This window comes from Lutjanus erythropterus, chromosome 3, assembly GCF_056507025.1.
Source record: "Lutjanus erythropterus isolate fLutEry1 chromosome 3, fLutEry1.hap2, whole genome shotgun sequence".
NCBI lineage: Eukaryota > Metazoa > Chordata > Actinopteri > Lutjaniformes > Lutjanidae > Lutjanus > Lutjanus erythropterus.
Window position 1 is genome coordinate 31,150,525 of NC_139319.1, and position 72,089 is coordinate 31,222,613.

Consider the following 72,089-nt stretch of genomic DNA (forward strand, 5'->3'; position numbering starts at 1 on the left):
ACAACAATGTCTGTGGATCTTGAGTATCTTGAGTAACACGATCATGACTTGTGGAGAGACTCAGTGGAATTCAAACTTTCAAATGTTTTTTTTGATTTTTTGATCAGCACAAGCTGAGTGCCATTTGGTCCCATTACATTTGAGAGAAGGCAGACATCTCTATGGTCCATATCTCTATAAAACTTGGCAACTCACAGAAAAACTATTGAGATGGATAAATAGCACTACAGGCAAGTGGAAAAATATGTGGTTTTGATTTGGGGGTGAACTGTTCCTTTAAGGCACTACAACAGTGTGTATGAGACTGACTTACAAAGGCTGTGTGAATGTTAGCCAGTGCAACAGTGTGGGTCATTTATATTTTTAACAGTTTTTGGACAAAAATGGAGCTCTGTGGCACAGAGGGGAACTGTATATCAGGTTTTTGTTACATGGACAATATTTGTTTGCTGAATCAATTATTGTTAGTTTGTTTTTTTCACAGGATTTTTTGACAATAAGAAAAAAGATGGTCTATTATTCCAGGCTTTCAGCAGTAACCCTTTCTCTGAAACATCATGAAAATGAGAAACTGCTTTCCTCTAACAGGTTAATGGTTTCAAATGCTCCAGCACATCCAGTATCACTCCACAATGAAAGATTCCTGTCATGATACTAATTGCACCTGACATTGTTGCACTGCCAGGGCCTTTTGCAACTCTCTGTTACACATAAGAGACAGCCTGGAGTGTCTGAAAACCAACATCCTTCCAGTGCCCCTGTCCATCACCTTGGCAGAAACACATCACATCTCAATCTCTCTCCACTGCTGTAGTCCGCTCGCCATCGCTTCACCTCCACCCCGGCCTGGCTGCTTATACTGAAGGCAGGAGGAAAACATGAAAGAGACAATCAAACATGAGGCATCAGAGCTGTCACTGGCGCCTGCAGAATGCAAAGTGTTATCAGAAATACAGCTGAACCTGATCCTCTGGTGCTCTGTCCTTCCCACAGGCAAAGTTATCCTTTCAACTCACTGTGGCTTTCAGTAACACACAAACAAAAAATAACGCCTGCGTCGTCAACTTCAGAGATGGCTGAGTGTTTGAATATTCAGACAACATCCGAATACTGCTAATGGTGTGATATCCAATATCTGTTCTGGGGAAATGAAAGACAGAGCCACAAGCTGATAAAATAATGTATACGATTGTATTTTTATTTTTATCCTCACATGCCGGTATCTGGTAACACTTTATGGAAACCATCATTAATAAATGGTAAAATGATAGTTAATTTAAACTTTAGTTAATAGTTATCTAACTGTTAACAAACATTCTAATAATGTTTATATGTGCTTTATAAAGAATTAGTTTAGAATAAAGAAGAGTTTTATAAAAAGCAGTTGCAACTTGTAATGGACATCTAAATAATGTTTGTAGATGCACTTCATGGTATTTATTAACCATTTATAAAGTATTCTAAACATTAGTTGCAACTTTAAAACCAGCCAGATAATGTTTATAGACAACAGATTCTTACTCCCAACTAATCCAATTAGGCGGCTTCATCAGTTGCCTACACTTCAAACTGATGCTGTTAAAATCAGCTTTGGATGTGCAGGGACAGTTCACCCCCAAATCAAAAATATGTGCTTTTCTTCTTAACACTAGCACTGTTTATCCATTTAGATCATTTTGTGTGAGTTGCTAAGTTTTGGAAATATCAGCTGTGGAGATGTCATGTATAATGGGACTAAATGGCACACAGCTTGTGGTCCTCAAAGTGCCAAAAAGAAAGAAAGAAAGAAAGTAGAAAGAAAGTAGTTCCCGTAGATTCAACTGCAGAAAGAAAGATTTTCCTCCATGAAACTGCTCACAGTTCAGTTTGAGCACCACAAGCCAAATGCCATAGAGTCCCATTATACTGGAGAGAAAGCAGACATCTCTAAAACCATGAAACTCGGACCAAAAGAATCTAGATGGATGAATTGCACAACAGGTAATTGGAAAAATATGGATTTTAAATTTTGGGATGTCCAGGTAAAAATTACTAGAGTAGGTTTAGGCGACACAAAATACTTAGGTAGGTTTTGGTAAAGGTGATGCCTAACCTAATGTAACATAACCTAATGTAGCACAATGTTTTGTAGTTTAATGAAATGCAGCGTAATGTTGTAAGGTATTAGCATCATCATCATCATCATCATTAACAAAGTGTTAATGGTAATTATTTCATATTACACAAACTTATGATAAAATACTATAAAATATAGCATTACTCATAATCAATAAATATAATTAATTACAATTTCAGTGAGAGTAAAGTAACTGTTAACTTGTGTATTATAAAGTTTTACCGTATATCCTCGCAAATTTCTCCAAGTCATGGTAACGCTTCTATATGACAATGGACTGAGCTGAAGTTGTTCACAGTGCAGTCGGCCTATAGCCTCTTTGAAACGCTGAACGCAGTGGCACTATTGTCACAATGCGGGGAGGTGTGAGGATGTGCAGAGAGAATACCCAGAAGCCTCAAATACCCCACTGTCGGTGCAGATGAAAGGACCCCACCAAGCCAAATCACTTTATCAGCCCAAACAGCCTCTCTTATTGTGGGATGCCTCTCAGACGTTGGGTGTTGAGATGTCACACCACTAATTGAGAGTCACAACAAGGACCCTTGTTTGGCCTGCTTCACCGGTTGTGTACAGCTACTGTAATCACCACAATAATTTGGCTCCACGAAACATCAAATGGTGGCGTGGAAGCTGCAGGAATTTGCATTGCACCCTTTGATCTGGGAGATTTAAACAAAGCGAGCTCTCAGTCTGCAAACAGTGTGAAGGTTACAATGTCCTGCCCGGCCTTGTCTGCCAGTCACTCCTGCTCCTATCTAAGCGCCCCTATTTTTGTTATTATTTTGGCTACAAGACAAACAGAGCGATAAAAATCACACATTAAAGACAAATATAACCCAGGGTTAACCAAGGGCCTTGTTTATATATTACACACAAACGGAGACAGACATTATTTACTAGCAACAGTCTAAAGTGTGGTTTACATCTCACACAACTGGGAGCTTATGTTAGAAAATCAGTATGTATTTATGCACCATCAGTTAAGATTCAGTTATTCAGTAGAAAACTCTGTAAGTGATCACAGTTACAGTGATCAACCATGTATGGATCAAAAACCTTGGCACATGATCTTTCCTACACAAGTACTGTTTAAACCGACAGTGATCAGCTTGCAGTGTTCATTTTGGGTCTTTTCATACATGACAGTGTATGGTGGGGGGGAAACATTTTTGTAATATGAATCCACATTCACATTTTATGCAATTATTCTTATCAGATACCAGAGGCGTGCAGTATAGCCATAGTTTTTAACATTATGGCGACATCTTGGCACGCTGAACTCCATAAGCCCAACTATTCAGCAACAGACCTATTCTTTACTACACACACAGACAGAACGTCATGAAAATACTTTGAATGTGTATGTATTAACTACCTAAACTAAAATATACCACACAATTAATAATTAATTAATAATTGGACTACATGTTGTTAACTACACCCCAACACTGCTCATTAGCATTCATCCTCTGGGCACCATGGAGATCTAATCAACATTTCGTGATAATCCGTTTAATATTTCTGCGATATTTCAGTACGGACCCAAGGTGGACCGACCAAGAGAGCAGCAGACCAATGTAAACTGAAACAGCGATTGATATGTAAATAAATGATTAACTGAGACACATCATACAAAGTAATCCAGTATGTTTGAGTATTATTTTATCAACATGGTTACCTTCTTTTCTCTATGGTATGATAGGTTTTCCGCCTCAATTTTGAATACAATTCCTCATTTAAGCAGATAAAACACATCTACATGTTGCCCCATCTTCGTTTCTTATCTGCCTACCAACCAGCTAAACCCACCGAGGAGGAGCACTTGACACTGATTTCACATCATTGTCTGTGAGCGACCTCATCCTTTCCTCTTCTCCCTCTGTGGCCCCCTCAGTGAGATCTGTAGGCTCACTCAGCCATGCGTACTGACGTCTAATCAACAGCAATTAACCCTGGCCTCGTTCACGGGCCGCGGAGCTAGGAGATAATGAAGACACCACAGTGTTTTTTTTAGTTTTTTTCACACTCTGCTTTTGTCACCCAGACGCCTCCCTCATGGCTGACTGACAATGGAATGTGATCAGCAGACTCGGGGAAAGTGGACCCTCGATATTGCTGCGGCTGCTGGGTCAGCGCAGGCAGAGCTGTGATGTAGGAAATAAGATACTGTACAAAGTGGGAGGCTGTTTTGATTTCCGGAGTGGATTTGCCGTAGTGTAAGTTGCTATATACATAGGAGGAGAGCTGCTGATGTGTGACAGACCTTGTTTGGGGTGTTTTAATCCATTTCTCCTCCCTTGTTCCAGAGATAATGGAGTTCCTGGCCAATCCTTCCTCTGCATCTTTGGTCTCCCTCCAATCTCGCTGCAGGCCGACCTAGACAACAAATAGGCACAGGACACATCCACAGCAGTGTTATGGTCTTTTGTTTGAGACAAAGGTATTTTGCATAACAGAGCTAGCGAGGAGATCTCAGATGGAGTTTTGGAAAGCACCTTGTAATCTTCAGCAGAAGGACGATTCAAGTGTCAGTCAATCTCCCCTGTGAAAAGCAGGCAGGCTGGTTGGAGCCTTGGATGCAAAAATAGCAAGGGAGATAGAGGACACCCCTGCTCTACCCCCACAACTGACCTTTGAAGAAAAATGTCTACATCAAATACTCTGAATTATCTATTCAAATGCCTGGAAACAATCTTTAGACAATGACACATCAATCAAATGCTCCCTGAACCGGGGCTGGTTGTTTATATAAATGCTGTCCATCTGGGGGAGAGATCTCGGCAGCGTTACATCTCTTTTTCTGTGGGGAGATGGCAGAAAAAAGAAAGAAGGAAGTTCATAGAAAAACTTAAAAATTCTGCTTTTTTTCACTCCTCTCCTTTTTTTTTTCTCAAATCCCAGCGTGAATGTGTCGGCGAGCTCGTGGTATGCACCAAGATGAAAAGTAGAGGCCATCCCTTTGAAATCCTCCTCAAGTCAAAATTACCATTTCATTTCAACTCCAGCCAGGAAACGGAGAGCGGGGCCACTGCTAACTGCTTTGGGCATATCGTTATTTATTGTGTGTAAACTTTGGAGGAACATTGTTGCCTGGGAAAATGTGTTGTGTGGGTGGTGGAAGTGAGCAGTTGGAGCAACCACAAAGGGAGAGATCAGGCCTATTTTCTCTGTAGGAGGAACACATAAAAGTGAAAATAATGCCCATTATTACAGAAAAACAACATCAGACTTCTTTGCTCATAATTTTCTAACAGCCAAGAAGTTACCACTGAAACTAAACAGCCAACCAGTTGACCCTATTTAGGTAACTGCATTATCATTTTTTCCTGCTCTTTTAATTAGTAAGCTTTCTGTGTTAAGTGGGCCATTATCTGAGCTGGAAGTAACTGCTTTTTCCATAGTGGTCATATTAAGTCTGTCATGTCGTTTTATTTAGTTGGCTTTATTTACCTCTTCACGGCAGGGGGTTAGCATTACCTGAGCTGTATATACAGTACAGTGGATCTACTCACAGAGACCTATGTTTTTAACATAGTGATACTTTGATCAAGTCTTTTGAAAGCAACTGGAAATCAAATAATTTTCAAATGCATGTCCTTAATTTGAGCCAGAAAAAGGATCAGGAAAATGACATCTCTCCAGATCTCTGTCTCTCGGTAGTGTAATTACTGGTAGCATTTCGTTTCTTGGTTCACATTCATTGCATGACATTAGGCATATTTGTTGCAGTTATGTAGCCTGGCAATGATCAGATTATGTCAAAAGTGGTTATAGTTCTATCTTATTTTTTGGCTGTATCCATACATCAAGAGGCAGTTACAGTAATACTCCATCCAATACCACTCACCCCTTGTCAGCTTGAAAAGTAGCAGTAATAGGTTTGGAGGTTGCTGCTTTATAGTCCGCAGAGACTGTAGTTAGCTTTGATTCATGTTTGTTTAAATTGATTCTAATAATGACAAGTTTAAACAATGGAATATTAAAAAAGCTACGAAAAACTCCTAGCTACAGTTCTGCAACACAGAGATCTCAAATACTGTTTTGTATATCTTAGGGAACTGCTCTTTTTAGATCACTCACTGACTTAAAGGACCAGTGTGTAAGATTTATTGGCATCTAGTATGAACTTGAGTACCTCTCTAACTTATAGAGGTGGAAAGGCTATATTCTTAATAGAGGTGTCAGTGCACTTCAACTCAAATCTGAAATTTGCACGTACTTGGACAAGCTAGATTTGATGCTTCACAAATACAAAAGCTTATTGCTGTCTAATATGCAAATGCAACCGACAAAGACACCTGAAACCTTCAGTGCAGAGTGATCAGTACAGAGAGACAGAGAGTTAGCATTAGCTGATTCAGACATTACTAGTTACATGCAAACAAGCCAACCAACAACATAAACATGTTGACATGTCAGCTAGTCATCGATTTTGGTGCACAACAGACTCCTCATCCGAGGCTCAAATACGTATGGCTAAATCTCTTTGATGTTTTCTTCTAAAGCTAACGCTTGCCATCTCAATGTACACTGCTATTTCACTGGTCACCAGCCCACCCTTTTTTATATTTTATGGGGGAAACAATACTGAACAAAATATCAATCATACTTTAAAACATGCCTGGGAACTTTAACACAAGTATAGGTAAGGCTGATGGAAATGTCACAAACCAAAATTGCCATCCCTACAACACTACCAATATGGCTAAAAGATTAGAATTCCAAAAAAGTTTAGAGTTACACATTTACTGAAGATTAAAAGAAGTGAAAAAAACCTAACTGTCTTGTTTGTAGAGGAAGCAACAGTTTGAGTGAACTACCTGGGAGGAATTCATTAAAATACAACAGGACTCCAGGAAAGCAAACAGGTCAGAAACAAGCTGCAATAGGGTGGTCAATGAGGGAGCTAATACAGAAAGGTTCAGACTAATGGAAGAGCAGGGGTCGATGTTTCTAGTCTGCTAACCAGTGCCTGTTCACAAGTTCAACAGGGTCTTGTGGATTGAGGCTGTAGCACTGCTTGTAACCATATTTTTTGAAAAATGCTGAATATAAAAAAAGTAATGATAATAGCAGAAAAGTGGATTGTGCTGCTGGAAAGATATCTTGGACATTTTTGTTACTTTTTCTACTCTGAAAACCTGTCACTATTGGAATCCACTGTATGTAAAATAAATCTTTGCTGACCACTGACCTCTACACTCAATAATGGAGGAAACTACAAACATTCTATACCTACATGTCAAGTCTATTGGGCACATGTCTTTAATAACTGATTGGGAAAGTATCGTTTTAAAGCTTCGCCAATCAAAATTATTATAAAAACAATCAAATGACTAAATGTAATGTGAAAGGAGTCACTAGTAATAACCATTGGGTCATAAATCCCTTCCCCTACATGTTTGGTCATGGGCTGAAAACATCCATGTATACATTGAATACATTTTTCTCTAACATGATTTCTGTCATTTTAAGTTGTCCTTGTCACGCTGATGTTTGCTCAAGTGCTTATTTTTCTGATGAGTTTATTTTAACTAATTTTTAATTTTTTAAAAAGATTACCAAGTGAGGCAGCTGGATTCGCAAGATCACCTGATTTTCTTGATGGAAAAGTTTTTTTTTTTGCTTTTCTTTTTACCAGCTTTGGCAAGAATTTGATCGGATACAGACAGTCCATCCAATCGCCGCCAACCACCAGTATCTTTAGAAAGTGCCAACCCTTTTACAAGCAGTTTCTAAGGATGATTTCCCAGATGGTTCTGTGTAACAAACCCTCTGGCTTGTCACATTGATTAAAAGGGGGTTTCACGTCATGATTGACAGCTAAGCCCTGCTCAATACTGTGGCTCCAACCTCGATCACTACTGCACAGACTCTGGCTACAAGTTACATCATCAGTGCAATATGACGGTGCCTGTATCCAGGACATTTGGGTTTCACTTTTGAACACTGGGAGGAAGTGGAGACGTGGCATCTATCTTTATAAAATCAACTTTAAAAACCAACAGATAATTACCACATTATTTGTCATCCTGTTGAAGTCCTCAGACTGCTGTAGCACCTTTCAGTTGGTCATTGTTGTGGTTTTTCGACCTGCACTCAGCAGCAGCAGGCAGATAGTTTCAGCGTAAAAGGTTCTAATAAACTGACCGATTACAACCTCCAAAGAACCAAACAGAGAACAGATGCTAGCTAGTGAACTCAGTGACCCATTTAGCATTCAGCCATACTGTGTTGCTGAAAACAATAGTGAATATTCGACTTGTCATGTGAATAGAGACATGGCTTCAAATTAAATCTAATGTTGCTCTGTGGTTGTTTGCTAACTGCTTATTTGCTGACATGTTAACCAACAACTTTATGAAGTGGTGACAATATGTGTTTCCAGCTTGATCTGCTGCCCCCTAGTGGACAATAATTTAATGAATGCAACTTTAAAGTTTGGATGAGAATCATTTTAATAATTTGCAATTTCCATTCATAGAGGCTTCATACAAAATGAAAACCTCACTGCAGTTTGGCAGCACAACTGAGCTGCTTTAGTAGAGCAAGAGGTTAAAGTAAAAACAGAAAGAGATAGAGAGAGAGGAAGAAATTGCCATATATTATCACTAAAGTCATGTCATCCTGTTCTTCTCAGGTTATCCACATACTGTGTGTCAGTTAACATTCAGAAGAATATAATTCACACCACCATTTATACTAAAAACGCTGTGTTATTCTTCACACATATGATTACTGTTATCATAGTATTTAATAGAATTAAGACCACAAAGAGAGGGTGTGGACAGAGCCCAGTTGATTCATGACCAGCGGGGAACCAGTAGAACTTTGTTGACTGTGTTCTCGTCTAACAAAAAAGTACATCTAATCTTAAACATATGGCCGAAGCCGGGGATTCATGCATGACAGCATGCAGAGTGTGGAAAAATACTGCTGTTGTCTTTTTTTCTCTCTCAAAAATTTATGTCTGCTCCTTTACGTCCTGGATGTTTTTGCTGTTTTTTAGACATTTCAGCAGTATGACACATAAACTGTGCATTTTATTTAACAAATGAATGAACAATCTGATCAAGAACCGTTTGATTAATCCTCGTAAGGACCTTACAGTGTATGATAAAGGGAAAGATTGGTATGCCCAGGGACTCACAAGTCTATATGTTGTAAACTCAGATGGGGCAAAACTACACATATCCTTTACTTAAGCATACATTCAAATGTACAAAAAGACTCCAATGACCACACCAACCTAACCTACTCTTTGGTCTTGTTATATCTTTTTTGTCTTGTTACATCACTTTTGGCCTTAATACGTCATTTTCGTCTTTTATGTCATAAAAGATGTAACATTTTCAACTTCAGCTCTTGTTATGTCTGTCATATGTGATATGCAGTGATAAGGAATTGTCTCTTCCCAGTTTTATTGTCACAGGTTGATATTGGCTTTGTTGTTGGGAAGGCAGTGTGCAATGACAAAGAAATTTAAATAATCAATAATGCCCCTCAAACACATTAAAACTTGAGGTAAAAATGTAAGGAGTATAAAGTACAGATATTTGTGTTAAAATATAGGGATTTAGAGTATAAAGTTGTCAGAAAAATAAAACTCAAGTAAAGTTCAGACCTGAAAAATCTACTTAAGTACAGAAATTAAGTATTTGTACTTAGTTACCTCCCATCTCAGTGTATACTGTGTCTTCTTAGGCCTATAGGTTGCAACACTGCAACTGCAATACAGATGAGATCTATATTGGAAATTTATAAGCAAGGTTCTGACAGAGAGGATGTTTTCTGACGTGCAAAGTGAGAAAAGAAGGTTCTCACTGTGGTCTTTTCACATGACTTGTTACAATTTAACGAAGTGAGTCACAATTGGTCTGTAATTCAAGAGTCCAACCATCCTGTTCTCGCTCAGTAACATCATCTTGGCTGTCCTCGGAGAAATTCTGCAAACATGTCAGTTGAAGGAGTTGAAATGCAAGCTGGGTGTTGCATATATATTTGGACTACGAGGGCTTGTTCATTTGTTTTATCTATCCCACTTTTTGTGTCCTCCACCTCAATTTATTTGTACTGGCTTTGGAGACATCGGACTTGGCTGTAGCGCTTATATATTTAAACAAGGGCCGTTGAGGGGAGAGGGAAGTGTTCGACTAAACTCTAGTCGGGTCTCCTCAAACATTTAAACACAGCTCTGTTCGCGGGGTGAGATGTTTACCTCAGCTGTTCTTTCCCTGCTGCATAGGCCGCCAGTCTTTCTCGGATCTGGAACAGCAAAGAAGAACACAGAAAGTCAGAGAAGAGGAGTGTCATAGTAGTTTGAGGCAGTAAACAAACCAGCTGAGAGAAACACAAACGTAAGAAAAAGACAGATGGAAACAAAAGGGAGTCAGTCGAACCAGACTGGATCATCTTACAGGAAGCACACACTCTGATACTTCAGCCACTGACCTCTTGTACATGGGAGTGGGGGTGGAGGCGACAAGGGCTCCGCAGGCCCCATCTGCATGGCTTGTCCCCGGCTATGTGGCCATGTGCAGCCCCTGGCCCCATGCCAGCGCCCAACGCCCCTTTGTGGGGGCCAGAGTGGCCGGTTGGGGTCTGCCTTTGATCCCAGGCCAAGTATTCATCTCTAAAGGAAGAGGAAGAGCAAAAAGAGAAAGAGGGAGAGAGAGAGAGAGAGAAAAAAAAAGATAAACAGAAAAAAAGAGGGAGGGGGGGACGGAGAGAAAAAAAAAGTCAAACTCTGCTGCCAATTATTGGAAAAACATCAAGGTCTTTTCTGTCTGTGTAAAGAGAAAGAAGAGAAAAGAGGGAAGGGGAGGTAGGAGAAGAGATAGCCATTTGATGGCTTGGCTCTGTGTTAGTTGGAGGATTGTGGCGAGTCGAGGTGAGGCGAGGCAGAAGCTGACCTGCAGGAGGTGATTACAGGTGGAGAGAGGTATTTGTCTGGCTGCTAAGACAGTTTTGTTTGGTGTTTTCTTTTTTCTTCTCCTGTGTGCCCTTCTTTATCTTTGCTTCTTTCACTATCTCTCTCTTCCTCTTGTTGTTGCCATGCTTATCTGTGCCTTTCTTTCCGTTACCACCGTGTGCTGTTAAACCAGTTCACAAGGACAAATAAAGGTCACCTCTTTGTCTCTGTCGAGGTGTTTCTGTCTCTGTCCATCTGTCTGTCTGCATCCCTCTCTCTTGTCTTGAACTGCCTCACTACACACACACACACACACACACACACACACACACACACACACACACACACACACACACACACACACACATATAGAGTAACCAAATCCCAGAAGCAGGAAGTGACCGTGAATGACAGGCTGGAGACTGAAGGAGCACGTCAGACAAATGATGAGGATGTCATGACAACAAACAGAGGAGAGGATTACACTGTTGTCAGTAAGCAAGACACATTTTAAAGTCCATGAAGAGCAGAAATAATCACATAAATGATGCAGGTTACACTTCCACAGCACCTCTAACTTGGCCTAACAGGCTCACAGTTCTTTCTTTTATTCGCTTTTTTCTTATTCAGGCAACAGTTTGGCTTGATGTACATGTTTTGTTTTGTTTTTCTGAAAAAAAAAATCACATCAAGCTTCACATCACTAGTCAAAGCACTCTACACTCTTGTACCTCTGGCTAAGTAGGATCAAATAACAGGGTTTAATGACTTGTTTGGTGTATTTTTTTGGTATGGGAGGTGAGAGTGTTACTTTAGTGACAACCTGTCAACCTCTTAGGCTGTCGTCACTTCCAACCAAACAAATGGAAGAACAGCTGAAACGCTAGGATTTAAAGGTCCAGTGTGTAGTATTTATTGGGATGCATTGGCAGAAATGGACAATATTCTTAAGCATATTTTCATTAGTGTAAATTCATCTGAAAATAAGAGTAGCTGTAATTTCCTTAGCTTAGAATTAGCTCTTTATACAACTGTATCTATAGAGGGAGTGGGTTCCCTGACAAGAAGGCTGCCATGTTGAGCCCCCATGTTTCTACAATAGCCCAGAACAGACAAACAAAAAACACTGGCTCTAGAGGGGGCCTTTCACATTTTTTTTTTTTTTTTGCGAGTTTCATCACACTGTAGATTCACTTAGATTCTTGAAAGGGGAGGGTGAAGCAAAACTTGGTTGCAGTCATCAACCTCACCAGCAGATGGCAGTAAATCCTACATCTGATGGTCTTATTATTATTATTTTTATTATGATTATATTATTATTACAACCTGGGTTTGATTTTTGTAGTTTTGGGCATCATTTTCACTGCATATGACAACAGAGACACAGTAACACACACTGAAGTGAAGTCTGATGTGAAAAGAAATCAACTGTAATCAAACTGGTAGTATAGATGGCGAAATTATCTAGCCTGACTGATACTGGATATTTAAAGCCAATACCAATATTAATATATGAAATTTAAACAACCTATAATAATATATTATCCAACATTTGTTTTTTTGAAATACACCCATTATATAGAGATAAAATTGATAATTTGGTAATTAATGGACCAGTATATAGGATTTATTGGCATCTAAACGTGAGATTGCAGATTGGAATCAGCTGAATACCACTCACCTCACCCTCCGCTTCTAAGTGTGAAGGAGAACCTATGTTGGCTGTGAAACGTGCTTGGCTTCTGTGGAAACATGGCGGTCCAACATGACAGCCTCCATGGGAAAGGACCTGCACCCTCTGTATTTATGAAGGGCTCATGCTGAGGTAACAAAAACACAATAATTCTTATTTTCAGGTAATTTTCAACTAATGAAAACAAACTTATATTCCATTTTTGCCATATTCTACCAATAGATCCCCTAAATTCAGCAGAATCCCCCTAAATCTTCCACACTAGGCCTTTATTGTGAGAAAAGTATATACTGAGCAGAACATTTTACAGTTGCAAAGTGATGAAAAAAATGAGATCCAAGTTATAACAGGCTGGATTGATTCCTCTGAAACTACGAAATGACCTGAAGTGTTTGATTCACCCAAAAAAAGTGGTGACACATTCGAAATTTCCCAAAATATTCATACAGACAACATACCACATGTCCTGTACAGGTAGGACACACAGACAATGCTATATGCTTTCAGCAGCAGTTACTTTTATACCAAGCTTGTGGTGAGGCATTTGGTATAAGTGTCCGAAGCACTGTTCATGTGCATCACTTGCCTCCTCCACCGCCTTCGTCCTTGTGGACAAAGAAATAGAACAGACAATAGCACATGCATTGATCACCAAGGACGAGTTTCCATCGCTGTCTCTCCCTCGGCCTCTCCCTCTCCCTCTGTCTCTCTCTGTAATTTTCCTTTCATGGCTGTTTTTCCTGCTGTCTCCCGAGACCTTCTCAGTCGACGAGAGAAAGCACAAACTGAACATTAAAACGCCCTGCAGCCCTTTAAACACTTGTCATTTGTCCTTTGTACAAATCATGGCAAGAGTTGCTATAGAGACTGATCTTTTTTTTTTTTTTTTTACTTTTTTTTTAAACCAATTCTTGTTTCATTGAGTTTGCTGGTGAGACAGAGAGAAAGAGAGGAGGAGAGGAAAACAGACAGCGAGCGAGAAAACCACAGTCAATTATGAGTATGAGGGAATGATCAAAAACGAGCCGTTTAAAAATCCAATTTGCCACGGGGGTGTAAGATGAGAGATGAGTGAAGGACAGTCAATGTACTGCGGATCTCGGTGGACATTGACCAACATACAGCTTTTTTTTTCTTCGAGAAGACAGATGAAAGGGATGAGAGTTTGCTTGGATATTTGGTCCACAGTTTAATCATGACAGATGAATAACTTTTCTTTAATTAGGCTGAGTAATTTCAGCATGCTCTTGCTCTGTTTCTAACATCTTTCCTGTCTGGTTCGGCATCTTGTTTCATTGTTCAGTGTATACACCATGTATGAAAGCCTGTAAGAGTGCGTGTTCATTAGACTCCCGCTACCTGCGCCCAGCCATGGGCGTTTAATTCAGCGAGCAGGCAGGGGCATTATCACACACTACCATCACTAATCCCCATGGAATGAAACACCGACACTTTGATGTCTGCCAAAGAACACTGCTGTAGTATTTGGAGGCAAGACCGCGCATCACGTACAAACCATAATTAACAATCTATAGCTGGACTCAAGCCAGGCAGAGCAGTGGAGGTGCAAGGAGGGTGGGAGAAAAGAGAGAAAAAGGAGAAAGAGAGAAAGACACTGGTGGTATAGAGCCAGAGGCGGGATGGTACAGCTTGAAAGGATGTGCTATATATGTGTGTGTGTGTGTGTATAAATGTATGTACATGGCGGTTGAGGTCAGTGTTGGAATGTCACGCAATACTTTTACTCAAATACTAAACTCAAGTGCCATTTTGAGCGACTTCTGCTTTACTTGAATATTTCCATCTCATGCTGCTTCATACTTCTACTGCACTACATTGTGGAAGCCAGGGTTGTACTTTTTCCTTAACTACATTTATTTGACATAATTTGCTTTGTTTATACACATTATTAAAGGTCCAGTGTGTAAGACTTAGGAGGATTTATTGACAGACCATGGTGGAAATGGAACACAATGAACTGCTGTGATTTCGTTACCTTTTGAGCCCTTTATATCTACACAGGGTGCAGGTCCTCTTCCACAGAGTCTGCCATGTTACTCTGCCACATTCCTGCAGAAGCCAAGTCTCCTACACCAGTGATATCCAGCTTGAGACCCGTGGGTCAAATTTGGCCCCCTATAGGGTCTTGTTTGGCCCTCTGACCATTTTCTAATTCACAGTGAAAATAAACTGACACTATTTTCCCAGGTATGAGGGACAGATAGTATGTTCAGTTTAGTATGACGGGAGATTAGGCTGCAGTGACAAAGAAGGCTGATGTGTGTGTGATGGTCTTTCAGGCTGTGCAAAGTGCTGCAGGATCAGATGCTGAGCTATGCAGGAGAAGACACCTATTCACTGAAGAGGAGCAAAAGTTTCAAAAGTGAGGATAATTTGGATCCCATAAATATGAATGTCGGATGAAGCGGAGGGTGGTATGGCATGTTTGCAATCTGCACACTCACTGTTAGATGCCACTAAATCCTGCACACTGGTCCTTATAAATAAAAATGAACTAGTAAATTATAATGTATTATCATGGAATAAGTCACCAGAAGTATATAGAGTAATAAAAAATTATATTCATGTTTCTACTTCTAGAAATGTTTTGGATCAATATGTTTTGTGTGTTTATTAGGTAAATTTGATTTTAAAAATACTTAAAAACACAATAAAAAATGCATCACTAATTATAATCAGGAACATTCTGAATTGGCCCATTCTGCATAATGAGTACTTTAAATTAGTACAGTCTGAATGTTTTGATGCTAATACTTTTGTATGTTTAATTAAATAAGAATATAAATACAGTATTTTACTTAATATTTCATATTTGATTGATCTTGGAGGCCCCTGTGGACAAAAGTAGTTGTGTAACCACAAAATATAACATTAAAAATAAAATTATCTGAAGAAAAATCTCCTCCTTCTTCTTTTAAACTGGCTGACGTATGACTCACTGTATCTTTGCTGGGGAAAATGTAAATACAGGCCAGTTTTATGGGAAATCAGTGAGAATCCAACCCGGTGGCAGGCATTAAAAACAACTAAACAGATGATCTTTTGCTTATGCTGGTCATAGAAAGGCATCAGTAATAAACTGAGATGTTTCATAACCACTTAAAAATTCGTCAACCAAGTAACTGAGTATTTGTTCACTGCAGTTTTGTACTTTAACTCAAGTAAAAGATACTTCCTCTACCACTGTTTGAGGTAGCTGGAAGACAAACCATCAGTGCCTCTCAATGTGGAAGTGTTTTTTCAGTGATCAATGCTGGACTCACACTGACACACACACACACACACGCCTGCTGTAACAACAGTGTTGTTGTCTCAGTAACAACCTGCCCGGATCTCAAAGAACACAGGACGATGAAGTGAATCCTGGACAACAAAATAAAGCCGAGTGGCCAGTGGGTAGAACACAAACCCCTGGACTTTTTGTACTTGATGAGGATGTGGAATGAAAAATTCAGGCCCTCCAACGCCAACTGGTGCTGAGAAAAAGTCCCTCAAACACACACGCACACAAAGCAAGATTCCTCATGCCACCTACACACATTCTGGTGAGAAAATGATATCACTGCGTGCCAGTGTTCATCACAACATGTGTGAGTGTGTGTGTTGCACACACACACACACACAGAGACTATAATACATACACCTCGTGTAAGAGGATAAAACACCAAAAAACCAAAGACTTTCATCACAGCAAGTGAGAGAGGATGTCAGAGATTTTTTCTAAAGATGAAAGCGAGGGATATTCTCTCATTTCGGCTCATCTCTCCCTCTCTCTCTTTCAAAATCCTTGAAGTATCATCCAATGTATCCAAGAGAGAGAGAGAGAGAGAGAGAGAGAGAAAGGGGGGTAAAAGTTATTTACGTCCCACGCTGTGTTATGTGGTCTGTCACTTCTCATTTTCTCCCAGGGCTGTCCAACTGGAAGACTTCAGTCAACTCTCTCCAAGCCTGTATTTGCTGAGGTAATTACAAAGTGACAGCTTCAAATCCTCTACCACACACACACACACGCGCGCGCGCACACTCACACGCACACACACACACACACACAGCCAAATATGGATAAATATGGGAATATGACTCTGTAGCCTTTCCGATTCTGAGCTCAGTTAGGTGAAACCTGAGACACGCATCTCCCATTTCATTCAGCTAACATAACAGCATGGACATCCTTTAATGGGGCAACATGTAACAATTGCCCATCCAAATCAAGTGACAATGACTCCTACACTGTAAGCTGATCAGCTGTTTATAACTGTCAGATGTCTGTTGATGTAAAGCCTGAACACAAAAGCCCACTGCTCCAAAACATACACACTGGGGTTGGAGTGTAACACATTGCTCAATTTAACTTAAAGATTTACTCCTTCTATAAGATGATTAATGATTTATTACAACTCATCATCAGAAATTTACTCATTCGGTGAACATTCTGCGTTAATTTGAACTCCAATAAACATGGAATGAGCAAAAATGAATACAAGTTATGGGCCGGGATAGCAGCTTAAGCATTTATTAAAAGAGAAGCATGTTTCCTTAATCTCTGATGACATATCATGGTCATCTTATGATTTATTATAATATAAATATTACAGATTTCTCCTTTAAATGTAACATAGTGCTCTCAGCAGAATCCCAAAAACAGTATTCAGTGATTAATAATCCTGATAATTATATAACATGGGGAGGAAACTGAGTATAATATCAATGACATTTTTGTTGGCTATCTGCATTCCCCATAAAACATATGTGGGATGCAAACACACACACACACACACTCATAAACACGTCCACCTCCCATATTCACTTAGAGATGATTGTAAGAACATCTTTGATCTTTTTTTCCCTTTCTTCTTCAAGGAGATGCATTGCCTGTATACGTAATCCATGACAGACATAATGTGATTTGGTAGTATCTCTAAATGGCAGGGAAAACCAGCTGACAGAAATTAATAAGTTACCACGGCGATGAAGGAACTGGAGGAGGAGGGGTTGGGAGGAGATGGTGGAGGTGGTGGGCTAACCTGGCAGCGAAACACACAGATCATCAAATTATCTTTTGAAGCATATCGTCATGGTAAAAGTCGCACGCACGCTGAGCTCAACCTGCCCTATCTGTAGCTGCACACCACGCCAGTCTGTCGTCTCCAGTTTGGATCATTACTCCAAAAAATGAGGGCGGTAGAAGTCACAGGCTCGATGTTGATATGAAGAAGCTGAGGACCTGTGGGGACCTTTGTGCCTTGTTTCTGTCACCTTTGTCCAGATCTACACAAGGATGACTTTGGCTCAACACTTTGAGCTCACCATCGGCCCCATGATTGATGGGAATGTTAGTTTCTGTATGATTATGGTATGTGCTGCCTGTAGGCGGTGGTGGACAAAGTATTAAGATCTTAAGATCTTCAGTAAATGTAGTAGTACCACACTGTGGAAATACTCAACTACAAGTAAAAGTCATACATTCAAAACCCTACTTAAGTAAAAAGTATCATCAGAAAAATGTACCAAAGGTAAAAGTACTTATTGTGCAGTGAAATGGTCCCTGTCAGTGTTCTACTATTATAGTTGTGATCCACAGATTTGTTTATCTACTGTCCAGTTAGTGACCAGTGTCCAGATTGTTGTGATTAGTTGTTAAATATAGAAGTAGTTCACTTAAAAACTCTGTAATATGAATTCTTTTTCCAAACACAGATGTTGACAGCGAAACCTCAAACCTCAAACTGGTAGTATTCAGAATACAACTGTTAAAAACTGAATTTTTGAGGGGATTACTTTGTTTTTATTGTATTTGTTCTAAAATTCATATGAAGCACATTTCCCATAAAGAGTTTTTTATAAGTTATAGTATTTAAAGTTATGGACAGGGGTTTTTGTATATGCTGTACAGTTTGTAAAGCCCCCTGTAGCCAATTGTGATTTGGGGTTTTATATAAGTAAAATTTGACTTGGCTTGCTTGTTAGTTTGGCTAACCAGCCAGGTAATTAGTGTAGCTGAAATGTCAATATGAATAGCTAATTATCCACAAATATGATCTGTTCATTCAACACGATTCATGTTTTATTCTTTGGATGTGTGTGGTGTACAAGAGTTCCTCTTTGTAACCTGAGTTACAGTAAAGTCAGAACAGTAAAGACATCTAAAAGCAAGTGTTAACTACATTCAGAGTGACTCAGACAAATAGGCTCTGCAAGACAATTCTGAACTACTCCAAAAGTAATTCAAAGTATTTAAAATCTGTTACTAAACTTGAGTGACCTCATGGAATATGTTACATTTCAGAACAGTATTGTAGGTATGTATTCAGTAATCTGTGGTGGAATACGTTTTCAAAGTAACCCTCCCAACACTGTCTGTGGTCAGTCACAGTGTGATCCATCCTCCCACTGGAAGAAGTCTAATTTTCCTGTGTCACCATGACATCATTAGTGGCACTATAGTAAATGATAAGCAGAAAAAGATTCAAGTTTGACAGGATGCCAATTTATATTTTTTGCTTCGATGGCAGACGATGTCACTTCTTTGCTGGCCATCCGGATGGATACACTTCCATCAGTCATGTTCACGTGGCTCCGCCCACCCCTACATTGTTCTCCATTTTCCCTGCGTAGGCCAACATCGTTTCCTGGCAACAGGGGCAAACAGCTGCACTTTGATGGGAAAAGCATTACGTAAATGTACCACAAATCGGAACAACAGTAAACAAGTGTGAAAGCAGAGCAGCGCGGTCACGGGGAGGGGGGACAGTTGAGCTCTGGTCTGTACAGCATGTGAAGGCTCATTTATTGTATACCTGTGCAAGTGTGTGTGTGTGTGTGTGTGTGTGTGTGTGTGTGTGCATGTCTGTAGTTAAGCTACTGTGTGTGTTACATGAATTCCTCCTGCACAAGTCACAACATCTGGGTTTGATTTGCAGTCTGACACATATAGAAGACACACAAGTAAATAAACTAATCATAGATTAAACTTTATCTAAGCATTGAAACATTTAGAGAAAAAAATGTGTGGATGTAGAGCATTGCACAAAAGTTACTTCACTATCAAAACACTACAGATAAAGGAAAGGATTTTCAAGGTGGCAGTGTTGTTCATGTCCAGTGGGGAAAAGTGGGCCAGATGTGGCTTTATGGGTTGCTGTTGGCTTGGAAATGTGTGTGTGTGAGAGCATGAGGAGACAGAGAGCGGGATAAGGGAAAGCAGAAAGAGAGAGTGTGAGGCAGCAAAGGAGGGAGGTATGTCATGCTCGCCAAACCACTCAGCAAGACTCTGATTTATTTGGCAACTGCTAGATGGTGGTCTGAGTACATGAGGCCACCTACACCAGTGTCTGACCTCTGACCCACTTCAACTCCTGAAATGAACTCAGCTGTCCTTGCTAAATCTACACCCAGACAGCAGGGATGAGCTGTTACTGGGGGGAACACACACGCACACAAACATACCCACAAACACACAGAGACACACATGCTTGCATTTAGGTCATGACAAACACATTCAGGTACGTGTGCATGTACCCAACCACCCACACATGTGAATGCAGCACATGGACATCATCAGACAAGGTGGAAAAAGACTTCACATGATGGAGCAGGAAGAGAGCGAGCTAATTTCACTTTTACATTGTGGCTTTAAAGCCTCTGTAAACTGTATTTCTTAATAACATTAAATAAGAATGATTAAATGAGCAAAAAATAAAGTTGAATAATCCTAGTCATTTTTAATTAAGAGGCTAACACTATAAAACTTAATTATAACTATGTGGGTGTGGGTTGATCAGACTCGCAGGAAACATAAGCACACAACCCACCAACTGTCGTCCAATTTTGATTCAAATTTTGCTGAACTCTGACTGGTGCACAAACATTTGTGACACCATCTTTTTCCAAATGAGCCCCTCCTACCTTTTCAGTCAACTGAGAAAGATGAAGATGAAAACACATATGCAGAAATATGTAAGTATTTTTATGTAGGATTCCATTGCTGATTGAGATTGAACAGGTTTTCAGGGCCTTTAAAACATTAGTTTACTCAAATTACACAAACATAAAAATGTTTTTTTTTCTCACCAAGTCCAGTACTATTTTGCCAAACACACAGTTCTGATTTTATTTGGACCCGTTTTGAGACATCTGTTGCTGCAATTTAAGCATCCAATGCAAAGACAATTGATATTCTATTTTAATTCTCACAGCATTGAAAATGTTCATTTAAAACCAGCTTGTTTTTCCACAAGATGCACTGTCAAAAGGTTATTTTGACTATTTCTTCAGTAACATGTGGCTCCAGTTCATAGTCAGTGTTGTAGTGCTCGAGTTTGGTCTTGGTCTCAAGACCTGTCTCGGGACCACTTTTTGAAGGTCTCGGTTTCATCTAAGAATCGACTGCATTTTGACTTTGTCTTGTCTAAGACAAAGACAATTTGAGATTTTCTTTCAAGACTGGTCAAGATCACAACCTCTGGGATATTACTAAATTGGCTGTGCATCGCCTAACTTATTTGTTAACATCATTACTGTGATTGGATGAAACCTTCCCTCTTGAAATGCAACCAGGAACTTGACTGATTTCTAATTCGAATTTGAACGCACTGCAAGATAATCAATGTCAGATGTCAGTTAAATCAGCATTTTCAGCAAATCAGCACTGAAAAGAAAATGCATAGCAGTATGTAAATTCTGGACTGCAATACAACTGAGACAGCTGGGACTACGTCAGACGTCTCATGCCACTTACAACAGAAGCATTAAGAAGGGCCACATAAAGCTATATAGCTAATATATATATATAGTTAGGTTACATCAACATGAACTAAAGTCAGCTCTGACATAAACGTGGCATGTCACCACTCTGACATGCCTCACTTGGGTGAGAAAGGTAGAGATGTGACAGCAGTTGGTCTTGATTCAGTCTCAACCCTTGAAAATATTGTTCTCGTCTCAGTCTTGATAGACTCTGGTCTTGGTCATGACCATTGACATATATTAGAAATAGAAAACAACAAGTCCCCAGAAGTGAAGCCAAAGCATCTTAATCACCCCCTGGTGGCGGGCTGCAGTATAGGTCTTAAATCCTGCTTCCTCCATGTCAATAGACAGAACATGGGCAAAACTAAATCAAAGTAGACCTTAAATACATTTTGCCACTTTAGGTAGGTCTGATGTGTGTTTGAGTGTTCATTTTGCTCACTAGTTTGGTTTTAATCAGTTATTTAATGCTGTAAAACGGCAGTTTAAGCTCATGATTGACAGCTGATCTATGCTTACAATTTAGTCAGCCAGCTGTGTGGGTGGGAACTCGAAAGCATGGCTCCAACACCGGTCACTACTGAACAGACTCTGGTTCCAAATGACATCACCAACATGCGACATCAGCGCTCGTATCTGGAAAATGTAGCTTCAGTTTTACAGTAAAGTGGGAGGAAGTGGAGCCGTGATGTCAATCTTTATTTACAGTCAGTTGTCATGACTTAAGGTGGTCTTTACTACAACACTGACGGTCAGGTTTGTGAATTATTCAGAAAAACAATCTGAAACTTAGAAATCTCATAGTCTGGACAAATACAACCAAAACTCTCTATGGAGAAATACTGATAGAGGTAAAAGAGAAAATATGTAGAAATTCTGTTTTGGATAAAAGGACTCTTTAATGTGTTTTGGGCCTTGTTCTCTGACTTTTATCCTCCATCTCTCATTCTCCTCTTTACCCATACAGATGATTCTGTGCTGTGACCTTGGACACACACACACACACAGACACAAACACATACACGTCCATCTGCTAGTACTTAAACTGGTGTAACTCTCTCTCTCCCCCCAGTTCTCGTCTCTTCCTCCCTTTGTCATCCCTATTGTTGTTTCCATGCCTTTGAAACTTAAAAATATCCCACCCCGATTGTGTTCTGTACATTTTGTTACCATGGTGATTGCCATGTAGAGCAAGCAAAATGAGCGTGTGTCTGTGTGTGTATGCATGTATAATGTGTGTTCATGTGCCAGTAGCCGTGCTATCAGCCAAGCACAGATTCTAAAGCTATTTTCTGAGGAAACAACAATAAAAGGAGAAACACCCACCATCCCCTTTCTTTGATTTTTCTTACCCCTTTTTCTCCTCTTCTCATCTTTCTCATTCTCCATCTTTTTTTTCTCACCCCCCTCGCACTCCTTCATCCCTATCTGTCTCCCCTGCCCCACTCCTCACTTCTCACTTGTCCTTCCAGCCAGTACCTCCCTCTCTACATCAGCCGTCAAACACCCTCCATCGTCCACCTGCACCCCATGGCAACAGCCAAGAGAGGAGGCGAGGAGGAGAAAGACAAGGAGATTGACAGGTGGTGTCTCAGAAGGTCTTGTGGGAGTTAAACTGGTAGTAGTGATACTGAGTGACTGGCCCACACAGTGTGGCTCACTAATGACAGCAGCATGGTTATACACACCGCTGAGGTCGCGGAGGTCTGGACCTTCATATTTTTTTCTGAGGTGTATACAATAAAAGTTATTAAATAATGACCTAAAAATAACTCAAGATTATGACTTACACACACACACACACACACACACACACACACACACACACACACACACACACACACACACACACACACAAACACATATGTATATATATAATGTATATGTATGTATGTATGGATAGACAGATAGATAGATAGACAGACAGAGACAGATAGATAGATAGACAGACAGACAGACAGACAGACAGACAGACAGACAGATAGATAGATAGATAGATAGATAGATAGATAGATATTGCAAGACAATGCTAGTAGAGGCAGAGGAAAGAGATACAGGAAAAGATGAGGAGGCAGAGAAAGAAAGAGAAAAGGTGATGGAGATCAGAGAGGAAGAGTAGGTACCGCCCACTGCAGCCAGGACAGGATTAGCATTATGTCCCTGTGCTGTTCAACAAACACAAACTGACCTGATCACATTCAAACAATGTAATAACCACAGAGACATATTCTGTGGTATTTGACCAACACAGTGGAATCTATAGGCTCAATTGAACAATAATATAGCATAATTATAGTATAACAATAAAGTATTATTGTATGAATATTGAATGAATATTATTATATAACACATATTTTGCTCATGTTTATATTGTTTGAGACAAATTTCTACAATTCAAGTCCTAAATTATACAAACTCAAACATAAAGATAAAAGAAAGATGATATATAATTTTAGTTAATTACTTGACAGAAGAGACAAATGAGGAGTCACAGAGATTTAGTCATGATTACATTTCAGTGGTGTCTGTGGGGCGAACTTCCTTTCACTTGAACATATTAATTGAACATTGCCAGTATTAATTTCCAGATGTTTTGTGATTATTTTAGCCTCTCCTCTATATTTCCAGATTATTGTGTTGATCATTCATTAAACACTCAACATTTATCCTGATCCTGATGCTGTTCGACAGATCATGTATGCTGCAGCCCACTGACGTCATTAAAGCTACTGATATCCAATTTTTGCTTTCCAAACAACTTAAATTGCAAATCAGGGAAACTGGCATAATGACGTGAAGAAGTCGGCATGCACCTCATCACGACCAGTAGCCTGAGACACCAACACACCATACTGTGGAACCGGCTTTAATGAGGAGTACCCCTCTCTATGTGTTTGTGTGCTGCTGTCTGACATTCCTGGTTTTTGGCTTTTTCTGTGTTCATTTCTGTGCTGCTGTGCTTGTGATGAACAGGGATTTATATTTTATGTTTTGGTGACGTCTCTCCTTGAAATATGGGCATGCCTAACTTCTTGGCAATGCGTCTGCACACATGCCTCAGTAAATGTGTACACACATTTGGTGATGGATAGATATTTCAATTTGTGTGTATTCTTCTGTGTCATCAAATTAGATGCATATTATTCAGCCATATGATGTCCCCTCCTGTTTTGTGTACATGTAATCACGCACATATGCAGCTCTCTGTGTGTTTGTCTGTGTTTAAAGCCAGGCAAGCGCTCATTCCCACTGATCAAGGAAGCAATAGGCTCTTTTAATGCAGGGGTGGTCCCCATGTGCATCCACCACCCTGGGCTGATCAAGGGCAGAACAGCAAGGGAGGAGCAGCCAAAAAGGCCTGGTGGGTCTGTTCATCTGACTGAGTCAGCTTGTAGAAAAAGTGGATCTCAGCAGCCTATCACACTTAGGCAGGGATTACTGAAACCACAGAATGATATTGATTGATACATTTCTTCCTGGTTTCAGTCTGTTAGTTGATAATATACACCCTCAGGGAGTTATTTGAGACACGCAACAAAGTGCTGAAACAGAGAGACAGAGAGAGGCATCTGCCAAAATACAGGATCTGATGTTACTGCAGACACCTGGCTTGGGTGTTAAATGATTATTCTTTTTTTTTATTACATCTTTGGCCTAATTTATGTAGCTTTGGCCACGTTTTTGTCAGTTATTCTAACAACTGTGCTCACAAAAGTAATTTCTGAGATCTGGGAACATCATGACATCACTACAAACATCTAACATGGAAAAAAAAAAGTGGTGCTTGGTGAGATGATCAGATTTGTTAACAAACAACAGTTAAAACATATTTATTTGAAGGCAAACCTGAAATTTAAAGCGTGATAAATGTCTACAATGGACAGTTGAGTAAGAATTCACTTTCTCTTACAAATTAGCTTTGCTAAACTGAAAACTAAAACTGAAACTAAAAAAAATATCTACGACTGTTTGTGTTTCTGTCTCACGGCCAAAAGTGGAAATGGAAAAGCCCAATGAGACCCAAGTTGTTGCAAACCAGAATGATTCTATAAACCTATTTTAATTCATGTTTTGTAGCAGGTATTATATGGTTGGTTAATCTGAGCTGCCTGCTGCTGCTGGAAACAAGGTTGATGAGCCTGCAAGTCGTAAAAACTAAAACATGAGCTCAAAGACGCTAAAATTTGTTAAAGCTGAGAGGAATTAGTGCCAGGATTTGTCCCTATATGCGACACCTTACATGATAAACTTAGTTCCAGGAAGCATTTTTATGTTTAAAAGATGTTTAATAACTGACTACGGTCACTGGTGAAAAGACAATCAGAAAAGGTTCAAAGGAGAAAGCAAAAAACTATTTGAAGACGTTGATTTAACACTGACATTTGGACCATATTTCACTTGGATTTGCAATATTGAAATTTTCGTCCTCTTAAATACGCAAATAATAGCCTATAGTCACCTCTGAGTCTCACTGAGAAACATTCAGAGTTCTCAGTTGAAAGATGGAAAAAAGACTCCAGTCTTCTGGATGAGAGTATTGAATTTAAGTCATTCATACACTGATGATATACTGGATACACTGGTGATATAATGTCTCTCTTTCAACCTACAACTCAACAGATGATCAGATCTGCTCTGATTAAACAAATTTATGTTTTGTGACACACTGCTGTTTGATTTGCATTTTAGCTGTTTGAAAAGATGTCTTAGACGTTCAGACCAAATATCACCAACATAAAAACTAGGCCAGACAAGGTGAGAAAAAGAAACCGTCGCCCTTTTTGTAGATATAAAGAGAGAAAACCAGATACCCAACTGTACAGGAGTCATGGGCGATAATGCAGCTCTGTGCTCTCAGTCCCGAATCGCCTGTCACATTTAAGACAGTGGATGGTGTGTGTATTCCAATAAGCTTCTTCTAGGAAGTCCTGTGTTTCCCTGGTTAGTAATTACCTCGCCTGGAGACTGACCAGGGCAAGAAATAAATCTAAACGTGTGTGGACTGGATAATGGGAGATCTAGAGGGATGATGGCTTTAGCTAGTGGTAGAGGTGACTCACACATGTGCACACACACACATAAACATGTACTCACATAGAAAGAAACTGTCCTTTAATAGCGAGAAGCGGTGAAACAGGGATTTGAGACAGGAGCTTTCTCCTTAGCTGACTGATAAACTCCTGTTAGCAAGTCCTGCAGCCAAATACAGTCTCCAGCCTGTGTATATGTGTGCACAGCAGATATAATGTATCCTCATTCTCTGCTCCTCTAATACTTGTAGCGCTGTGCAGCCATTGAGCTATTGGGTCTGATCACTTCTGATACCGGCTCTCTCTCCTCCACCTTCCCAATCCCTTCAAACAAACTTGTTTTAATGAAAATACATTCCTGAGCTTGGCAGATTTAGCGGATTTTCCTCCCACTCTCATCCCGCCTTCTCTCCCCAGGATTTTTTTTTTTTTTTTGGTGGGGGGGAGAAAAGTGCTGAAGCTCCAGCTGGAGCAGCAGTGGCAGCAGCCCATTTTAAGAAGTGCTGACGCCAGAGCACTGAGCATTTCTGTGTGCATTCAAGGAATGAGGAATGCATCTCCAACCAGCTTAGAGAGAGGCAGAAAGAGGGGTAGAGGTAGGGAGTGGAGAGGTAGGTGGAAAGGAAAGGAGAGAGAAAGAAAGGTAGAAATTAAAGAAGATCTGAGTGGTAGAGAGAGTATTACAGAAAGACAGGAGGAGAGAAAGAACTCCAGTCATGCAATGTGTTGCACCTTCGCCATCAATGCAGCTCTGTTGTGCTAAACAATCGAGGACTCCCTTGTTGTCAATACCAGGACAACAGCAGACTACTGAATCCTTATTCTTGACGCTGGTATGGAGCAGAGCATAAACCTGGTTTATTTGCCCTGCTTAATGTGGATTCAAAGCTCTGATTATTGCAAGCATGTAGGGTGGACAGCAAGCAGGAACCTCGGGGGCTGATAAATTAAGCCAGCTTGGAGGTGCCAAAAACTGCAGTTCTTCGAATGCCCATTTGAGGCTGGCTCCAAAAGTGAGTCAATCCCTATAAACCCCCGTATTAAAATGCTCAACTTAACACCAGAAATAATCATCTTTACAGCTTGCAACAAAAACAGTTTTGGTCTCTATAGTTAACTTTTATTCACTACGGTTTTTACACCCATATTAGCACAAACACGGGTAAACCTGCCAAAAATAGATAACCAACCTTTTTCCCATTGCCAGTAGACAAGTCTGCCTTTATGTTTTTTTTTCTAAAATGTGACGAGACTCAATTCATGTCTGTGCAGGAGAGCAGAAAGAGGTTTTTGTGTCTGTGTGCTCAGCACTGTTGTAGCTTCTAAATGAATCTCTTTAGTTTGAAGTTTAGTTTATCTGCTGCATCTCTGTTTGTTCTTTCAGGTATCTGCTTTATTCTACTGTTTCATGTTTGCTTTCAGCTGATAGGAGTCATGTTAAGTTACTGCTGATTAAACCCAACATTTCCTGATTTTGCAAATTCATATTAAAAGCTTTTAGATAAGTGTGAAGAATTTATAGAAAATTAAATGTTCATCCACAGTTCAGCCACTTCACTAAAGATGAGCACTTCATCAGTAATTACACACCTTCAAGTAAGTGCAAACTCCACCAGTCTGGGCTGATGCAACGAGTCAAACAGAGTCAAGTCAAGCAGCACATGTGGATGAAAAAGGAGCAAAAGAGTTGCGTTTTTTTACTGACAGAGACAACAAGCCTTCAATGCCTCCACTGGAAAAGGGGCGAAAGTTAGCGTGCATGTTTCCATCACTGCTGATGGGAGCTGGAGCCAATAAATAGCTGTGAGTACTGCAGAGTCATTTGACCTGAGAATGAATGCAGATTGTATCCTTTTACCATTAGTGTTTTTTTTTTGTCCGGTAAAAGGGGTTTAACTGTTTAAATTAGATTAAGGTTTTAAGGTACCCTTGAATACAAAATCGACTCATTGAAATTGGTTGAGAAAGTTTTTTTTATCCATAAAAAACCTACCTCCCCCATTTACTTGTAGGAGTTCGCATGCCAGTATGGTGGAGATGGTGGAGGCGTACGCTCCAAAGACCAATGTGGCATCTACATCTATTGTCTGTGGTGGTGGGTCATATTTTTGTTATGAATTATAGGCTGTTCAATCAAGGGGAAGTAAAAATACTATGAAACCCCATTTTATTTCAGAATGCTCTGGAGAAAGAACGAGTTGTTGACAACTGAAATTCATATTTGGTGGGTTATGCACATCATACAGAATATATCACAATTATTCAAAAGGCTGTAAGGGGTGACATATGGTGACAAAATGGTGGGGACCAGATCAAGCCACAGACATTCCCAGACCACAATAATCCACAGCAGATGATGCCTGCCACACATATGTGCTCCATGAGGACAGTGGCTTTGATAGAAACCATCATGGCCACACAGCCATGATCATTATTTCCTGCACACTGATTTACTGTACATGCTTCTGTGATGTACAGTATTTCTAATAGCTGATACCATGGACTGTGGGTGAACCATTCCTAAATATGCCTTAAAACCACGTGAATGCACCTAGTGGGTACTTTGATTTTAACTCAGAAAGATAAAACGTCACATCATGAGCCAACTGGCAATGATAAGCCCTTGGTCGGTTAATGCGAGGAGTGACAGCAGCTCCGGAAACAGCGACACGTTGGGCCAAAACCACAGCTCTCTCTGTCTCATGGCTGCTACACACAATTCCTCACCCTCTACAGACTCCACAGATCCATCTATCCATCCATCCATGCATCGGCACTTGGTAAAAACCTCAAACCTCATTCGCAGGGATTGACATGCTAAAGTGTTGACCTCCTACACGGCTGTGAATAGCGGCGGAATCCCTTTCCAAGGATTGCTGAGGTAAGCCTGACAGGCCAGAGGTCTGTCAGCAACCACTGGCAGGAGGATAAGACAAGGGGAGCCGTCATTGATAGGACTGGTTGCACTAATTGAAAGCGAAAGGTTTCAGAAGGGCGAAATACTGTGAAAGGAATATTCCAAATGGAGCGTTTTTGTGTAACCGGTTATGAATAGGCACACACACTTATTTTAGCTTAAAAGAGTGACAAATTCACAGTTGATAAGAAGCCTTGATGGATGAATGTTTGGGTGCAAGGCTTACCTGCATGAATTTGAATCCTGCTCTAGGACACTCAGATTTGACAGTAATGAGAAATTACATGTCTGTGGTATCTGTTATTAACTGTTTTTTTTCATTATTCAGTTTTCAGTTGCTGTCAAGTCAAACCATAAACAACATCAATTAAACAACTGAGCTGTCAAACAATTGAGGAAAATAAACTGCAAGAGTCCATCTCCGGCAAATAAATATCCAAGGAGGAACAACTGCACGATCGCCCCGTCTGGCCGGACCCATGAAAGTGGCGCACAGCTATGTAGCGGAAGGGAAAGGTTCAGTGCCGGTGAAGACGCCACTTGAATGAGGAGCTGGTGTGACCTGTTGAAACTTACACTGGTCCTGTGCAACTGAAGACGCCAACAACAACAGAGAGGCAGCCGGTAAGATGGCAGGACTAGAAGCCTAGGCTGTGCCAGACTTTGTCCGAGCCATTGCTGTTTGCTACCGCTAGCTTAGCCACGGGGTCGGTCGCTCTGCAACACGTGGCTAGTGTGTTAACCCTTGGAGAGCATGTGGCTAGTTTACCTACGGTGTCAAATGTTTGAAGATTAATAATATGCTGCTTGTGAAAGAAATGGGTGTTACTGAATGCATTTAAAGGGCTTCACTTTAATTGCAAATTGATACAATGTGTTTAGGATTGTAATTTTTCAATTCATGATTGGGTGTTTAAAAAACATTTCATAGTTAAAACATTTTGTATTTAAAATATTTCATATTTTAAAATACTTTGCATAATTTAAAAATACTGTACTGGTAAAGAACACATGCCTGCATAACTTAAAACATCATATGATTTCATTCGATTAATATAAATATGATAAATATTATAATAAGTTTGATTTAAAATATTAAATTACAATAACTGCTAAAACACATGAAGTGTTAAAACACATGATTGGATGTGAAGCATTTAAGTTCTTTATTTGCATTTTAATATAATTTAAGGTAAATTAGGGCACTTATATGGGTCAAAATATTTAAAGGTGTTTATTCATTTGTTTATTTATCTTTGGCACTTGGTTGCACTGATTTAATGTTACATGTTTACGGGCAGTGTTTAATATTTGTCTTTTTCTGAGTTTTCTTTGTTTCTGTTAAAGGCTTTTCACTTAAATGAACTGGGTGAGATAAGTGAACTAACTGAGCTAGGCACTAACTGAGCTAAGTGAACTATGTGATCGAAATGGACTGAATTATCTTCAAATAAAAGAAGGAAGAAAAGGAAAAACACTGTTTCATCATTTGAGTGAAATCCAGTGAATTCTGAGTTGGGATTTTCATCCTTTCAAGTTGGGAATTTGCACAGAGGCTTAAAGCAGAAATCGACAGTTGCAGTTTGGTTAAATTTAGGCACCAAAAGTACCTGGTTAGGTTGATGTAACTAAACAATTGGTCATGTTTATGAAACAAAACTATTTGGTTAGATTTAGGCAACAAAACTACTTGGTTAGTTTTAGGTAGCAAAACTATTTCTGTAGGTTGAGGGAAAGATCATAGGTTGTTGTTTGCCTTGTATGTGTAAACAGCCACATTGGCAATAGCATTATTGGCTGTGGACACCTGGGTGATTGTCTCTGCCATGCTCGACTAAATACACTCTGATATTAATAGCCAAATAGTACAAATAGCGTCTGCCTATTACAAATCCCTATGAAAAGAATGGATATTTTAAGAAAAACATGAGCAGTTGAAATAAAACATAAAATGCAATGATATTCTTCAAAGAAGTACTTATAGTATACACCTGACACATAATTGTTATGAAAACAAGTGCAAACAGAAACTTAACTTGACAAACACAATGATTCCTATGTCGGCTTGGGAACTGAACAAATGGGAAATGAGAGGACACTGAACATCACTTGGTGTCTCTCACTGTTGACTGCGATCCATAGTGTCTGCTCAGAGACTGAGGTGTCCTCCGCTTCTCCAGCTGTCCCTTGTCATCCTTCAGCATCCTTGAGTCCCCACTTCAGGCAGCTCTTGGCCTCATGGGAGCCCTGGGCACTGCCAGCTGAGCCACCTTGTCGACAGCTCCTTCTCATGGCCGACCACCAACCGACGCCTCGCTTTGTACCCTGGAACAGACAGGAAGAACACATCACCCCCGAAGATAAGCATGGGAACATTTCATCATGGGGAGCACAGGTGACAACGCTGGTCGAAGACAGGTAGATATATTCTATTATTCACAGCCCAGCAAGGGCGTCAGATCTCCCTGGCGATCGCTACAGAGGCCGGTGTCAGAGGTGACATCAAAAAGACAAGGGCTAGGTGACAGCCGCCGACTACGCCACTGTTGAGGTAATTCCCAGGTGCCCCAGCAAGGGTCCCTACTCTGGAGGCACCGGTGAGATCAGGAAAGGTCACCTGGCAACACAGGTCAAAGCTTTGATCCAATCAGAGGAAAATCCAGCAGGGACGGGCTTTTATGAGTGAGGGGTAGAGGGAAATGGTTGGCTGTCATTTTGTATTTCAGAGGCAAAACATAGAGCCAAAGGAAGGCAGGCAGCAGCAGCCCCATCATTATTTAATACACAGCTCGCTTTAGATGCTTCTAGACTAAAACACAGGGTGGAAACAAAAAAGGGCCCATGATAACCGTTATTATTAAACTGCATATTTTATGAGGCCCCTCCCGATTAGAAAGTCAATTGCCGGTTATGTATTCACGCAGGCAGTGAAAAGGCACAGAGAGAGTGACCCTCAAGCTTGACCTCACATGCTTTGAACTTTTTCTCCTCAGCCCCCCTCCTGTCTTTCTGTCTTTCTCCCTCTCTTTTCGCCTGCACTTGGTCCCCGGGAATGAATGCTTTGATTCGGGCTGTCCAGCTGCATAAGTAAACCACATTACATTTTAGGAATGTAAATAGCAGAAAGTGCTTTTGTGAAAAATTCATTGGATGCTCCCGGCTGGACCACATAATTATTTAGAGAGCATATTTAAATACCTCTTACGATTATGGAGGAATGCACGCAATTTCCCTTTCAATGTCCTAACCGGTCATTTGGTCTGGAGATAGGAGGTCACAGAGACAGAGTGGGAAACTATAGAAATGCAGTGCGCTACGGCAATGAACCACGGTGTGGGAGGTGATCTGTCCAAGGGTTCCAACTGGTCTTTGGACCCCAAACAAGAACTGATCTATTACTGGACTATCCTGGCCTGGCATGGCCAAGCTAATTCAAAAATGTGAATTAGTCTGGAACATCTCAGTTCAGTTTGGATTTCCTAGGGGCATTATCAAGACACACAGGCCAAAATGCATCTGGATGCAACCTACAACCAATCAGAGCAATGAAATGTGACCTACAACCAATCGATAAAATGAGTATCATAGCAGTGCTTGGTCTGTTTTCAATCATGACACAAAATGGCGGCCACCTGATCTCAGTCTGCTGTATTACAGTTGAACTGTACTGTAAAAAATATTTCTGAAAAAATTTTAAGCAAGAAATAAGGAATGCAGTAACAGAATCTTGACTGATAGTTGATTAGCACTGCCTAGTTTGACAGTTTCATCTGCTTTGTTGGTGCTTCTGTCAATCATCATACAGCACCCACCCCATATTAAATAAAAGTGCATTAGTGGCCCCAAAGGATCCACGGCAGGTGGAATTCTGTCTAGATTGAAGGAGGTCCAGACACAGACAGCCTACAGACGTCTGCCAGAACAAATGAAAACATGAGCTCAGCAGATTCGTCTGGTTTCCAGGCTAGGACTATCATATGCATCCACAGAGCACCCAGCGAATGCTCGAGGCTGACACAGCTGCAGACAAGCTATGATATCACTGCAACTGAATACCATTCGTCAGGGGTTTAAGAGACAATTTGTCAGGATTGTCAGCAGAATGAAGCGTCAACCCCCTCATTGGCTAAACAGACACGTTAAGCTGGAAAACATACATGGGTTTGTGCATGTCAAATATGATTTCCAACATGGTAACGCTGATACACGCATGATATGCTGAGCTGTGTATATTTTTGCAGAGATCAAGTGTATACTTCACACTGCACACCACATCTGCCATATGTAGAACCATGGCTGTGCTCAGATGGGCTGCCATCACTCATCACTTCCTCCTCTCTGCGAACTTCACACACACAGACAGGGCTGACTTCCTGTCTGTCTGGAAGATTGTCTGTCTCAGGGGGAAGGGGACATGTATCTGCGATGACAGGCATGCTCTCTGTGTGTATGTGTGTGAATGTGTGTGTGCATTTATCTATCTACAGTAATATATATCTTATAATTCTGCATACCATCACCTTCAAATATGGAGCTGAATCTCCTCTCATGTCCTCCTCATGTCCTCTACCATATATTGTGTTGTTATGCAGACTAACAAAGGTACAGACTCTGAACTCCCCCACATGATCAAATGCAACAACACTGACAAGCAAACATCTCCACAGCGAACACACAACATCCCCAAAGGTAGACTGATAAGATATGAGTGAATATGTGGATAGCTGTGATCTCCTTCTCTGTCAAACATCAGTGTCTTCTCCCAAGACAAGAGATTGGTGACAAGACACAAGAACACACTCAAACAATAAATGGTGTTATTGAGGAGGTGATTGAGGAATTATAATTAATGATGAGCATGCAGCAGGACAAAGATGCTCTCTAAAGAGTAGCCTGCTGTCCCCCAAGGGACAGAATGGGGCTTCAATTAACTGACAGGCGGATGTATTAGAATTTCTATCATGGGCCTTGGTGGGCTAGTGAGATGCAGGACTACAATGCTTTGAAAACCAGTGTGGTTTCCCCATCAAACACGTCCTCTAGGTCCTTTGATCTGCAGGGTGGTATGTGTCCTTGGAGATACGTGTCTACTTCCTCAAAGCTCTTTGTTGCCAGCACCTCATTTTCCTGCACTGAGTTTTAGTGCTAGAGCAACAACAGGCTCAGCTGCATTCATTCTCACACAACAGAAACAGCAGCACATCCACATCATGTGACACCAAGTATATTTAAACATGTATGATGAATACACCAGTGATATGTGTGTGTGTGTGGGCAAGGCACAGAAGCATGCACCTCATGAATACAGGTGACATGACCACCTCCGGACTGAACATATAGTAGCTCCTTTGTGTGTGTGTGTGTGTGTGTGTGTGTGTGTGGAGGTACACATTTGAATCAAAATAAAAATGTATTTTGCAGTATTTCCTCACCAAGCAGCTGGTCTTTTAGCTTTGCTAATACCACTAACCTGGATTGGTTCCAGACCTCTAAATTAACTCCTTTATTTAGCATTCACAGAGATCTGTCATGCCCACTGATGGCCTCTCAGCCAGTTGTAGAGACAGCTGACCAATCAGAGCTTTGTGTGCAGGATTAATAATAGAGATTCGTCTGGTTTCCAGACTATGGCTATCATATAAATACACTGAGCACCCAGCAAATGCTCCAGTTATCTTTCTTCATAGCTGGCTAACTGCCAAGCTACATCCATTAAAAGTAGCAAAAGAAAAATTGCTACAAAGATGGCAACCAAATTGGAGGACATTGACGCAGCTGTACAGGCTGCTGTAATTCACCTTATAGACGTAATAACTCTAAAATCAACGTATTTCTTTGATCTTTGTGAATGACATTGGCTGCTCCCAGTAACTGCTCCTCCAGCTTTTGTATCGACTGAAAACATAGCCCACAGAACATGGGCTTTACATCACTCTCTACTGGTTAAGGCAGAACAAAACAAGCAATTGACTACTATGAACATAGTGTCAGGCAACCGCTAACTCTGTTTTCACGCCAAAAGCAGCAGCAGGAGTACTACTGAAATCATAGTGAGATTATTTGTCTTGTGTGAATCTTTCTACAGTTTGAAAAAAATACCCATAATAATAGTTGTCCTTTGTTTGTTTGTTTGTTTGTTTGACTGACAGTGGCAGCTGGTATGCGATAAAATTTCAGTTTTTAGCCATTACTACTTAGATTCTGACAGCCAACAACACAAATTTTTGCTGGCCTACTACTTTGAGGAGATACATGTTTGCCTCCAGTTTTTCTTTGTTTTGCTTCCAGCTAACACCATGACAAAATCATGACGTCTACACTAAAGGGGTCTATTCCTGCCAATATTCAGCGACTTCACACAGCCATTGAAGAGGAGTAGGCCAACATCCCACAGGCCCCAATCAACAACCTGATCAATATGCAGGGATGTGTCACGCTGCAAGAGGCAAGTGGTGGTCACACTACCCCCTGGCTTTTATTGTGACCAGTCCAATGCACACCTGAGCAATAATCATTCTGTTTAATCAGCATCTCTATATTTCACAGCTGTCAGAAGAAATGGCAAATACAAACATACAGTAGTGCCTCATTCTACACCCTACATCAAGCAACTCGTACATGCTTATGTATTTGATGTGAAACCAATGTTAGACCAGCTCTAGTCAGCTGTTAAGTATCAGGAGTAATAGTTTATGGGGCAAAAGGCAAGCGGCCTCCCTGCCTCTGCCAGAAACCCCCCACATGATCACTGACGTCAGCAGGCATTCTCACCAGCCGGCTCTCCCTTGAACTGCTGGGTCAGTTTCCTGTTAGGCCCTGACACAATATGCATGAATGCTCCATCTCGCAGCGCTGCCTCCCTGTGAAGTGGTGTTCAGGTTACATTCCTCCCAGCTAAAGCCCTTGGCCCTCCCCAGCCACAGCAGATCTGTAAACTGTTTACACTTCACTTCCCACACCTGGAAGAGGGCCAAGGCAAACCTGGAACGAGGCCCACGAGAAGGAACCAACAGATAGGGCCTTAGATTTCAGCAGGAGAGGAGTGGTTGTGTCTTGGGCTGGAGTGGAGTATTGACTCACCACCACCACCAACACCACCCCACACTCTTTTTCTCTCTCCTAAAGGAAGAACAGAGGAGGAAATTTGGACTAGAAACAGATCCATGTGTTCGACAGTCTGCTGGCCCGCAAAACTAAGACGCAGTATTCTCTCATCACATAAATATCTCCTCACATTAAATCTCCTCATAAACATTTTTTCTGAGATACAGTGACTAAACAGAGGTTAGGTGTGGATGCTTCATTCATGCGCTCTTTTTTAATATAATTTTTTGGATGCTTTAAAGGAGAAATACTTATTTACTGTACTAAATCATATGTGAGCATACGAGCATATGTCATAGGAGATTAAGGAAACATGCATAAGTTAAAATAGTTGCTTCTCTGACAGCAACACCACAGCAAGCCACAACAGTTCTCCCTTGAAATTTCCATTCTGAGCCAGAACGTCTGTTTTTGTTTGCCTGTTTCATGTTTATTATAGTTAAAATTAATGCCGAATGTTCACTGCGTGAGTAACTATCTGTTTACGAGTTGTAAGAAATCATTAATAATCTTTTAGAAGGAGTAGATGTTTATAACAGTTAAATTGAGTAATACTTTAATGGATCTGGCAGATAGTGTGTACTTTCAGAGCATTGGGTTTTTGTTTTCAGGGTCATGGGCTTAGCTTTACATTGACAACTGACAGTGATAAACGGCTGATGAACTTGCTTCAACCATAGACTGTAAATTAAACGAGGATTAAAACTATTTAATTTACCATCTATGACTCCAATGCACTATTTGGACCACAGTACTCACTTTTGGATGAGCAATTGCTACACATTGCTCCTTCAAGTCCTCTGATTAACATTTTTCTGGCGTACAGTGACAAGTTAAATGTGGACGCTTCACTCATGCAGATTTTTTTAAATTATTTTATCAGGATGCTTTAAAATAGAAAATGTATGGCTTGTATTTTTGTGTGATGGTTATTTTCCTTTCTCCACTCCCTTTCTAAAACGTGATTAACATTTCCTTGAATCACAGTAGCAAATCCACCACTGATGCACAGGTGCTCCGACATACGTCACTGCATGACTCCCAGTGGGGATATCATAGCTAACTAGTGCTTAAGCCACACACCACTTCTGCCATGTCAGTTTTCATGCACGCCACACCTCATGTAAATGCAAGTCCAATCCCTGACATATTGTGCAAGTGTGATGTAAGTCTAAGACAGAAAGAAATCCTCTGTTCCCCTGGCACTCACAGTGGAGCTCTAAGAAAGAGGAAAACAGGCAACCCAGAGGATGAGGGAGGACCTCGCTGTATGTGCTTTACGATAAAAAAAAACTGAATCACTTAGTGTAAAAGGAGCAGGGGGCTTCAGAGAGTAGGACACAGATATACACTGCGGGCAAACATTTAAATAGAAACTATCTTATGGGAAAATATCATGCTGAAGTGTGCAATGTGAATAGCATTTATTATGTTTGATGATTATATTTACAACTACTCTGAGAGCGGACGATATATATCTAAGAAATATGCTAGGGGGAGCGTGTGAAATTAGAGAGAGACCTACATTTTATATCATAATGTACTATAAAGCTCTCATGTAGATACATTTCTATAAAGTCATCTATAAAACATACTGTAGCCCTGTACCAAGCAGTGAGAGGAGGGGATTCATCCAAATGTAGTGGACTGTCTCAAAGCTACTTAATACAGCACAAATGGAAAAATATGTCACAACATTTACAGTACAAGCCTGGCCCAGCATAATTGCCCCTGTGTCCAATTTGCTGTCTTCTTTGTAAGTGACAGTGGCAAAGAAAAGCATTTCTATGACTGGAATTAGCAGAGGATGAGAGAGGGAGACATAGAGACACAGAGAAACAGAAAGAGAGAGTAAACCCATAGCCCCAAACTAGCATGTCCTGCAGTGACATGTATATTGAATACCAATCAGAGGCATGGGGCTTGCCAGCCCCAGCGCAGCACTCATTTCCAATGCACACACTGTAGCTCAATCAGTAGGGCCCTGGCGGATAAAAAGGGATCGCTTGCCTGGCTCTCTGAATATTAGCTAATGCCACATTTGCAAGTCTTCAAGAGCAAAGGGAGAGTGGGTGAGTGGGGGGCAAAGAGAGAGATGAGGGAGATATGGAGGGATAGAGAAACAGAGGGGGAAGATAAAGATAGAAAAGGAGAGAAAGCAAGAGAAGGAGGAGGAGAGAAATATATTAAAAAAAAGTGTTTGGGACTGTTGAAAAAAGAGATTATTTCTTGCAATAAAAAAAAGCTGTGAATGGCTTTGTAGTGCACAAGCGATGGAAGTGATGCCTGGATGGGGATTATGCTCTTTTCATCATAAAGCCCCATCTGGTATACTAGCAAGACCACGTCTGTCCAGGCCTCTCGCCCTTTAAAGTGCCGGCTTGGGTTACACATCAATCCAGTCCAATTGCAGCTGTGCCGGGAAAATAAGGCAGAGCAATTCTGCACATACATGGCGAAGCACACGCTAACATGCACACACACAAAATGCTCATCAATTACAAAAATGTGTGTACATATGCAAATAGACAGATGGATGAGCAGGGAGGCAGACTGACAGAAACTGAAGAGACGTAGAAAGCTCACGCAATCACACACACACACACACACACCCTTTGCTCCCGTGCGTAAAGTCCCACAGAAACAATGGTAAAACACAAAAAGGACAGCTCTGTTTTTGAAGCATGCCTATTTCTAACTTGAAAGAACCAACCATAATTAAAACCAATGGGCAGCAATGCGAGATAAATGAATAGCAGAGCATTCACCAGACCCCTCCTCATCTTTTAACTTAACCACTGGTCCGGTGTCTGACAGATGTTCCAGCTCTATTTGATGTGTGCATGTGCAATGCCCATGTGTGTGTTTATATGTGTGCATTTCTATGAGTCTGTGCATCTGCACTGACTGGCAGGACATTATCATTTGTCATTTCCTTCACCTCTGTCTTTGGAGATCCTTCATGGCTGCTTACATACATAAACTCATCATGGGCTCAGATTTTCATAAGAACCAGATTTACTTTTACAGTGGCTGCATGTGTAGTTCATGCAGTCACATGGTACACCAATGGTCCAGTAAGATATATTCTACTACATTATAGGATGGCATTTGGTGTGATGATAACAGACCTGCTGCAGTTTAGTTACAGTATCTTCTGACTAGGGATCTAATTACAGTATGTTCAGTCTTTTTTCTGTTGGTGCAATTAACCCTTACATGTGTTTTGGGAATCCATGAATTGGAATCATTAAATATTCAAACACTTAAAATATTTAAAGGCCCAGTATATATGATGTATGGGGGCTTATTGGCAGAATTTGGCAGAAATTGAATATAATATTCATAAGTATGTTTTCATCAGTGCATAAGCACATTAAAATAAAAATAATAGGGTTTTTTTTTGTTACCTTAGAATGAGCCATTTATATCTATGGGGGGCAGGGGGTCGTCTTTCATGGAGGCTGCCATGTTGCAGCACCATGTTTCTACAGTAGTTCAGGATGGACAAACCAAACACTGGCTTTAGGTACAGCATTTTTTGACAGTTTCATCACCAGTGTAGTTTATCCTACACTTCTGGATAAGGAGGGTGAGGCAAACTGTTTGTAATCTGCAAGTGCGCTGCTAGATTCCACTAAACCTTCACACTGGTCCTTTGATGAGGAATTAGATCATTCTTCATTGATTTATAAGAAGCAAAAACTTGAAAACTAAAGTAAATCTTAACTGTTTCACAGCTTAATACTAGCAAGTTGACTTTTATCTCTCTGCTAAGCCACTCTCACCAAATGACGTACCCAAAGCACTGTCAAGGTTGTCAACCACTGTTAGAACTGCCCTAAGCTTTTAGGACAGTTCTAACAGAACTCTTGCTCTGCAGTCAGAATAGTCCAGACTTTGTGGGGTTATCCCCTGGAAATCTACAAAACAAGGGGCTACAAGGCTACAAGATGCCAGTATGAAACAGGACTAAATGCTGTTGAAGAGAAGTCATGCATCAATCTAGAATGTAGAATTACTTGTATGAACCAACAGACATTTAAGGCAGGACTAATATGTACAAGCGCATTGTGAATCATATGGGGTTAGGTTAAACCTGGGTTAACAACGTCTGTGTGAAAAGATGTTATCCCAGGGTCAAGTCTTAGCCCTGAGCTAAGACCTACACCAAGGAAAATTATAAATTAACTAGTTACATAATAGGTCACCCTGACTGGTTATTTGAGTTATACTGGGTCAGTTAAAAGAATGAAGGTAGCCTTTAATTAAATATTGTCAGTGACATGCGTTGGTCAAAATTATTATTTCCTTATAATGAAATGATTTTGCTCCTGTAGCTGTAACTCCAGACAATAATGAAGATGAATTTAAATCGCACTATAGCACTAAATCCTCTATTTTACATACTAATTCTTTAAAGGAGATGAGATTTGATTGATAGGTCACATTTCTCTGTAGATGTACAATTTCTCTGCCTTTCAGCTACAAATGATATTACTGTAGATGTCACACATTAATGTGAAGGACGTGATTCACTTTCTAGCTATGCTAGACCTTTAATTCTCCTGTCTAAATTGGCTGGGGAGGATGGTTCTTCATCTTTAGACCGTGTCATCCTCACATTGGGCCTCATCACTGGAAGAAAGGCCCACCATCATTATCTCATGATCTGCCTATTCCTTGGTGTTCCTAGACCAATAGGATATGAACAAAGAGGATAATATTACAGCTGGATAAAGATAAATGGAACTCAATTTCACTGGAATTAAAACAAGCTTTTGATTCATTTGAAAAAGAAACGATAATGAGGAATTCAATTTGATTTGTTTGGCATTAAAGGTAGTTTGGGTTCTCCTTTGACCATTCTGGATGAAGAAATTAATGTAGCTTCTCTTACAGTGCCTTCAAAATAATGAACAATGGAGGAAGGGAAACAGAGAAAAGAAATTGAGATAGGGAGGGGGCTAACGTTATGACTCTATTGAAAATTGTGCTGTTAACAAATTGGTGGGTCTCAGCTGTTTTCCAAGACTTCAGCCTCCAGGTGCATTTGTCTGCCTGTTTGTCTGTCTCTTGCTTCATTGTAGTGCTTCTTTCAATGCCGGACTTTCAGTTGCATCCGGACAGCCCAAATGACAACGCTGCCGGCAAGAGGGAGGTAGTTGACGGGAGAGGAGTGAATAAAAGGAGCCCAAATCACCGCTCCCCCGCCTCCTCCCCTTTCCCCTCCTCCCTGTCAGCCAGTCTGGACAGCCCGGGGGAGATCAAACCTGTTTGTAATCCCGCTCTTCCTCTTCATGTCTGTGTGTTTACAACCTGACCACATTGCTGCTGTACGCACTCTCACAGCTCTGTCTGTGGTCCACGTCTCTCTCTATTAAATCAGATAGAGCAAGGTGGGAAAGAAATGGGATGCATTCATTGTCCTTGGCTGACAGCTTCTCAGAGAGACAGTTGCACAGTGCTAGTATTTCTGCACTGCTCTGACAACTGATGGGCAATTAATTTGCACCAACCACTTCCCCCATCTTCACATGGCCATAATAGACATTTCCAGCCCGGGGTCTGAGTGAACGGTGAAGTGTCTGCTATATGACTGTCATCAGATGGTTTGTTCTAGTTCTGCTTCCTTCTAGGGAGGAATGCAGGCTAACTGTTGGGAATGACATTTTTCCTCTGGAGCAGTCTGGGGGCCTTGTTTCTCTTTCGTCCATGCTCGGGTTCTTTTCAAACGCAGTAATTTGCGGAAGGGGACCCCAGCCATAGATCACAGGATCTGGATCTGCGGGGTTGGTGGGCAGGGGGAACGGCCTTTGGGGTGCAACCCTGGAACTTCTTCAATGAAAACCGCATGGCTTTTAATGGGCAACCTCTGGGTGGTCCAATCAACCTCAAGATGACATTTAGTGACACATGTGTCTCTGGCGATTGATTTCAGCCCACGAAACACCAGTCTGCCTCTTTAGTAGGATGTTTGAAATAGTGATGTATCTGGACTACAGTGGCGGTTGATTACATGATGCCATAAATAAATTTCAAGCAGGTTGTGTTTGGTTTCCCAAGGGCTTTTGTGGCTTCTTTGACATCTTCATCAAGCTTTTGAGTCTTTGGGGAAAAAAAGGACTGGTAATGACAAAAACAAGAATCTAATAAATGTTTAAGACATTTATATGAAAGGAATAATCCTGCATGTAAACATGTCTTTAATTCTTTCCTAACAACGCATCATTCATGCTCAAACTACACCATTCATAGGGAACATAATGCCTCAAGGTCAGAAAGTAAACAGGATGGTGCAGAGCTCACCACATCTGACCCCAGTCGCCAAAATGTTACTAATCTGCATCACAAGAACAGCAATCATCTCACTTCAGCGGTTTTCCTGCTACAAACCCTCTCACCCTGCAACAGACTGACATCATTGTCCACAGATTCCCCAGAACATTTGTGGCGTGTACTTTCAAAGCAATGGGAAAACCCCTTCCTTGGAACTTGGAAGTGACCGTGATTAAGCAACTTTTCACTGGGTTAGCTTTTTTCAAAAAGCAAAATGACATCCACACCCACTGAGATGCTTTCATGCATGAAGTGAGGCTCACTGTAGAAGAAAATGTAGTATAATAAAGTCCTAAACACATATCATTTATATACTGCCCACTAAAACAATAAATAACAATGCTGTCAAATCAGTCTGAGACTTTATAAATCTGAGTTTATTGTCAAGGTCAGTATCAGCAGTAGATTCCACAGTTTCCATCCATTAGCTTGGATTGTAGTAGACTTGGGATTGCAAGAAAGTTAAACAAGTAAAGCTGTAATGTTGATTGCCATCGCAAATGACATAATGGTCCAGCAATCGGCTTGCTATGATGAGCAGCTTTTGGCATCTCTGCCTAAATCCAATTTCCCATTATTAAGCTCAAACATAGAGTATCTGCTCAAGCCAAATGGCTTTAATATCTCAAATCAAACTGGCAGACTAGGCCTCATATAGAGTTCTTTCATGTGATGTGAGAATATATTCACTTGTTACATTATACTGACCTAGTGGAGAAAGTGACAGCCAGTCTGTGTCTTACTTTAAGCCAGATATCACTGTGACCTGGACAACTTCCAGGCTCCATAAATTTGAATTCACTGTTTTACTTCAATATGGAGTCAGAAATTGGGGCTTTTGCCACTTTGTGCTGAAAACTGGACAGACTGACCTTTACCATGCCATATAGCCTGCCATTATTACATAAAATACTTCAAAACCATTATATGTTTCATTCTTTATCCCCATTATTAGTGGCTGAAATATCCATCCACAACAAAATAACCAATACTGCATAAAACATTTTGTCAGTTGTGCTCAGGCCCACACTCACCACATATTTGAATTACTCTGCATTGTGTGAAACCAAAAGTCTGTTCTAAATTACCAAAACACAGTTAAATAAACTGCTATGAGACAACAACATAGGCAATGTTGTACAGATATTCAAAATGTCAAAGTCCTCCGAGTATGAAATATAGTTTTACATTATTAAATGAACCTTGTCTTTAAAATGACATAAAATATTGGTTCACCAGTCTTTTTAACAACACAATGACCCCAAAGCCATCCTGCTGGGCCGATCCTTGCACTGTGGAGCCATCATTTACGAAAATGTTCAACTACAGAGAACATTTCCAAAAGAAAAACATGCTGATATCCAACCAGGAGCTAATAAAGGTGGTTTTGCCATGCTGACAACCTACATTTAATTCTCAAGTTTGAAGAGTCAAACACAACCACTACTGGGGGTCAGTCTGTCGAATGGCGTCCCACAGAGACCCCATGATAGAGGGACTGGAGCTGAGCGAGGGAGGGGTAAGAATAGAGTAGAAGAGGTTTGGTGCTCAAACTGCTAAAAGAATTAAATGCAAATCATAATCTTATGAACAGGCCAGCATTTGAAGACAAAATGGAGTATTAATTGTAGGCAGCTACAATTCGATATGTTGAAATAATAAGCTTAAGAGGACGATGACCATAATGGCTACCTGCAGTGCTTGGAAAAAAACCAGAGTGCGCCCCCACCAAGCCCTCCATCTTTCATGGAGCTACAAACAACCCCGGCTTCTCTTTTGGTCAGCAAGCAGCAAATTGAAAAGAAAAACCTCCCCTGGTTTTGAAATAAAAGGCCTGAATCAAACTAACACCAGGAGAGTTTTTCGTCCACTTTGCTACCTGCAGTTTCTGTATATTAGCCTCTTCTAGTCCTGGTCCACATCCCGCAGTGAAATGAATACAGAATTGCATTTAAGTTAATGCTACATAACATTTGCCCTCTTTTCTCATCATTCCACATGCTTTTTGTTGTGGTTCTTGTGGTTGTAGCACATTTGTAAAAACCACCTGCAGGAGTGTTTTGCCAATTTGGTAAAGTGCACCTGAAGCTGTCCGATAGCTTCGACCAACATCCCGAAACACTATATAAGCCACATTAATGGCAATGTTCAATAACTACGTGCCAACAGCAAAAATAAATAATGCATTAATACTTTGTATTGATAGCAGCAAAGAATTGCGGCTCTAACAGCATCAGACATGACGGAGACCCCCTACCTGGCAGCCCCTGTATCCACGACCCCCGCTGTTTGTGTATTGTCGAACCATGGCAGCCCATTGACAGCCTCCCCCAGATTGCCAATTTCCCGTTGGTGGTCCAGGGTTTCGCCTGTCCTTTCTCAGCATTGTGCAACTGGAATAGGTGCGTCCTCCCCTGTTCACGCTGCGGTTGTAGCTCCACGATCTGATTGGACAGCGCTAAGCGAGACTTCATCAGGAGAACATCCCTGTCGTCATGACAACTTGCCAATATCCCAACAGGGGTGTGTTTGTGGGAGGGTGGGGTGGCGGAGCATGGTTGCATTCTTGCCTCCGACTGGAACACGACAACGATTCATTTTACATCATCGTTACCTCATTGCTTGCTTCCCCCTTGTTAGTCCTAGCAGGCTAAGCTAATCTGTCCAGTTTGCGATCTCAGAGAATGCACGGACCACTCTGCCACAATCTGTGAATCTGTTAACAGCTGTCCCATCAGGGTTTCTCAGCCCAATGTCTCGCACCACAGGACACCAGATCAGCTTAAAGCGATGGCCATAATCACTATTCCATCACATGATATTCAAGACGGCGATAGCAAACACAAAGAGAGACTTCGAACTCTAGAAACAAAGTTTAGTCTTCAAATGTCCTAAGCCAATACAGCGTTATATGTTTCATCCACAGAAAAATAAAAAGGATTTTTACAAAGGGACTGCAGGTTTGTTTGAAACCATGGTAACTTCAGAGAAAATTCTGAGAAAGACATTTCACTTTCTATCCTCAAATGGCCTTTGTCATTGTGCCCCAACATTTCTCACCCACATCTATCCCATGAAGGACAAGTTATGCCAGACTAAAAAGACTATTGTTCGAGTTTATCGTTCTGCTAACTCAACATACAGTTGAATTCAAAGAAAGAAAGAAAACCAAATCCCACAGAATCAGACTGGAACAGAGCAAAAGAGATCAACAAAAGATGGAAAGAAGACAGAAAAGAGGGGGAAAGTGAGAAAAAAGTAAAAGCAAGGCATTATCTTGTTGTCAGCCGTGCTATCAGCGGCACAAACAGATGAATGTTTGGCGGGTGAGACACCTGCTGTGCTGCTAGCCTGCTAGCCTGCGATTAGCACAGAGCAGGCGGCTGGTTCCCAGGGTTCTTTCCCAGTTACCTCCTGCCGAGCTGGAGACGATGACCTTGGCCACTGCTGGAGCTCTCCTCCCCTGCTAGGAGTGAATGGCGGGCTGGGAAGGAGGGCCCTAGCCTCCGCACTCCTTTGATTGCTAATCCCCCAAACATTGTGCACCACCCGGCACCCTACCTGGCCTTGTAGCCGGAGGCGGCTTGGTGGTGGCCATTGAAAGCAGGTGATGAATGGGGTATAACTGCTGGAAGCCAGGCTCCCTGGGCAGCAGAGGAGTTCTGCGGGCCCACAAAGCTGCTTAAAACAGTCCAGTGTGGTTCTCATCTGTTTTGGTGGATTTCTGAAGAAAAAAGGATGCCCCCGCTTAGTCCTTGGTATTTTAAGTCTTGGTGAGTGGACAGCAGTTTCCAAAAATAGCCATATTAAAGACCCTTGGGTATTCACAAAATGTAAACAACGTCTTCCACAACCCTTGAAAGAGTGTCATCCGAGATACCTGTCAGTGGATTCTCGTATTAATACTATTATGGAAGCACAAGTACGGAAACACAAAAGCTGACAAGTGAAAAAAAAACATAATACTGCTGCTAACCAGAGGAGCCGGCAAAAATTGATCGAGCGTGGTTTGGGAGAGGACATGGACTTCTTAAAGTGATAGCATCCTCTTTATTCTGACCACCGCCCAGCATGGGTTGGAGTGTAAACCCGTGTCAGCGTATTGGTAGTGTGTAACTCCCTAGCCTTTTACTCTGCGTGTAAAGTCAATGCCAGCACTTTGACCATTTCAGTGGTGACTATCACAGGATATAATCTATGGAAATTCCAAATAACATGAGATAAAAAAGCGATTTCCCAGGAAAACTTTCCAAAAATATTCCTCAGGACAGACTCACAAAAGCTAGATATTGGATAGAATTCACCATGACAGACAGAAGGAACTAATACAATAACACTTCTCACAGGGCAATAGCGGTAACACTCGATTCTGCCAATTCAGATTTTCACCCCAGTGACATGGAATCCCAAATCGTTCCCAAATACCTTTCGAAGGCGGCGGCTAAAAAGAAAGGGGGGAAAAAAAAACACAGAAGACCGATGCCACAGAGTGAAAAAATGAAAATACAAACCTTCTCATTGTAACGTCAGCAGCATGTTCAGGAGAGACTGCTGGATGCCAGACTCTTAAGGGGACCGGAGCTGAATTCAATGCCTCTTGTCAGGGGAGCTTGATGTGATTATCGCCCCCTGCTAGGGCAGGGATAGTGAAGTTGTCTGGCGCTGGCAAGGACGCTCAAACAGCACTGCGGGATGCCCTCTCGCTGTCCCCACTCCAGGAACATCGCTCCGGACGCAACAGGGGGTGGGAAGCATCCACCATCTTCACCAAAGAGTCTCTGTGTGTGTACATGTGGCTTTGTGTGTGCATGTGCGCATGTGTGAATTCATGTCGTGTTGACATTATTTTTCTGCAGTTGTTGCTGCTGATGCTATAGAAGCAAATCGAGACAAGAAGTTGTGTTCAAGGTCAAGGTGCTGCTGACTAGCCACTTATGGGCTTATTACTTTTTAATGTATTATGCCTCAGTGTGTGAAGCAATTTTAAGCCAGTCCCTAGTGTGTGTACATATTTGTGTTTGCCTGTGAGTGAACAAAAATCATTGTTTGGTCCGCCTAAGGAATATTCCCCTCCCCCTCCTCTCCACTGAGGACTGAGTCGCTCCCGGCTCATATCGACAGACCCTCTGCTGACTATTGATCTATGAATTTGTACAATATGATAATAACAATATGTCTGTTTCAGTAGCGGGATTGTGATGTGTCTGTTTAATTTTTTTCATCTCTTGTATGTGCAACAGCAGTCAAATACAGCAGAGAATGCACCCAAACAGCAAATCTGTACTGAAAACATGAGCTTTTTTCTGAACACTGCATTTTTTTCTTGTACAGTACTGCTTCATATACATGAATGCACCACACTATAAAAGAACTACATTTGACTTAGAAATTAGGTGTGCAAAATGTAAACAATGCATAAATAAAACAGTCTTGAAGGCCTCAGGATATTGAAACTCTCTCCTCAGGACATGTTTAGCATGCAGAAAGAATCACAGCATGCAGAAGGTACCACAGTTGCCATAAAAAGACAAATCACAGCACAGAAACAGTCTGTGACACAGTGACATACATATCAGATCTGACTGGTGATGCATTTCTATGTGCTTTGACCACCCAGGCATGAGATCAGGAGAGCACTGCCTTTTGGGTTATCAGGGCATTTCGGCAGATTTCCCCACATTGTACCACCCATCCCCCCCAACTCCCCCTTTGCTTTCTATGCTGTCCCCCTGGAGGCAAAAGGGGGCAAAATAAGACTTCAAAGCAACTCCAAAATAGTCCTGACACAAACCCATTTCCTCATGTTACATGAAGGGGGCTGGCAGGCCTGCTAGACTGCTCCAACTCTGGTATGTCTCAGCCTCTTGCTCTGCGCTACCTCATAACAAGCGGTGGTGACGGGATGCCATTTTGACTGAGCGATTATGGACAGTCTGACATAGACTTAAAAGGAGCCAGATGGGGGGAGAATTTACAAGGGCCGATCTGTGGGTCATGCTGGGCTCAGATGAGATGAGGAAATGGGAGCTCATTTAAGGGGATGCTATTAGCAGTGAAGGACCACAAATGACTGCAGCTTGGAACTATATTAAGATGAAGCAGTGAAGGGTGGGATAACCTGCACATTCAGCTGTTAAAACTTATTCTCGATGTTTTGACCACAAAACGTGCAAGGTTTGGGGAGTAGTGTTTGTACTAAAATATAGGTTAAAGGGTGAGTTCAAAAAGATGTCTTATTTTTTCACTTACCTTGAGTGGTATCCAGCCGTGCAGACAGTTATGGTTTTAAGGACCCAGGGTTTAAGATATCAGGTAAATGGAAATTCATTTTTGGTGCTTATCAGAAAGGTAAAATCAATTACAGCTATATTGTTATATTACCCACAGTAATTTGGAAAGTTCTTTTTTTTTTTTTTTGAGCAGCACAAATGAAAGTCAATATCTCTCCATTGAAATTGTACTTTTCATCTTACACACATGTTTTAAGACTATTCCACTATTTAGCACTGCTCTCTTATAACTTTCACAATTGAGCCTCAAGCAGTGACAAAAGGTTGGCTACAGAGGTCTGGTCAACTCATTCCTTTCTAAATCCACATTTTTTTCATCTTACAACTTGTGTCACATGCAGTAGAAATCCTCAAGACATGGAAATAAATAAAATTGGTAGAGTTTTCCTTTAACATAATATCTTGGCCATTATCCTAATATTATCAGATTTTGAAGATCACAAAACCAAAACTATCTGCATGGCTGCCATACCAAATATAACCATTATCTTTACCTAACTTTACCAACTGTGTCAGCTGCCAAACCCTAACCAGAGTTTGTTCACCACAACCATAATTTTCTTTTAACCAAAATCTTACCATAGTAGCTATTCACAGATATTGCAGAGAGCAGGAACATTAACTCTTTCCCCTTTTGACAAAGTTCATTGATTTTTCAACATCAACAGAATATTCAGTTCTGTGAATATGTTAACATGGAATACATCAAAAGAAAGAACAAATCTTCTAGTTTCAGACACTAAAATGTTTTGTTCTAGCTTCATTTAGTCTTTTTTTTTATAACCACTTGAATGTTGGTTGGATGCATCAAAAAATCCACTTTTCAGACAAAAAAACAGGAAGAAGGAGAAACAGAATATCAACTTCACATTTTTATTTTTGTTTTTTTTATCACTTAATACTATGTGTGTGACATCACTGTCACTACTGTGGTAAACAGGTATGTGTGTGTGTCCCGCCCCCTGCCTGAAACACTGTCCAAGAGGCCCAGGGGCTGGAGCGCTATCTGCCCAGGCTACGGGCGGATCCCAGAGGCTGCGGTGTGAGCAGCCTAGCTGTGTCCTGGCTGCTGTGGAAGTCTGGAGACTGCAGCGTGAGCAGCCCCGTTCTGTGCCCAGGCTCTGTGCCCGGATTGTGGTGCTCTTTGACCAAGTTGCAGAGTAACTCCTAGGGACTGTGGTGTGAGCAGCCTCGCTGTGTCCCAGCTGCTGTGGCCAGGTCGTGATGCTTTCTGACCCGCCGATCTGCAGCTGAGCACTGACGTTTTGATGCTAGCTAACACCATCTTCTTCCCCTGCTGCACATTCCAGTGGTTACATTCTTCTTTGACAATTTTTTGTCAGATGATGTGTCACAGCGTCCCCTACTGCCTCACAGTGAAAATAGTAACTGACAAGATATCTCGTCAATAGCAGGCAAAGCATTCATAGCTTTGGCACTTTTCATGATTGATTTTTCACAAGTGAACTGTGTTTCACATGTGAAGTGCCAAATAAGATCGAGGGAGAATGGAATTAAGCTAAGTTACATACTGACCTATTAAAGAGGTATTACACACTTTTGTTTTTATTTCATAATTATTTTATAGTTGACTCTGTTAAAGGCATGAAGGTTAAAGGTAACATTTACACATTAAAATGTCTGAAATTACTAGACCTGTGTAATACACAGTGTTGAGTCATTACATTATCATACATGCTTCCAAAACTGTTGGATACCTGTCAATGGCATCATATCCCCTTTACCCCTTTCAGTTGCTATAACTATCAGGGAAACCGGGAATATATCAGATTATATATCAGGGAGCGAGGAAGGAAGTTATCAAACTAGCTAGCCACTCTGTGGTTTACTATTGATTGTATTCCTCATTCTTGATTGAGCAAGATTCATTACCATTTGCATGTTCTGACTGACGCTGAGTACTGTGCTTAAGTACATTTGAGTATCTGTACTTTACTTGAGTATTTGTTTTTTTTTGTTCTTTTCTGACTTTCACTCCACCACATTTCAAAGACCAATTTTGTACTTTTGACTCCACTACATTTCTAGGAAGGTTGTTGTTACTTTTTGACTAAGCACAGCTTTGAAGTCAGCTGTTGCTGTTTTTTCTTTTCTAAAATGCAGTTGGTCACCTGCTGTGTTTCTCACAGAAAGAAACCAATCACAGTAGCTCCTCTCAAATGGGACTGATGTAAAAGCAGAAATACGTCCAGGCGCACTAACAAGAACAAGCAAGCTCTCCCTCTTTCATTCAAACAAAACTCGGTAATGGTGACGGCAGGAGAAAGACAAAATTAAATCTCAACATGTTATTATAATTACTAATTATTCCAGGTAGCTTTTGAAGTTGGATCGTTTTTATCGGGGTGAAAAATACCACATAATTAATATATTTACTGCCTCTGAAGCCAGAAAGAAATCTCAGTTATTTAACAGACTTGGAGAACAACTTACAGTTGGCTTCAATCTAATTTTATGCAGTGATTTTAATACAGTTACATCAGAAATCGACAACAGCTGTCCTTTTTGTTTTTGATTGTATTTCTATGCTGAAGCTTTTATAGCTGTTTCTATAGGCTTTGTGTAGCAGAGTTTTTCCATGTTGTAATACAGTGTGAATGATTTTAAAATGATGATCCCACGTAATTTCATCAAAGATCTTTTTTTTTTTTATTGTTTTGACTGAGAAACCTGTAGTGTCAGAAATTACATTCTGTGCCTTTAATGTTGGTTTAAAGTTATATGATGATGATAAGTGTGTGTGTTTGTGTGTGTGTGTGTGTGTGTGTGTGTGTGTGTGTGTGTGTGTGTGTGTGTGTGTGTGTGTGTGTGTGTGTGTGTGTCTATGTGTGTGAACACATGGCCCAAGAAGATGCACAACTTCACATGGCCCTGAACTTGACTTGGCTGAAATTCAATCAGGAATTTGACACACTTATTACTAAGAAATTATAAATTGGCTTCAGATCTTCAGTATAACTTGGATACAGACTACCCTTCCTGGACCTCCTCCCATCAAAGGAACTCCTTCATTTAAAAGTTTCTAAATGATTTTACCCTTTTTTCTCACCAAGTCTGTGCAGCTGCAGCAGGCAGGGCATGTTGCAGCGAGGGATAAGTGATATACTGTATTATGTCGGATGTGCTGTATTCCAATGAATCTGCAGCTAGGAACAGATGCCAGCAGCAATATTTGGCCAACAGGTATCCAGCTGTTGCTAGGGACCCCTTTCTGCTGCAGTGCTGTGATGGTGATTGGTTAATTCATTTTATCCAGTGCGGATAGGGCTGCTGCATTGTATACATGACTTACCACACAGGCACTGAGATAATGCTTCGGATAGGATTTAATAGGCAGTTCTACTTTCAAAAGAAACCATTTACCCCCAAACAATAGAACTGCTTTCTGCATATATTACTCAGAGTCATCTGCATGATATATTTCAATCACAGAGTGAAATGAGGTAAGATTATTAATCAAGATTAGGTGATACTAATATTAGATAAGTCCAGGAGGTAATATAGCTCATATAATGAAAGTAGGAATGAACCTGGGTAAATTCATAAGATAATAATTGGTACAAGCGCTCAATCCGCTCAGAAAATTGATACCGTCACATTAGCATCAGCAGCACCACCTCCACCACCACTGCCTCCTACACATAAACACACCCAGACCCATGCATATACATGCCTGAGCTGGATGGAAAAAATACATTTACAGAGTTATGATTCATAAAGGAAGAGTTCAGGAATAATGAATGATGAATAAATGAATGTGGAAAAAAGGATCTATCTCGCAAATTGCAGCCGGGCAGAACTGAGAATCTCTACATCACTCCGCACTAAATATAGATTGTATGAAAGCTATTGACTTTTTTATTGCTTGAGGTTACATTGATTTTTCTCTTTGATTGTGTTTTCCACAGACGCAGGAAGAGGAAAAGCAGCTTCAAACTGATGCACAGATCGCAGACATTTCTACAAAGAAAGGATCCAAAAACAGATACCTGGCAGGACGGAGCAGCCGAGGACACGCCGCGAAAAGCTGCAGAGTTACAGGAGTGACATGAACCTGTTGAGCGACTCTTCCTCCCTCCTGCTCGGCTGCTGGGAGGAGGACACTTGTTTCTCGCGCAGAGGGGTTTTTGATCTTTTTGCATCGGCATCCGTTTCCTCCATCTACAAAGGCCATGAAAGAGAATGAGTAATTCATCTATCTGTGTGCATGTGAGTGTGTGAGTGTGTGTTGGGCTTGACCTATTTCTGCTGCACTGACATGAGTTTGGCATTTCAGCCTCACAAGTGTAACTGCAGATACAGGCACACGGTTGCATTGCTTGTTTTCCGCATGTTGAAAAAGCTCAACTTTTATTCATTCATTAAAGGTTCTGTGAGGCACCTTGAGATAAGCATGTTTCTCTACCAATCACCTCCTGTCACACATTAACATGAAATGCTTGTATGTGTGCTGTAAACACAAATTGTGCTCATAGCAGCACACATCACTGTTTGCGGTATGAATTATTACTTGAAATTTTTATCATTCAGCGTGATGTTCATTTTACAATTTTATTTCTTGATTTTTTTCTATTTTCAGGTTTCACAGCTCAAGGGACAAGGAACTATAAATACGATTTTTTAAAAGGAAAGACAATAGATAAACAATAAAAAAGAACATACCATACAGCATTAGTAGAGGAACAAAAGAGGGGGAGGGGTGGTTTGTCTCTATTTAAAAAGAAAACGAGTACAAAAATAATGCAGATTCATAAATAAAAGATGACTGTGAAACGATACAAATATTTCAAAACTGGTCCCAGATTCATCTAAAAATAGTCAAGGAAAGACACCCCAAACACAATGAGTCTCATTTATCCATTTTTTAAACATGGAGAATCTGATGAGTTCCAGTCTAAGAATATAAAGTTTGGCTGTGACCATGTCTAATATTAATGGTTGTTGGTGGCAACAGTGTACAGAAAACTCTTTGTCATGTCTTTTCATTGTCATTTACCACACATCTTCGTTCTCAGCCTCACAGACTCCGCTGATGTTTGTTTAAAACGAATAATAATTACATTTTTTTCCTTTTCTTTTCTTTTGACTTTAGTGAAACCCCATATGTAGGCCTTCAGTTTACCATAAACTGGATTGATGAAGGTGATGAATGTGTTTTATGGGCTATACGTGATGAAATGCAGGATGTTTAAGTTGTAAGTGATGTTCCTTATATTTGGGGTGAACTAGTCCCCAAAGAGATCTAAGACCTGTAAGACATCTTTGAACAAAATGTTGTAAACCTACAGCAACAGAAATTCAAATAGACTTATTTGGGCGTAGTGCTGAATAAAAAGTATTGTCAACTAGGGCTGTGTTTTGGCGGAATCTGGTGAAACAATATGTATCAAGTTACATGGGTTACAATTCAGTATATACTGCAATATTTAGCAATTTCAGTCAAATTTTAGGAAAACTGTCATAGTATAAAGAACACACCTCCATATGCAAAAAAACTGAGTTTATAAAGTTGCATAAACTTGTTAATGCAACCGAACAGTGAAGATAGATATTAACAGTATCACAAAACTTAGTATGACAATTCAGAGTTTTCACATGACGTCATGTCCGTATAGGAATGTCCCCTTGGAGGGCAAAACAATGCTATCTTCCACTGGCCACCAGCTTACAAACTTAATGGTGTCTGTTGTTCTGCCAAAATGCCGGATAGTTGTTGTGCGATTGGAGCGCTAACTGACGAGGAGCTGAGCCCGGGCTGTGTTTCTACAGAATCCCATCTGACAAAGAAAACCCAGAAAGTAGTTGATTATGGATTTGTGCCATTGAGCACACCTCTGTCCACGGGAAGGGCAAACAATGGGAGCTGTTAAAGTACACACGGCTTTGCAGTAAACACATTATCAAAGATTTGATTAGATTTATGTCATGAGATGTTATGTTAACCCAACAAAATGATGCTGCCCTACAACACTGACTACAACAACCCTGAAACTAACTTAAAAACATGGATTAATGTTAGATAGCTAACATTAGCTAATTACTACTCACCTTTGCTTTGACAGTGAAGAATTTCTCATCCTTCATCTCCCAAATGGCAGCATTTTTGACCCATCCTGATTGAAAATACATATAGCTCTCTGTACTTTTGTGCACTTTCATCCTGATGGCAGTGTACGGCGACTATTGCCAAAGTGGAGTTCTGACAGGGTGGTTTTTATATCTTTGTTTTCCTTTAGTTAAGATGGGATCCAAAAATGCGTGACTTAAAACAAGGAAATTTTGCCAGCTTGTGCTGCATCTCTGCGGACAGTCCGATATGAGCTCCCTTGTTGGCCCACTGTTTTGCCCTTGATATTGATATTTTCCTACACCATATTTTTGTACCCATGTTTTTACAGTCGGGGTCAGTGTTTTTCTTTTTTTCCCTCAGGTTTGTTTTCAACATTAAATGTGCTATATATGACATTCAGCATTACAACACTTGCAGAACAAATTCATAATGTTGGTAATAGCAGTTAACTATCATACCTACTCTAACCAGTCACTAATGAAAATGAACATGCAACATTTTGGAGAAGCCAGTCGGGTTACCACACCAAAGAACAGAGAAGCTCAGTTTATAACGCACACAGAGGGAGTGTGACTACAGTCTCTGCTCAGTAATTTTCATTTCTCCACTATGTCTCTACATATCAAATGGTTGATTGCTGCTATATTAATGTTCAAAATTTCACGTATAGAACCTTCTATGGTTTTTTTTAGCTGTTGCTCCAGGGTCTCCATCACAGATACTGACAGAAGGATTTTTCTTAATTTAGTTTTGAAATACTGGAGTCTAGGGATGCACCCAAATCCAAATACGTCATTCGGAGAAGCACAGATAATGCAATGGATACATATTTTTCTTCTATCCAAAGTTCCTCTTTAGTAAAGAGAAAGAAAGAAAAAGTCATCTCTGTGATTACCTCGGAATAGTTTAAATAGTTTAATAGTTGCATTTACTTTGATCAATAATTGATTCAATGCACAGTGATTATTCCCTTTAATATACATTAAATATATTTCTATATATTTGCATACCTTTACCTTAGAGTTTATATTTTCACTTAAAAACAGAATTTTTCATCAATAAAGCTTTTTTTTCCCAGTCTCTGACCTTGTAAAATCCCCCAGTTAAAGGGGAGATGGCGGTGGGCTTCAGACAGTTCATAACATTTATTTTGGATAAAACTAAAGAGAGATGGAAAGTACACCATGAGGATGTGGAAATATATTATAACTAATTAATTGTGAAATATATTTCATAATTATTTATATGTCAATATTAAATCATGTTGATGCTTTGTAGCACAATGGTATTATAAATTAATATTAGCTTAGAAAATACATTTGCCTGATTTAACTTGACTTCTGATATAAACCACACCCACTGCTATCTGTATTAAGACACAGATCATTTTGTTGGTTAAACAGATACAGATACAAATACACATAAGGACGTCTCTGTGCACCTGTACTGGAGTCTATGAACAATGAACACCCTTTAACACCTGCATCACTATTATGAAGGAAGTAGTGATGAATAATGGACAGAAAGTACCTTAATTGTTTTGGCCGTCTCAGTCTTATGTATACACACACGCACAAGCAGCCAACTCTTCACCTTGAGAAGAGGAAAGAGGAAGCCTCTATCAAAGCTTTGATGTGGGACAGGAGACTGAGGGAAGTTCAAAGGGCGTGTCAAGGAAGACAGAAACAGAGGGAGTGAGCTAGAGATGGGGGGGGGGGGGGATGACATGGGAAGACTTTCACCAGCCGACTCCAGGGGATAGCAAGGAGACTCTTAATAAGGACACGAGCTAATGAGGTCCAGGGACATTCGATACACACAAATGCTCTGAACAGTCTCTGTACTGCTGATATTTCACCATAAAGAGTACAATGACATGTTCTTCATGATCTTATGAAAAACAGGTTCTGGACTTGAAATAAAGACCTCTAATAGGAAAAGCAGGCCCATGTGAGGAATATGTTGTTGTTTACCAGCACACAGTTTCCTTCATAGCATAGTGTTATTCAAAACAGGATGCTTTTTGAAATAATTATGCAGGGATGTTTGCAATTTCATCTGGCCATACAAAAACAATCCCTCTCTGCAACCAGATGGAACATATCATTTCAGAAAGCTTAAGGATGGAAAATTCACTGTCCCACTTTTTTTTTTTTTTTTCCCTTTTTTGGAGTTATCACTGCTGTAAAAGCGTGGAAGATGTGCGTACATGATCAGGGACTGATTTGGGAAGTTTGAGTTGTCAGTAGGAATTTCTTTCCTTTTTGGAGTTGAAAGGTTTGGCTCTGAGGTTCTTCCACACTGGATCATCAGCTTCAGTGGAAAATATTCAATTTGTTTATGATTTTGCTAATGATTCAGATTAACTTGTGTATGAATTTCACTTTTTGGCCTCAAGGGATGGAATATTATTTAAAGAACGCGTTGTTTCCTCCATATCATTCTGAAAAAGCCCACGGGGAAAAGGTGTGGAGTGAGAACCGACATTCCTCCATGTAGCCCTCATTAAGCCGAGTGTGGAGGGAAAGACTGGTTTAGATTCATGGCCATTCCCAACCTCCACTCAATTGGTGCATCTGAAAAGACCTTGTGATAGAAACAGCATGCTGCAGGAAATTGAATGCAGCTGCATCCCTGTTGTTTGTTTCAGTATTATGGCTGTTTTTTTCCCTCTTCTCTTTCTGCTTTTTTCACACTTTTTCAGGAAATGAGGCAGAAGAATTAAGACTTATCATCATGATCCTTTGCTGAAGTAAAGGTTTTCTGCTTATACTGTAAATCCAGTGATGTTTCATGCCACTGATTGGATGGTATCATCTGCCCTCCCCCCACCTCCAGCCCTCTGTGGGATTTTTGCAGAATGTCTTCGTCAACCATTACAGGGAAAACCAGGAATTTCGCAATCACAACCCAGGTCTTTGGAAGTGGATGTCAGGCTCACAGTCAATCAGTGGTGCTTCGGTTTGATCTTCGGAGCAGTCTGAGGCAGCTTCAGAGTGTGACTAACACTGCTGACACATTTCCCCGTTGCCCCCATTATATCTCAACCAAAGTGCTGGAAGTTGACTTGTTTGTGTCAGCTTTCACAAGTGGAATTTTCCGTATCTATATGTCCTTCTAACGTGCTTTTTTTTTTTTTTTTTTTTTGCTTTTTTCCACTGGAAATGGATGACGCTTGAAGAATGGCATTGAGAAAAAAAAAAAAAAAACCTGAAAAGATACTTCCAATTTGTCAAGTGTATTTTCAAATTACCTTTCATTTTGAAAGCCACAACAGAGCTTATAGTTACTTCACTTGGATTTTTGAGCTTCACTGTACAGACTGATGCATGAATGTGCAGACTTTGACGTAAGACGGCTGTTTTCATATTCATCTGCTGAGCTCGCCTGACATCCTACACCAATACACAGCTTCTTATGACATCAACATAACAGCAGTTTGGATGGCCAATCACAACTTACACTTACTTACTTACAAGTGTGAGAACCTGAAACCTCCAGCACTCTGAGAACAGACTTTTTTTTCATAAAGTAGAAGATATTTTTTTTATGGCCTGTGGTAAAACATTTGCATATTCATAGATTCTGGATTTTTTTTTCCATGAGACAGACAGAAAATTTGACCAACATAACTCAACTTTTTTTGTGGAAATAATATTTCAGTTACAAATTGATGATTTATTCATTGATTTTATCAAACATATCTGCAGGGGACCTTCATCATGCAGAAACGTCCATCAGGTCATGTGGGAAAACATTTTTAGAATAGCTTTGGCATCAAAATGATACAGTATTTTAACACCAAAAAGTACATACTTCAACCAAAATCTGATTGTTAGATTTGAATTCTAGAGGTGCACTACTGGGAAACTACAGACATGAATGATATAAAAACCTCAAAATAATAATAATACTAACACTACTACTACTACTACTACTAATAATAATAATAATAATAATAATGATGTAACTTTAGTTGTTGGTATACTGGTTCTGAAATGCAGTTTCAGCACAAGCAAACAAATAAACACTATCAACACTACTTTGTACAATATAGGTATTGTAATATAATATTGTAGAAAGGTAAAAAGTGTTTTTTTTTTCATCTCCTTCAGAAGTTAATCTGAAGAATATATTCGGAATTAAAAATTTATGATTGTGTAACAAATTAGAATAAAAAAAGAAATGTTATTTTTTGTGACTGAATACCACAGTGTATTGACTTTTAAAAAGGATTTTCTCATCAAAGTGTATCATAATAAACAGAGTTCTTTGTCTCCCTGAATAGGTTGAACAGCGAGCACCAGCAGGATATTGGGGATAAATATATCTTAGCTTTGAACCTTGATTCGTCATTAGTCCATGAAAGGACAGAAGTCATCAGGGTATGTGAGTTCATGATGTTAAAGTCGACCTCTCTCTGTCTGTCTGCACCCTCACAGTTAAGGCCCAGAACTTCTTCTTTCCCACCTGCTGCTGTTCTTCAGCTCCCTCACCGCCCAGCACACACACACCTGCTGCAGTTTCACTGCTGCTCCTACCTGCTGAGTGAACAGCTGCCCACACTTTCTGTAAACTGGTTTACTTCCCATCAACACTGCTACCTAACGGCAGCCCTGTGACTGCGGGTGCCACCGCACCAGACATGCCCTGGAGTGGTTTATTTCAGCTTTAAAGTCAGCTCTGCTGAAATGACCACATCAATACTGCGTGACGCGTGGGTGTTGGGACGGTTGTGTAGATGTGCAAGGTTTTGCTGAGTTTACAAAGCATCATAACTGACAGGAAACAACCACCCTGACCCACAATGCTGCCGTGATAGTTCCCAACATCATCCAGGCTGTTACCATGACACAGCAAACTCAACAGCTCTCTATTTAGACAAATAGAGAGAAAATGCCATTTTCAAAAGATGTGACAGTAACACTTTCTATGACACCCATGTGTATGATGCATTATAATTATTTATAATGCACTGATGTATAATTATAGTTATAAGCATTTATAAACACTGATAACGCTTTACAACATTAGAAACACATTATAAAGGATTTTATAATGACATGAGTTAAAGTGTCAGAATACTTCGTAATCGCTGGGTATTTACTGACATTTTATTTTGGCTTCTCATAAGTGTAATATAACTATTTTATAATGCTTTATAATCACTGTTTTAATGGATTATAATGTGATTACACACAAAATGTTGTGAAATGTATTTAACAGGTCATAACAGAGATGGACTACATGGGCGTCAAAGAAAGTATTACAGATGTGACAAACTTTCAGAAATTTCTCAGGTTTATCAGCAGCCTGAGTTTAATTATTGTCTCCTTAGTCCCACTATCAGGGCAGCAATACTGTTTGTACATTTCTTTCAGTTTGAACACTGCCTGCAGCTGTTTCCATCAGAAAACCACTGGAAAAAGTTACAAGTGATCCATTTTAACTCCTGATCCAGTAAAAGGGTATATTTGGATATTTTATCACTTTTTTGTGGGCTGATAAGATCAAACATTGCAAAGGAAAAATAAGATGCATCCACAACTGGTTAAATAAAGACCTGCAGGTGCTCACTGCACCTAAGAATTAAAAATAAATAAAAGGACTGAAGCACATACGAATCACAAGTGTGATGAGAAGCATGAGTGTTGTGGTTAGCGCCCTATACAGATATACACACTTGCCTTCCTACCAGACCGTTTTTACTGAAAACATTTTGTGCAGCTTTAACATTTTTTCTTCATTACTAAACTTAACAGCTTCAGTGTTTTCTTATGTAGAGCAGATGAAAATGTCATGTTTAATTTATGCTAATGGCGCATAATTTTATTGGGGTTATAGTTAGTCACTTACATTGAAACCAGACAAACCAGACAAAAATGTTAAATGTTACAAAAACAGATGGACACTGACTTCTGATTGATGTCAGTTATTGTTATTTAAAAAACCTGGTAGAACAAAATCCTATGTTCCAAGAGTATGTTCCCAATGTCCTATGTTCCCAAGATCTTATGTTCTTAAGGTCCTATGTTCCCAGAATCCTATGTTCCCAATGTCCTGTGTTCCCCCATTCTACATATGGACTCTCCTTGGATCCTCTGTTCACAAGGTCCTTTGTTCCCCTATTCTACATAAATGCTTTCCTAGCCTAAGGTCCTATGTTCCCGGGGTTGTATGTTACCACAGTCCTATGTTCTCAGTTCCCTTATTCTATGTGCTCTCCTAGAGTTTTATGTTCCTGGCATCCTATGTTCCAGAGGTCCTATGTTCTCAGCGTCCTAGGTTCCCCAGCTCTATATAGCACATAATGGGTTAGGATAAGGGGTTAGCATAGAACTTAGGAACCTGGAAAAATTTGAACATAGATATGCCCCTTTAAAATGAACACACAGCAGAACACTGTGTCTGCTAATGCTTATGTGCAAAGATTTAATCAGTCGTCCATAACTGGTATTAACTCCAGAGAAGCTGAAGTACATAAAATCCTGTCCATTGTACAAAATCAACTCTGTTATCTGAAACTCCTTTCCAGATACTCTTTAAAACAAACATGAGGTTTGGAGCCTGCAAAGTCGTCACATGTGTTGACTGGCATTGATACTACAAATCCAGAGCCTGTATCTGAATTTCAGCGAGCCAGTGATGAACCCGTTCACCTATGTTACAAATTGCAATCAGATGGACTCCATATGACAGGATGTTCCAATATATTTATATTGTTGTTTTTCCCAAATACAAAGAGATACAGTAAATAAACAGAAGACACATCAAAACTGTCGCAGCCGCTCCAGATGGCTGTTGTGTTTTCAGAAAGTACTGTACATCTGCCATGACGTGCCAACATCCGTCAAACAGGGGGCTCGCTGTCACGATTCAAGTACATTGTGGCTTTCCTTCTATGTCATTTTAGCTTTGACGCCTCAGTTCCTGTTGTCACGGTTAAAGCACACAGTGTAACACTGCCGAGCATTGTTTTTCAAGCAAAACACAAGTCTTTCCATACTGACACCTGTCAACTTCACTGCTGTATATCCAGAATGTCTGCAGTGGAGCAGCTATGAGTACAGCAGGTTTAACGCTCAAAATGCCAACATTGCCTTTTCTCTCACCTTAAAAACTCCATTTAATGTTTCTGTTGCTGGGAATGAGATTTGGTGTGTGATTATGAATAATATATGTGGAAACTGTGGACTCTATACAGTATATGGGTGCGTCTTTCTTTTTCATGATGAAAATAGATGACTGAAAATTAAAAAAATGGTTTGATTTTCATTTTCCATTTCATAACAAAAAAAAAAAAAAAACACAAGAAAACAGAAAGAAATAGTTTTTGTGTAGGACTCCTAGGCTTAAATATCTGGAAAACCCGATCAAGGCAGGGACCGCTTTGGTTTTGATGAATATCTATTCGCACTGTTACAGTACTGGTGGTTGGAGCAGCCAAAAAGGACAAAAGACAATAAATTTGGCAATAATCCTTGATGTCATAGAATCACAAGCTATTATAAAGTGTTATTATTCTTGGCTAAGTGACTATAAAATACTTTGAAATGTCTTATGATTACTGTTATAATTCATTATGAATATTTATGAGTGCTTATAATATAACTAGAGGAGTGCACTCAGTTAAAGTTCAGGTCTAGAAAACTTGAAAAGACTATTCGGATGCAACCCCTTTGTAATCAACTACATTTTGAATAATAACTGTAATTCAATTACATATTTGTCATTAATTTAATTACAACGAGTAATGAAACTAGTTACAATAAAGTAATTAATTTCCAGAATTGCTTGTATGAAATTATGGCCAAAAATCTGTCTTATGAGTCACAGCGACTTTTGACTACAAACTGAACAGTTTATCCCTGAGTCCTGGTGGACACTAGAATGGAATAACCCAAATAAATAATGCTTCCAGCCATGGAGCCGTGGAGCCATTAAAAAAAAATTAAATTAAAAAAATTCTGAATCACAGAGGTCCTTCAACATAAGAATGTGCACAAAAAATTAGGCAGTGTGGTCGAGCAGAATTTGAGATTATCAGTGGACAAGTTTAGGGTCCGATGATCTCACCTGCACACACTCACACACACGCACATATGCAAGCTATCGCATGATCCCATCTGACAGAGAAAATCATACAGTTTTATAAGCAGATTATAACGCATTACAAATATGTTTATAATGCCTTAATGCCTTGTCAGAGAAAGGTATATTATATTGGGTAGCATTCATCCTGTTTGTATATTTTTATGCTGCACACAGACATGGCTTCTACTTGATAATAAAGTGCAGTCATTATCTCTATGGATGGGAAATACGGTAGGACAAACAAAAGAAAAAGGTAGGTTATTGGGGCTGTAATTATTATGAGGGAAGGTAGTTTAAAAATCATGGACTGTAGTGAAAACCCTGAAACCAGAATGCACTAAGTTTCCAGTTCATTTGATACAGCTAGCTGAAACTAAAGGCATTTTATTCAACAGTCCTGCAATAGTAATCATTCACAACAAAAATATAAATTACAATAAAATAATTCTGAGTAGCTTTAAGTTTGCTACCGGACTTTGAAAGAAAAGTGTAGTTTCACTATTTCCAATGAGGAGTGGCCCCACATAACTTCAGTTTACAGTTTCTTTCAATCAGTGCCCATCATTCATCACACAAAGTATTATTACTGGATGCATTTTAAACAAAGACACTGAGTACTGGCTGTTGATAATCCAGCTTCAACTACACAAGGAGAACTGATATATGGAAGAAGAACAACCTCAATAAACCAAAATTAGGGCCTGGCTTTTGTCAGAAGGGATTTTCAACATGTTTAAATTTCAGTTGTGGTTGTGGTCGCTTTGTTTGTGATTTGTTGATATTCATTCAATATTATTATTAAAAGGGGATAGTAATCATCTGTGTTTGGATGACAGCCCAAGGCCAATCATTCTGTATTACACAAGACAAAAAAAGTATTGGTTTCGTAAAGTACAAGACAGGAGAGACTGTAAATTGTCATTCCAATGATCCATGGCTTTTTCAGTTATAGGGAGTTTCATAGTGAAGCAAAGGAAAGAGCACCCTCAACCTTTCAATTACAGCCCATAATCATAACTCAGGGCCACGACAGCTCTGTCCTCCTATATTTGGCCATGGTTTCTATTTATCCTAATGCTACACTAAACAAACAACATCTCATGGGCTTATTGATGTGCCCAAACATGTAAACAGATGGACCAAATCCTATGAAACATTATATATAGATCCCTCTCATCTTCAGTGACACTGTCACAAAGAATACTTGCCATGCCACTTCTCAAATGTGGCCCTCCGGGGGCAGACGCCTCTCTCTTTTAAGTTCTCCTTAATGTTTTTAATGCACTGCGAAACAGTAGAAAGCAACAATAACAGGAAATACTGCCAAGAGAGAGGGAGACAGAAAGAAAGACCATCTTTCAAGACCTTTCCTCGTCATCCTTTTTTTCTTTGTAATTTTGGTTTCTCTCATGTTTGACATCAAAGATGTTGAAATTGTTTTCCCCGATGTTGTGTACTCTGTAATTATTAATCTGCCTTGCAAGACGACTGCCTTTGGGGCAAAGTCAGACACAAAAGGCCCCTCTCTGGATCTCTGATGTGGAGCAACACACAAGGAAGAAAGGAATAAGAAAGAAAAAGGGAAAAGAAAAAAATGTGCAACGCTGTCACCAAACTTAAAGTGTGAACTTTCAGACAATAGTTGTAAACTTTGAAAGATGGAGAAAGAGAGAACCATAGAAGGCTGAAAAATGAAAAGCTCAAAGTGAGACACAGAGAAAGAGAAGGTGAGGCAAGGCTTTAAAAGTGCAGTGTTGTTATGACAGTGCCAGGTGACGGAATAGTGACTAGATGCAGTAATGAGGTACTCATTTCTTCCAGGCTCACTCAGCTCCGACACTCTTCTTAACACCTTGAACTGATTAGTCACCATTCACAGAAGTTCAGCCTGTGAGTTGTGTAGATGTGGCAGCTTCACACTGAAAGACTGTGGCAGCTTCACACTGATACAGTATATTTGTACACACGATAATGCCAACATTCTCTGCTCAAAATCTGTTACTGTACAGGACGTCCAACTAAACCACAATTTGACAGGAAAGACGATGTAAATAAAAATGATCTGCATCAACAAGGTTACCAAACAGCAGTATATCTGACAGTATTTGTCAGAAATGATCATTTCTCCTACGACGACATGTATTCAATTTTTGCAACTATATTATACTGTATTATTCATTCACGTATTGCACACATGTATCCCACATGACCTGATCTAGGTTTCTGCATGATGACGTTGCTGCGTATGAACCCCACAGGTTGACAGGGGGGCGTCAACGTTGTAACCAACCAGCAGTTTTTTGCTAATGGTTGAGTGGGCATTTGTTTTTCAAAAAAACTGAAAAAAAAAAATGCAGATTTGCCCTTTAAACAACTCCATATCCTCCACACTCACACACTTTATTTAACAGGTGTAGACACAGAATTGAAGACATTGTTGTGTAATAAGCAGTCAGCCAATCAACAGCTCATGTTAGCTTAGCCCTGCTGACTGCATCCAGCGCTTAAGCACAAGTTACGTCCTCAACTGACAGCTACCAAACAAATGTGGGCAAAGCTGAGCAGCTAGCCTCAACTTTTGACTTACTGGCAAATAATTGAGCATGTCTTCTCTTTTGGTAGAGGCTAACCTCTTGATCCTCACACCTCCACACCCTGTGTCAAGCAAACACGTCCAGCACCAGTGTGTCCTCTGAATGCACGCAGCAAAAGCTAATTGTCCACTCCCCTATTTGTCAGTCATTAGTTAGTCATTAACCCTTATTGCCATAAAGAAGATCATAATTTTGCCAGCTTTGCTTATTTACATTGAACCCAGCGATGGCGTCGTAATACTGTCTCCGTGTATTATTTTAGATGGTGTAGTTCCAGAAGCAAAAGAGGCATGACATGTAACACCACAGCTTCAGCGTCTAGCGTTACGTATAACACACACATCGAGCGATACTGCTGTGTAAACAACAACAAAGGTCTTTACTGTCCGTCTTATTTGGCAGTTGATCTTGTCCTCTGCTGAGAGAAGCTTCGGCACCTTATTGTGTCCCCAGTTTGTGTCCCTGGTGGTGCGTCATCACACACATAAAATGTCCTCACAGCATCACATCCCTGTCCTGTCCTCACTCTTTTTTATACTCGGATTGAGTTTAGTTCTGTTGCTTCTTCTGCCAGCTCAAAGGCCTAACAAAAATGGCTCCCTATGCCCCTGCTCGCTTTTTATATAGTACAGCATGGCAGAAAAACAGCATAACATTTACACCTTGAGCAGACTGTGTTAAAGAGGCTACTGTAATGTAATTACTGAATTTTAAATTGTTGCCCCTTACATGACCTGTTTCTTAAAAAGGAAATCATGAATTTCTGTAAAATGTCACTCAGTAACACACTGCTGCCCAAAGCTGCTGGATGAGGTGCGATACGATAAGGTGACCTTGACAGTTCACTCACAGGCAGGTTTATTTCTGAGCCTGCAGTACCTCCGTTGCCTGTGAGTCACTACTTGCTTTACAGTGTTTTTGAAAACTGCATTATGTTATGTTTAACGTCTTATGCCTTTCACAGTCGGTCTTTAGCAATCCAAGCCAAGCAGTTTTACCTTGCTTGACTGTGCGTAGCGCTACGGAGGAGGGAGAGCTGACATGGTGGCTACACTGAGGTGCTGATAGTGAAATCCCATTAGCTGCCCTCCCACTGACGCCAAACTGACATCAATAGGAAGAGCCAGAGCAGGTGGGTGGTCTGTCACTCTCTCAGCGCTCACTGGCAGGAAGAACCTGCCTGTACGCACACACAGCTGGGAGAGCGCTAAAACATCGCTGCTGTTGTGCTGTGCCTGTCACTGATAGTGTCTGTGTGTGTGGAGTGGCATTGACGGTGGTGGTGGTAGTGGGGTTTTGTGTTTGTACATGAAGCCCACAGTTTAATATGATGGACAATAATATGGAGCGGAAATAAATTCACTTTCTAGTTTGAGCCAAGACAGGGGTGGAAGGAGACAGATAGAAATAAAAGAGCGACCAAGAAAGAGCCACAGAAGTGAACAAACCATTAAAAAAGGAGGAAAAGGGGAATGCCAGCTCCTACGTGGCCACCAATTTAAAATGGTTTCTGGTCAGGGGAAGTGGCAGGAGTGGATGCCCAAATTAGAGAGGTCCCGGTCGGATCTTAGGAAACCCTGTTATCCTCAGCGTGCCGGCATTCCAGGGAGTGAGGAGCATGGGAGCAGGAGCCACCCGGACAATGTTTGGTTCAGACGAGATGGGAGGGCCCCGCTTCGTGGCGGATTTTCCGAACCTCCAAAACCACAAGGCACTTGGGAAGACAGGGGCCGGGAGTCTATCGATCACAGCCGGGGCTGTTTGCTGTATGCTGTCAAACATGCTGCCAGGGAGGTCCCCTTAAACAGTCGAATATAATTGTCGCTCTCAGAGATGAATACGCTCTTCGCCCTCGTAAAATTTTTTGATCTACATTACACAGATTCCAAGTGAGATGCTGTAGGGCTTGGATTGTTTTCTTTGGAGGAGTACATGCTTTTGAATAACAGTGACGGTTTTAATCCCACAATAAATTCAACAGACATCCTGATCTTGTCATTATCAGTGTTTGTTGCCCCATATTATAGTGCCACAATAAATTGTTCTGTATAGTATTAAAGCTGTACTTTCATTTCACCTACCCTAACATTTTAAGCAAGTATGTAGAAATTAAAGGACGTAGGTTCTTCTTTGTTAGCCAAACTTTTCACAGGTGGCAAACATACTCATTCATACTCAAGTAGAAGTGCATTTTCTCATGTACTGGTAAAAGTAGAAGTATTGATTCAAGTAAACGTGAGAAAGTACAGCCACTGAAATGAACTCAAAGTTAAAAGTAGCCCTGAAGGACATTTCACTGTGGTCGAGTTTCCCTCTCATCTATTTTGTCTTGTTATGTCTGTTATATGCACACATGAATAGAATGATAATCCATCATTTCTATGAGTTACTGTTCCAACCATATAGGCTGAATTTGGTCTTGATGTTGGGAAGGTGGCACACACTGACACAAAATAAAAAAAATAACCAATTATTCCTCTCAGATGCATTAAGACAGATGTAAAGAGCACGTTTTCCAAAAGTAAGGAACAGAAAGTTCAAAGTTTTCAGAAAAATAAATACTGGAGAACAGGTACCTGAGGTGATCAGATGTCGTGTCAGATTACAAGCAGTTGTCCCAAACCCCGAAACCCATCCTGTTCATCCCGAAATGTATCCTTTATAGCAATGAATAATATGAACAACATATGAATCAGTGAACATATTCTCATCAAATCACTTATTTAGACCATAATTCCTGCCTTTAGTTATCAAAAATGTTCCTTTCCTTTTTGGTAAAATATTTAAGAATAATGTGTTTTCACTTGTCTATTGCACTGTTTGGGCTTTCATAACAGATTGTTGATGTAATTCAATCTGTTTAAACCTGATGACAGAGAGTGCAGCCGCTACTGTGGGAGGAATGTGTGATAAAATATGTCTGTAAACTCTTACAGTTTCATGACAATCTCTTCAGCTAAAAATGACTGCCATAACTGTCACCTGGGCATAAAGGTTAATTTGTTATTTAAATACAGTCACTATATGCATCATATCATCCTCAGGATCTGCTGATCTTCATCATATTAATTACAAACTATCAGAGTTACAATCTGATGTTACTCTGAATTATTCTATACATTTAAATCCTCCTGACATGACACGCTCACCCCCAACTTCCCCGTCCTGAATTTTACCCATTCTCATCTGATCACCTACAAAGACCTGAACACTTCTACTTATTACTTGGACGTACAAAGTTCTGCTGCTGGGAGTCTCTCCTGTCTTATCTTGTGACATAGGATAGGACCATGGATCATAACTCAGACAAATAATGTTCACAGATGAGGTAATTTTAAAGTTTTAATTATGCTACGTTAAGTCACGTTCGCTGACTTCCTTCCTCACTCCCTGAGTAGCAACCAGGTAGCAATGGCTAGTGGAATACTGCTACCTTGAAAAAAAGGAAAAAAAACATATTTCTCTGCCTCTGACCATCACTGGAAACATTCAGCGTAATGTAAGTACACAGCTCAACAAAACATATAACATATATCTGCTGTTTTTAGACATTTCAATGTGGAGATGTTACAAATTATAGTTTTCAGTACAGTAATGTATTTGTACTTCATTACTTCACACCTCTGCCAGTTTTTCCTGTTTGAGATATGATTTCACTGCTAATCATCATGAATAAATGGAATTGAAATGTATGTGTTTTAAAGCATAGCACTAGAACATATGGAATTATATTCCTTATTTAATATATATTTGAGCGTTTTTGGAGAGAGATTCATCCAGAGTGAGCTCATCCAGATGGTATGACATTCAAACCAAAGCCAGATCAAAAGAACTAAAGGAAAGAGAGAAGACTTAAAGGCAGACAGCTACGGCACAGAAAAAAGGAGAAAAATAATACAAAAATTATATATTCATCGCCATCAAAACAGGCTTTTGCTTCCACCCCGTGAGACTACAGACTACCACTGTCAGCTCTGCAAGGCTTTTGCTTCAAGGCCCACGTGTATGTATGCATGCATACATTAGCCAAATGACAATCACAACTATAAACAGGAGAAGAGAACAAAAACCCACAACAACTGCCTCTTGTTGTATGCCTGACAGCGAAGGTCATGAGAGTCAAGATGAAATATGACGCAAGCATAAGGCGACGAGACAGCTCGCCACAGATATTATATATCAGATGAAGAGCCGGGGAGAGAAAACAACTCCCCTCGTAATGAACCAAATCTGTGTCCTCTTGTTTACAGCTGAGGGGTCTTGATTTACCAGTGGAAGGGGATGAGGGCTGGTAATGGCGAGAGAGGCGGGTGAGGCGGGTAGTTTGGAGGGGGGGGGGGGGCAGCTAAGGGGGCTTATGTTATCTGTTAAGCTTTGCCTGTCCAGTGCATTAAGAGTCCTGCATCGCTCATTTCATGGCAAGTGTACTGGAACAGATTATCACCGGCTGGAGAGAGAAAAGGGGGGTGGGGAGGGGTTAGGGGTGGCCGGGCCTGGTTTTGTAGTCAGAAGATGAGCAGCAGAGTGAGCAGCCTCCAAATCCCTGATTATGCACACCCCTACAATTGCTTCACATTATCCACCGATTTATTTACTTTATTTATTTACTCTGGCATTCAGCAGGTTTCTCTCTTGCCACCGTCCACACTCACACAAAATAATTTCTCCGGCTGTGCTGCTTTACAGAAAAAAAGTTTTCTCTGTCTGAATAAGCAATCTAACTTTTCTACACGCACTATCAAAACCAGTGAGACTGATTCATTTGCTTGGATTTTGGTGTTGCACCATTAACGGAACCTTCACACTGTTGTATTGTTTTTGTTTTGACCAGATGTTCTCATTTTCCAGGCATAGTCCCCAGTTTTTTGTGGCCTGTCCCCTGCTGAACCCGGGGACACAGTGAAATGATATTTTCAACACATACCTACACAGCAGAATAAGCGGATTGCCAGTTACACAAAAAAGTGACATATGTCAGCAGTGGAGAGTATCGGCAGCGACAGACTTACTGAAGCCTCACTAGATCACGTAAGTCACACAGCTCAACACACATGGTTTATACTGTAAAGTAGTCGTGATTTGGTCAGTTTTAACCATAGAACTATTGGGCTAATTTGAGGAAGTAACACTACTTCTGTTGGTTTTGAAAAAGCTCATGGTCGCCAATCTTCTTAACTAATGTTGGTCAAGTTAAAAACTCGTCGTAGTATCTTAAAAAAATTTTGTGTTTAGTTATGCTTTCAAAGAACATGTGTTTGTTTCAGCTATTTATCCACCCCACCTCCTCCTCCTGTGGACATTCTTGATAATTACTTCTCCTGTCATACTTAATATACCCACTAGAGGTCGTCACATAATAAAATAATTGGAAACATGAGTCAAAATTAGATGCTTGCACATTCAACCTAGACACACATTTTTCTGGTGAGGACATGCAGAATATTTTACTTGGCAGGAAATGCTAGAGTCTAACGGTTGACCATCACCTCAATTGCGTTAGGGTTAGGTTGTTTTAGCCTACAGGGGGGCTGCTCACTATAGCAGCATTATATCACTTGTCTTCTTCTATTTACGAATTGCTTGCACTAGTTTCAGAGAAAACTGCTATGGAAAACTCAGTGCAAAGCTAGCAAGTTTAAAACCACACAACAACACAAACGTCTTTTCAAGCGTGGTGAGGATGGACAGTGAAGGAAAGGATTACAGAGCCTGCACATGACAAAAACGTTAACCTACATTTATTTTACCTTAGTGTGCTATTTGTTATTAAAGATTGGAGAGGACAGAAAAGAGAGTGAGAAGGAAAAATTAAAACGAGCGAAGGGAGGACAGTGTAGAAAAGCATGGAGTGGAAAGGTAAAGAGAAGGAAAACAAGAGTTGGTTAGTGTTGTCTCATAGTTTTGTCTCTCTGTTATAGTGTGTCTGTTCTTGTGTCAGTCTGGTAGTGTTCTCGATCCTCCCTGTCTTCCATAGCTTCACTTGACACAGTACTATGAAATGTCATTTTCTGTCACAGTTAACAAATTTACTTCATTAGTATCTAATTTTATCAGTTGACCTGCACCTTATTTATTACACTACCACAGTTACCATGGTCAAAATACATGAAACAGGATTGTCCCGCTGAACTAGAAATG

General features: G+C 40.4%; 1 protein-coding gene across 1 annotated transcript; it reads right to left on the reverse strand.

The window, feature by feature from the left end:
* Positions 1 to 4,104: 4,104 nt before the first annotated feature.
* Positions 4,105 to 45,502, reverse strand: LOC146330283 (uncharacterized). Its single transcript, XM_084715806.1, has 5 exons — positions 45,140 to 45,502; positions 31,563 to 31,764; positions 10,571 to 10,751; positions 10,338 to 10,384; positions 4,105 to 4,495 (listed from the first exon to the last, which is right to left on the reverse strand). Exons 2-5 carry the CDS (start codon positions 31,577 to 31,579, stop codon positions 4,249 to 4,251), a joined length of 492 nt encoding a protein of 163 aa, XP_084571932.1. The 5' UTR covers positions 31,580 to 31,764; positions 45,140 to 45,502; the 3' UTR covers positions 4,105 to 4,248.
* Positions 45,503 to 72,089: the final 26,587 nt, after the last annotated feature.

Coding starts and splice junctions, on each gene's coding strand:
- LOC146330283 (XM_084715806.1), bottom strand. Junction 10,385..10,570: donor CCCACTCCCATGTACAAGAG/GTCAGTGGCTGA, acceptor TTGCTGTTCCAG/ATCCGAGAAAGACTGGCGGC. Junction 4,496..10,337: donor GCAGGGAAAGAACAGCTGAG/GTAAACATCTCA, acceptor TTTGTTGTCTAG/GTCGGCCTGCAGCGAGATTG.